Source organism: Daktulosphaira vitifoliae, unplaced genomic scaffold (genome assembly GCF_025091365.1).
Source record: "Daktulosphaira vitifoliae isolate Bord-2020 unplaced genomic scaffold, ASM2509136v1 Scaffold_1, whole genome shotgun sequence".
Lineage (NCBI taxonomy): Eukaryota > Metazoa > Arthropoda > Insecta > Hemiptera > Phylloxeridae > Daktulosphaira > Daktulosphaira vitifoliae.
Window position 1 is genome coordinate 75,845,295 of NW_026099572.1, and position 71,476 is coordinate 75,916,770.

At 25.5% G+C, this 71,476-nt stretch overlaps 6 protein-coding genes and 1 long non-coding RNA gene across 24 annotated transcripts in view; 4 read left to right on the plus strand and 3 right to left on the minus strand.

The window, feature by feature from the left end:
- The first annotated feature begins 1,172 nt into the window (after positions 1-1,172).
- On the plus strand, positions 1,173-2,706 carry LOC126896567 (uncharacterized). Of its 15 annotated transcripts, none has more exons than XR_007701872.1 (3): positions 1,173-1,270; positions 1,331-2,254; positions 2,438-2,706. It is a non-coding gene; the product is annotated as an uncharacterized LOC126896567 (long non-coding RNA). The 15 variants fall into 15 exon arrangements; XR_007701873.1 differs by having other exon boundaries at positions 1,191-2,069; positions 2,131-2,254; XR_007701874.1 differs by adding an exon at positions 2,266-2,330 and having other exon boundaries at positions 1,191-2,069; positions 2,396-2,706.
- Positions 2,707-3,964: 1,258 nt separating this feature from the next.
- LOC126896566 (myophilin) lies at positions 3,965-12,336 on the minus strand. The gene is made up of 4 exons (XM_050669470.1): positions 12,111-12,336; positions 5,762-5,898; positions 4,536-4,740; positions 3,965-4,426 (listed from the first exon to the last, which is right to left on the minus strand). The coding sequence occupies exons 1-4, from the start codon at positions 12,162-12,164 to the stop codon at positions 4,256-4,258; spliced, it is 567 nt and encodes a 188-aa protein (XP_050525427.1). The 5' UTR covers positions 12,165-12,336; the 3' UTR covers positions 3,965-4,255.
- Positions 11,547-18,335, plus strand: LOC126896562 (BTB/POZ domain-containing protein 7). Of its 2 annotated transcripts, none has more exons than XM_050669465.1 (11): positions 11,547-11,716; positions 15,023-15,183; positions 15,257-16,042; positions 16,119-16,254; positions 16,310-16,473; positions 16,555-16,781; positions 16,853-17,172; positions 17,251-17,413; positions 17,479-17,657; positions 17,722-17,943; positions 18,010-18,335. In XM_050669465.1, exons 2-11 carry the CDS (start codon positions 15,083-15,085, stop codon positions 18,202-18,204), a joined length of 2,493 nt encoding a protein of 830 aa, XP_050525422.1. In that variant the 5' UTR covers positions 11,547-11,716; positions 15,023-15,082; the 3' UTR covers positions 18,205-18,335. The 2 variants fall into 2 exon arrangements, with proteins under 2 accessions (XP_050525422.1, XP_050525421.1); XM_050669464.1 differs by lacking the exon at positions 11,547-11,716 and adding an exon at positions 14,370-14,548.
- Positions 18,336-20,849: 2,514 nt separating this feature from the next.
- LOC126896660 (kinesin-like protein KIF23) lies at positions 20,850-27,052 on the minus strand. 2 transcript variants are annotated; one of them, XM_050669612.1, is made up of 15 exons: positions 26,902-27,052; positions 26,118-26,689; positions 25,889-26,041; positions 25,635-25,827; positions 25,431-25,569; positions 25,159-25,367; positions 24,100-24,204; positions 23,680-23,780; positions 23,479-23,618; positions 23,318-23,421; positions 23,148-23,252; positions 22,157-22,303; positions 21,797-21,970; positions 21,461-21,712; positions 20,850-21,397 (listed from the first exon to the last, which is right to left on the minus strand). In XM_050669612.1, exons 2-15 carry the CDS (start codon positions 26,669-26,671, stop codon positions 21,194-21,196), a joined length of 2,580 nt encoding a protein of 859 aa, XP_050525569.1. In that variant the 5' UTR covers positions 26,672-26,689; positions 26,902-27,052; the 3' UTR covers positions 20,850-21,193. The 2 variants fall into 2 exon arrangements, with proteins under 2 accessions (XP_050525569.1, XP_050525570.1); XM_050669613.1 differs by having other exon boundaries at positions 26,906-27,049.
- A 157-nt stretch (positions 27,053-27,209) lies between these two features.
- LOC126896664 (protein max) lies at positions 27,210-28,961 on the plus strand. The gene is made up of 2 exons (XM_050669617.1): positions 27,210-27,376; positions 27,661-28,961. The coding sequence occupies exon 2, from the start codon at positions 27,704-27,706 to the stop codon at positions 28,127-28,129; it is 426 nt and encodes a 141-aa protein (XP_050525574.1). The 5' UTR covers positions 27,210-27,376; positions 27,661-27,703; the 3' UTR covers positions 28,130-28,961.
- Positions 28,962-33,028: 4,067 nt separating this feature from the next.
- Positions 33,029-63,559, minus strand: LOC126896661 (uncharacterized). Of its 2 annotated transcripts, XM_050669614.1 has the most exons (4): positions 62,590-63,559; positions 50,564-50,620; positions 37,837-37,997; positions 33,029-36,194 (listed from the first exon to the last, which is right to left on the minus strand). In XM_050669614.1, exons 1-4 carry the CDS (start codon positions 63,113-63,115, stop codon positions 36,135-36,137), a joined length of 804 nt encoding a protein of 267 aa, XP_050525571.1. In that variant the 5' UTR covers positions 63,116-63,559; the 3' UTR covers positions 33,029-36,134. The 2 variants fall into 2 exon arrangements, with proteins under 2 accessions (XP_050525571.1, XP_050525572.1); XM_050669615.1 differs by lacking the exon at positions 50,564-50,620 and having other exon boundaries at positions 62,590-63,554.
- Positions 63,560-70,610: 7,051 nt separating this feature from the next.
- Positions 70,611-71,476, plus strand: part of LOC126896663 (uncharacterized) — a 21,556-nt gene continuing 20,690 nt past the window's right edge. Inside the window, exon 1 of the mRNA XM_050669616.1 lies at positions 70,611-71,193. Within this exon, the coding sequence (XP_050525573.1) occupies positions 70,611-71,193 (583 nt within the window). The remainder of the gene's footprint in view (positions 71,194-71,476) is intronic.

Below are 71,476 nucleotides of genomic sequence, written 5' to 3' on the forward strand. Positions count from 1 at the left end.
GATTCGTCCGGTTGTTGATGGCGTTTTTGTAATATCATTCTTATCATGTCTGTTTGAGCTGTTGGCTCAAATTCTAACCTTATTTTATACTCTAGATCTTCCCACTTGATTTGGCCGACGGTGTTTTCTTCTAGATTTTCATAGAAGTGTAAAGCCGTACCTTCTAAGAAAGCTGGTAAAAACTGAACTTTTTCTTCGTCGTTCCTTTCATTTATAATGCTGGCCCTCTTGTATTGCTTAAGAAACAGGTCTACACTTTCGTGAACTTCTCCTCTAAACTGACCTGGCTTAAAGAATGGCTTTGTAGCGAGGTGTAATATATAGAAGTAATAAACACTTTTAAGATTTAATAACAACTATACTATATTACAACGAACTAACAAATAACAAATAACAGCGAGAGACGAACTGTATTACAACGAACTAATAAATAACAGCGAGAGACGAAGCGCGTGTAAGACAGAATGCGTAAGTGATTGACTGATCGACTCACTGACTGGAGCGACGATCTTGCCCTTAAATAGTCAGAGGAATATTCTAGAGGCGGCGGCGGAACTCTCTAGAACATTCGACCGCCACACGCTTATGTAGAGCGACGAATCTTCTAGAGGCGGCGGCGGCCGAACATTCTAGAACATTCGACCGCCACAGCTTTCTACGGTTCTTGTTGTCATTATTAGCCATGTTTTTGGTATGTGGTACTGTAAAAGATTCGTTAAGATCTACAACGAAATCTTCCGGAATCTGACCTTTGATGTACCTAACCAAGCGGTCTCTCTTTTGATCTAGAGTGCCGGCAGTGGTTAGTTTTCTCTTGATTAACTCAGATATGGCTTCGTTAGAATTTAGCTTGTGTGCCCAACCTGTTTTGTAAGATGGACGTTCGTTTTCTTCTGACGGTGTTGGATTAAGCTCTATGAGTGATTTTGTGTATTCTTCTTTGGCCATCAAGTGTTGGATAAGTTGGTTTAATAATACTTTTTTCTTATACTATAACAACAACCCTAACGTAATATATACGTTACCTTTGTTGGGCGCCACTCTGTCGTAACACAGGAAAGAAAAGTAAAATGATATTAGGTAAAATGTGTGTAAATGTGTAACTGTGTGTACGAAGATGAATATGAGGAGGTGGTGCCTGCTGTCTAGGTATTCACGTGCGTGTTGTCCTGCAGCAGTCACCGTGCTCGGCTGACACTCCGGGTTAGCTGTGGGTGTCGAAAGGCTGTTGTTATAGGAAGGGAGAATAAGAGTAACACCTAGGTATGAGGTGCAGACGAAGTGCAAGACACAAATACCAGGTGTACGCAAAAGGAGCCCAAAGTATGAGGTGCAGACGAAGTGCAAGACACAAATACTTGGGGTATAGGAGAGGACAATGAAGTACGAGGTGCAGACGAAGTGCAAGACACAAGTACTCCAAAGAGAGAACGGGGTAGCCGAGTATAAGGTGCAGACGAAGTGCAAGACACAAATACTGGGCGTACCAGATAAGGAGTATAACAAAGTACGAGGTGCAGACGAAGTGCAAGACACAAGTACTTTAGTTATTAGGAGAGGATAATGAAGTACGAGGTGCAGACGAAGTGCAAGACACAAGTACTTCAGAGAGAGAACGGGGTAGCCGAGTATAAGGTGCAGACGAAGTGCAAGACACAAATACTGGGCGTACCAGATAAGGAGTATAACAAAGTACGAGGTGCAGACGAAGTGCAAGACACAAGTACTTTAGTTATTAGGAGAGGATAATGAAGTACGAGGTGCAGACGAAGTGCAAGACACAAGTACTTCAGAGAGAGAACGGGGTAGCCGAGTATAAGGTGCAGACGAAGTGCAAGACACAAATACTGGGCGTACCAGATAAGGAGTATAACAAAGTACGAGGTGCAGACGAAGTGCAAGACACAAGTACTTTAGTTATTAGGAGAGGATAATGAAGTACGAGGTGCAGACGAAGTGCAAGACACAAGTACTTCAGAGAGAGAACGGGGTAGCCGAGTATAAGGTGCAGACGAAGTGCAAGACACAAATACTGGGCGTACCAGATAAGGAGTATAACAAAGTACGAGGTGCAGACGAAGTGCAAGACACAAGTACTTTAGTTATTAGGAGAGGATAATGAAGTACGAGGTGCAGACGAAGTGCAAGACACAAGTACTTCAGAGAGAGAACGGGGTAGCCGAGTATAAGGTGCAGACGAAGTGCAAGACACAAATACTGGGCGTACCAGATAAGGAGTATAACAAAGTACGAGGTGCAGACGAGGTGCAAGACACAAGTACTTTAGTTATTAGGATAGGATAATGAAGTACGGGGTAGCCGAGTATAAGGTGCAGACGAAGTGCAAGACACAAATACTGGGCGTACCAGGTGAGGAAAGATAACAGAGTACGAGGTGCAGACGAAGTGCAAGACACAAGTACTCTAAAATGTCGAGGAAAAGAGTATATAGGTTAGAAAAGGAATAAACAAAGACTTTACTTTAAACAGTAAGCCGGACAGCGACAACCGAGTACTGAGACTGATGAATGACACAAGGCACTGGAGTCGACTGACCACGATGGTCAGGTCTATTGGGTTTTTATAATAATTACACTTATTGCCGATTTGGCAATAAATATTATTTGTTAATTCATCAGTCTCAGGCAGCGGATGTGCTGTCTGTATTTTATTAAAATAATTCTCACGATTATGAAAACGTGACACCATCACACTTCTATGATCATTATTATAAAACATCATTAATTAATGATATTTTATAGTAATAGTCGTTAAAATCAAAGTAACTTCAATTAACTTCGATTATATCATAGATATAGATACAATATGTTCATTATATTATGATAACAGACAATAGTGATAAAGCTTTTTGAGTAGGTTAGAACATTTGACATTTTACCACTAGAGATGGAAAGTTTAGTTCATTTCTGTGAATAGTTCATTAGTTCATAGTTCATTCAAGTGAATAGTTCAAATGAACTATTCTTAAGTTCACTAATTTTATTGATCATGCTGATATTGTTTGGCAATGAACTATTCATTTTATCACTATTAGTATAGCAGTACACAGTTCAGTTGTAGTTCACACTACTTATGGGCAATTAAGTTACAAACTAACCCTTAACCTGAACATCATAAACTAAGAAAAAATTATTATTAATACCCTCATGGCTCATGTTATCATTATCACCTAATTCAAGGTAGATATACTGACCAGTAGTCTTAAGTTAAATCAGAAATCTGATCTAATATTTGTACATAGTATGAATTTATTTTATTGTTAAACAGTTAAAAACCGTGTAACATTTTAACAATATAATTTATTTGTTATCTAATTGTAAACAGCTATTAACCATTTACAGTATTTCGAACAACGAACCACAAAGAATTTTTAAAGAAGTTCGCGAACTATTTCATTTATACATTGCTACCAATTTTTTTCGAACTGTGAACTGTTAAGTTACAGGTACTGAAACAGTTCAGAATAGTTCATCTAAGTGAATAGTTCAAATGAACTATTCGTTCACGAACTTAACATCTCTATTTACCACTAGTTTACTTAAAGCCTTAACTTTACTCTGCACATAAAAAAATATTTTGGGTATTAATTGTAAATGGAAATTTTCTAAGTACGCTGATTTAATGTATTTTAATCTAACCTTAAAGAAATCTTATTAAATTCTTGCTGGAATTATTGTTCTCTACAGAAATAAATTAATTACTCATTCGTATTAAAATATTTGTAACGTAGCAAAAATTAATCCTATTTATACAACAAAATAATATGTAAAAAATCAAAAACACAAATTAAATTAAATTAATTGTAATTTAAATTCTTTGTTACTCTAACTAAATAATTTGAATAATAGTGTTACATAAATAAAAATTTTAATAAAATATATAATTTAATATAAAACACCTTATATTATGCATAAATAATTTAATTAAACAAAATAAATATTTCAACTATGTACCAAAAAATAAAGAAGAACATGTTAATTAAATGTTTTTTTTCTAAATAATAGACAACTGGTAATAATTAGAACATAAATGTTTTGTTATTATCACATATGTTTGAAATTAATCATATACTATATAGTTTTATATATTATACAAACATAACAAACTTATAATACTGCAAATAAAAGCGTAGGTATATACTTGTAAATAATTTAAAGTAAACGGAATGTAATAGTAATGGATAAATTTTCACATAACTTGTACAATTGTTGAAATGATTGTAAGGAATAATTTATTACATGTGTCTGGTGTTGCCAAAATTGATACCACTCTGTGTTGCTCCTTTATTAGATCCATATTGCAAACTAATTATTGTCTGTCCTGCTTTAAGTTTGTCTTCACTAAAGTTACGAACATTTTTCTCAGCCTCTTTTGGTCCGATGCTAGGAGCACCAAACTGAGCACCCTAAAAAAATGTATAAAAGTTGATTTATCAATTGTTAAATTAATATAAAGGACGAAGAAAAATGTTTATTATAGAATTACATGCGAATAAATTTAATAAGTATGTTTACCTTTCTGCCTAACGATTGCAGACAAATAACAACAGAATTTAAATTTTGGCGTTCCCATAAGTCTACAGTCTGGAATGTTTCTTGGGTAGGAACACCTATAGAAACTGCTACGGCCAAAAAATTGTTTAGGTTTTCCATACATTTAAAAGCCATTGTGCTGTTGTTGACTTTTTTTATTGAGTTTGGAACCAAAGTGTTAGCTAATCTGTTAACAATAATTAACAATACAATAAAAAAAACTTATATTTTGAAAAAACTGTGTAATTTGGCCAACTGTTAATTATGGCATGAAATATAGAACAATTTAAAATTTGTTTGCAAAAATACAACTTATTGTATAAATAAAAGTCACGATAAATTTACACGTTTAATATTGAATATGTATTTATTACATCTATCATATATTATATAGATTTTCTTCTGATTTACATCATTTTATGACTTAACTTCATCTTACCGTGTGTTCCCCATTTAATACTATTAGTACTTATCACTTTTACGATTTTTATTATATGTATTCTCAATAAATATATAAAGGTACTGTTAAATCAGCAGTATAAACGACATTTTTTCAATTAGTTACCGAGAAAATTTTGGTGTGTCCATCTTATAAGGTAATTAACTTCAGTAAGATAACTAGAGATACTGTATTAATAACACATACAATGTAATAAAAAAGTCATTTATATATAAATTAATACATAATATGAAAATGTTGGCTCACAAACCATTGAATAAATTAAGAGAGCAACTAATTATGAAATTTTGGAGGATCTTTTAATACTAATATAGTAATGTCAAAATGAAGTGATGAAAGAATTGGATATAAAATATGGTTAATCTTATGGTGAACTAAAATAAAACTCATATTAAATTTACGACGGGTAAAATTGACCTGCAAATTAATTCTCTCGTAGCTATTGTTTATCATTAATCTAATTTATATTGCCGTGTAAAAATATGTTTTAATTCCGAGTTACCCATAAATATTATATACTAAGAGATGAATTAATACTAATTAATTTATAATAATTTTGTTAATTTTGCCTTCCATAACAGGTAAAATAATAAAAAAAAAACATAGCATTGGCTTAAACAAAGTCCTCATCAGTGATGTCTTTAATTTGAAATAAGACGATTCGTTAAAAAATAAATGGTTATTATTATTTCAAGGACGCGTCATATTTGAAAGTAATTTTTCATTTATGAAGTGTTTGATGACTCACTGGCACAATACTTGTCCGTCCTTAAGTACTTCGTAAAAGTTGTCTGGGTCACCAGATGTGTTCAATGGTAATCCAGTGACGCTGCTTATCCATTCTAAACACTCTTGGGCAAGTTCTTCGCTGTACTTGCTGTTGATCTGTAAGGAAATAAAGTTTTTTATTTTTAGGCAAAAGTATTGAATAAAAACAATAACGAAAACTTCAAATATTTAATACATATTATCTTAAATGCTTCTAATTTCACAGTCGTGAGTTTCTCATTGTTCTCATAATTGCGTGTCAATTTTCATATATATACATATTTTTCCATGCTTAACAAGTGGAAGATTTTATCTTAATTTAATCAAATTACGCTTAAGAATTCAAACCCCGTAATTTTATACCTATTAAACCCATAAATTTGTTTCAATAAAATATATGATATTACGTTGATTGAAACAAGTTCACTTTAATTATTATCAACCAACTAAAAAAATTAATTGAATTCCTAAAAATAACTCAACAGGTAAAATTTACTTGTTATTATAAAGCAAATAGTGAATAATAGTAACTTGTAAATATTTATTAGATGGTGCTTATAAATATTTTAAAAATAATAAATTATTTCGAACAATTTCGAATAAGTAACATTCTAAAATAAAAAAGTCAAATTATTATAATGAAATTATTGATTAAAAATGAAACTCATTAATATTTTATTTTCAATTACGTTGTGCTTAAAATAATTTTATAAATTAGTTTAACCATCTCTTTATCTCGTAAAGGGTAATCTTGAATGTTTTTTAGAAGTAAATTTAATCAGTTATACATATTATCTTTATATTTTTATATATTTATATCGTCAAAAGCGATAGACTTAAAAAATGAAAACACATATTACTATACTAAGACTCAAAATAGTCTTGATATATTATTAATACAAACGTCTTTATTATTTATTCAAGAAATGTCATTGTCTTCATTCGCAAGTCGAACCCTATAATCTTAACCTTCCACGATAATAGCATAGTTTTTTTAAGAAATATTTACTAATGGAAACACTATTCAATTTTATATTATAGAAGATAAAACATTCATTCAAAAACTTTTTACCGCAAGCACGAATTTAGTACGCGTGTGTGTAATATCTTTCCTCGTTTTTATTACTAATAGTTATTTTAGTTATACGTGTAGTAGTTATTACTCGTCATTTTGCGAGTCAATGATAAACCATAAAATTATTTTTTAACAAAATAAGTGTGACTTCAATTTTTCAGACGCTTTAGCGATACCTAGTGACGAGTTACCGTAAAAAAAATTTTGGATGTCAAAACCCCATAACATTTGAAATTAGTTTGATAAACATTTGATAACAATATTGTTAACTAATACAACTAAAATTTAGTTGTAAACTTTTTAAAACGAATTTAACATATTATTGAACAGTTATGTCATTTATTATGAAATAGGTAAATTCAAACTAATAATACTGAATAATTTTTATTTTATTTTAGTACTCATTACTTACTCATGCTTTTCAAGCTATAAAGTGTTAAGAACAAATAATTTTCTCGATAATACATTTCCTCTAGGTATCGCATTATGCCTTGTTTACAACGTAATGAAAAAATAATCTCAAAATATTAATTATCGTTAGTAATGTTATTTGCGATTAGGAAGTCTTGCTTTACGTATTCTAAACCAATGAAAAATATTTCAATAGTCAAGTGGCCAATACTTTTTCAACAGAATGTGCTGAACGTGGAATAATTAGCCGCTGACATCATCACTAAACTACACAACGTAATAACTTGTGTGTATATGTATCTTTTGACATTTGTAATAATAAAATTGTTTTATAAAACTTTCGCGTGTAATTGAGAAGAAAGTTTGGGATTATATCGGTTCAGAAATTTTTATTTATACCGAAAAATGTTATTTATTAAAAATGAATGTACGATTTAAATTTGCATAAATAATTAATGGCAAATTTTTCTTGAAAATCCTCATGATTAATTTTATCGCTAAGCATTTCTCATCAAATGTATAAATATATATATATAATAATAATAATTTTTAATAATCATGTATTATGGAAAAAAAATATTCATAATTAAAATACAATTACAAAATATTGACCATGAAACATCGTTTGTATATAAATTGTACGCATCCCAGTTCTCATATTTTATTAAAGGAGCATGTAGTTTAACTGCTTTATTTGTAAAAAAAAATAATATTCAATAGATAGAATAATGCTGTAACAATAATTTTCAAAGGGAATTTTAACAATAAAATAAGTAAATACACCTACAAAAGTAACAGCAAATTTTAATAAATGAATAGATCTTATAAATAATTAAAATTCGTTGCCAAGATACATAAAAGAATTTTATTTTCAACAATAGTATAATATAATTAAGAAAGCAATTGGTACTACTTAACATGACAAACAACTACAATGAAACGTGCCGTTACTGAATTTGTTATTAAACATGGTATTGCAAATTAGTTTATTCATAAAAAAGTTTTACAATGTTATATAAATTTAAATTTAAAGAAGCCACTACTATACAATTTAAAAAAAAATGAACGTTTCTTTTTTCTTTTGTAAATTGATGGTTTTTAAATGAAATGGCATCTCCTTATTACTAGATAATAATGTATGTTTTAGTGTATGAATTTGTGTAGTCAATAGGAGTAGGAAAAATATATTATAATTATTTTATTAAAATTGCTACTACTCTAACTAATATCTGAATAATCACATTAATAAAAACCACAAAATCACTATAAATGTTATACAATAACAATGTTTTTTATATTTTCGTATAATAATACATATAAATAAACAGACAGGATAATTAGTACTCTTAATAAGTGTATCACATTTGAGCTGACAGTGTGTTATTACTGGTTTAATGATTAATGTCTATGCGGACAGTTATTAAACATAACTTAAATCAATAAAGTGTTCCTTTTTTGGTCCTAACTAGAATCCACCAACCGTTAAACGATTTATATCAAGCACTTTTATTTTCACACAAAAAAGATAAAACTTTACCCATTGACCCATTTACTGAACAGTATGCAGTAACTAGATAGCCTGCGCAAACGGACAAAATCTGATCGACCCACATTGGCCTTATACGGTATCTCATTTGATAAAACGACACGGCCTTATATAGAATAAACATAATGATGAATCATTGATTGTATCAGAGGCCATCTGTTTGTACTGTATCAAAATCAAGGATTTAGACAAAAAAAAAAAACAATCGCTAAGTAATAATTCATTATCGATTATTAATTTTACAATAAGTCTTAAAAAGGATTTACGAGACAATGAACAAATCAATTAGGTCGATCACTGTCAAATTGGATGATTTGTAACTCATTATAGTGTTACAACAAAAACAGCTGCTCAAACTATAACCATTTTCAGACATTTACCATTTTCATATATTTTTCGAGCGTTAACTATAATGAGTAACTTGTTAGCGAAAAATTTATAAAAATTCATTATTGCAAGAGAAGCTTTACGGATTTTATAAAACATAAAGGCTTACATATATATAATATATGCTTTCGCAGAAAGCATTTTATTGTGAATTAATAATATATATATATGTTAGATGAGGTACTGGTAAAATGTCTTTGTACGCAAAGCATCACATTTTTTTTTTTGTACGCCACACTAAAAAAGTTATGTTCTAGGTCCCGCAAATTGTAATGACGGCCCAGTAGGTAAAATTAGGCATTCATAGTCTGGTATAGAAACTTTCCGGTGAAGACCAAATAAAATATGAGCAAACAGTACATTTTTTTTAATTATCAAAATTTTTCTTTATAGTTTAGCATATTTTTTAGAATCATGTGCTATTTATTTTCAATGAAATTAAATTATAACACTGTAATAAAAAAAAAACAATTAATAAATCATGATTTTATGAGCATAATTCCAATTTTAACAAAATATTCGAGGACTTAATTTAACTTAATCTCTCCTTTCTTTAAAAATAATTCTACATAAACTAATATGTAATGTTCATAATTTTGGGAGTTGTGACAGATTAGGGAGACTAGGTCTCCTTTTTAATCCACTAGATTGACCATATGCTTTAGATTATTGCAAATTTTTCGTTACTTCAAAATACTAATACACAATTAAGTACTACAAGTATCTAAATTGATATTTTCCCTATTCTAAATTTTTATCATATAAATATAAACTTTTTTATAATATAAAAAAATACTATAATTTTCTATAATGACTGAATCCTCTCCATTAATGCTTATGAGTATGAAAATAACAATTTAATATTTATAATATGTATCAAAACAAATAAAATATAATGAAATAATTTCGGTAAAATAGAAATACGTTTTAAACCAGTAAATAACTTATCAGTCAACAGGTACAACACCTTCAGAACTTCTAAAATCGCATGAAAAAGATTCACAACGCAAAATTATTCAAGTAATATTTGTCATCGTTCACGAATGTATACAAATATTTAACTACATCCAGGTTTTTCTAAAAACAACATAAGACGTTCACATTTTATACTTTTCATGGCTTATCTCTAGCCAGTTGACTAATTACAAAATGAATAACACCTAAAAAATGATATTGTTACGAGTTTAAAGACTAGTTTTGATATGAGCGACTCTATAAAAATGTAAATTACGCCTACGTCGATGACTTTTCAACTTTGGTATGTGTCGAGAAAAGGACGTTATCATAGAGAAGAAAAAGAAACCGGTTCTCCAGTGGCTGACCAACGAACGGTCGTATAACGTCTGGTGTATACAGCACAGACGTTGGGCGCGGTAGTAGTAAATTATTAGGAAAAACTAAAAATAATAATGAATAACAAAAACATTTTTTTAAGCATTGAAAAAAATTAATAAAAATTTGGAAACAAATGTTGACCAAATATCTATTATTATTGTTATGTGCCAGACATCCACTTGCGCATATAACAACACATAATATTTGTATGTAATACATTATCTATTTCAAAAAGGATTGTATAATTTTTCATCAGGTTTTATAAAAACGATAAATGTGTTGTCATGAATTACAATTAGGCAAATAGGTACTATTGATATCATGTATGACGACCGTAGATAATGAGTAATATTTTCAAAACAACGGTAACCTAAAGTACTATTGCGATATACAATTGAAAGTTGATAACCGAATTTAAATAATAATAATCATTGTAATAATGTTTTCAATAGATAATTAAAAAGTTTTGAATAGCGGTTCGTACAGAGAACCGTTTATTAAGTCGTTGATTGAATTATATTAATGCATACATTATAATAGGCTGAATAGCTCAAGAGTTAGCTGTACTCACTTGCTAGGTTTAAACGGCTCTTTTAATAAATCAGTTCTTTATTTTATATTCATCAGTAGTGTATACAATTATGAAAACAATCACGTCAGGTTTCTTGAAAATGTATTTTTTTTTACATGTTCTTTACTTATTATTAAATCGTTGCGATCATCAGGTTACAACGAAGTAAAAGGATATACTTTTCGACACATACGATATTTCATAACAAATGATGATTGTTGTTGAGTAAAAACAAACGTTATAAACTAATAAACAAAAATTTGTTTATAAGTGCTAAGCAAATGGTATTACACCACTGCAGAGATTATTATACAATCGTTATCGGTTACCAGTTACAATCACACGACACTCGTGTTTTTCATTATTGTTAAAAAATAGGTCAAACATAATCGAAATCGTCTATTGCAAAAGCTATTAAAAATGCGTCTGTCTCTCCACTATCATCGTTTGACCTACACAATTCGTTTTATCTAATTTTTACTCGACGAAACCCCAACGGGCTACACGTTTCGCCTAATATTTTAATAGCCGCCGTTGCAATAGGAGTAAAGACGATCACGGAGCCTTGGAACAGTTCGGAAACACGAATTCGTCATACCCGGACCAACTGGTGAGTTTTATTGTTGTACACGATGTATAAAATTCGACTTCCCCGAAATAAGAATACCTTAGCGACCTTGATACGGTAATAAAATAATGGGCCGGACTGTAGGGTTTGGCGTGATGAAATTATTCGCAAATATGGCACAACAAGTGTACGCAGTCAAACAAATAGTAATTACTAAGCAAACGTTCAACAAAAACCCAACACGTTTCCAAATGTATCAAGTATTTTCGGGCGGACTATTTTAATGAGTTATCCGTTACTGCGAATTCGATGTTTACTCGGAGACAACCTGTTGCAACATGTAGTTTACTTTGACTGCCATATGCGCGGGGTTGAATACAACAAAAAAACACGTCTCGTACACACGACATAATAAATATTTTAAGTGCACACTCACCTTGCGTTGGGCTTCGGCAGCGAAACCGGACTTGGCTGCTCTATTGTTTGCCATTATTGTTACTTTATTTTAAATAATATGACCGTTTAAGAGAGACAAAAAGTTCTGTGGTATAATGGAACTTCACAGGTGATAATGTTATTATGATACCGGTGTAAATCACACAGAGATCAGGTGTGCATAACGTTCACTCCCAATTAAGCTAAGATAGCAACTGAGAATATTACGCTGAGAGGCATTAGAGGTGGGTTAAGTACGAACCGGACTCGGGTGTTTTCGTGCGTTGCTGTCGGCTTTACTGTACCGAACCTTACCGACAGTGGCCGCCGCCCAACACGAACACGAAACACTCCGAAACAAAACACAAGGAACGCCGCTCGATGGTAACAAAATTTATCCTCAGATACTCTACGATTTAGCAAGGTCATTTCACTAGCAATGGACCGAATGCAGATCTAATATTTGAGCATTGTCTCTAAGTAATACACTAAATTATTTTTACAAATTCATGGATTAAAACACGAACAAAACATTATTGTATTTCTATAACATGGTTTAGAAACATAAAAATTATTGAAATTACACAGTCATACAGCTGTTCAATCAGGGGTTTGGAACCCCTAAATAAACTCTTTTAAAAGTGATACTCTCAGAAAGATTTTTAATAAAAAAAAAAAGATCATCAAAATTAATAATTTTTTTTAATAAAATAATGAAAAAATGTCCAAGAATATACCTAGTTAGATGCATAATTTTTCTTATTCATAGTGTCCTTAGCCACCTTGAACACCCTCGCAGTCGTTTTGTATTCATTGTTTAAGTTATTTATAAGCTGAAGGTATTCGATTGTTTAATCTTTTTGATATAATTCAATTAACAAATAGTATATATGTATGGTTGACTAATAAAAGGATTCATTAGCTTATGACAGGTTTCGGTAAAACTGAATTATTAACACAAATGACACAATTTACGTCAATCCTTTGAAAATGTGTCAAGTAATCTGTCCACATATTTCACTAAGGAAAATAAAATAAAGAGTGTTTAATAAGTAAGGATCGGGTAAATTTTTATAGTTGATATGTCAATGGAAATTCTTTTCTATCTTATTGAATATCCCGTGTATCTATTAAGTATTAATAAAGGAGGGGAGCTATTACCCTTACAAAATATTAAAGAAAAGTATACAAAACTCTTCCTAACAAAAAATTTTAATGATTAAAAATTAATATTATGTTGCAAAGCTCCTACCAATTTTTATTGGTATCTTGATGAAATAAAATTTCATTTATGAATGGAAAGAATAATATCGCTTAATTATCCTTAAATTGTTTTCTATAATTTATTTTAATGAAGAACTTATGGAGGTTTCTCCCGGGCATAGTATTCACTTACATTAAATGTAAGTGGATATTCAAGCAATTATTTAAAATTTTTTTAATCAAAACTAAAAAAAACAGTCAAATGTAATATCGTTAGTAATTAAAATTTTGTAATCTAGAGAAAATTTCCTATCTTTCCCATAACAAAATATTGAGATTATATCATCCCGTAATATGAAAATGCGGTAATTAATACAATAACAGTTAAAACTATTGCTTTTTTATGGGTGCACTTATTAAAATTCGATCAATTTAATTAAATAATATTGATTAAAATAGATTGCTGTGAATATTTTTTAAAGTTAGGGACATTCTTTGACTACCACTCCAAATCATAATTTATATTATATTTTCATTATTATTAAAACTGATAGTTTTACGGTAAAATTAACAAAAGCATATTACATGTTACACATTATATATTAACTTACATACATAAGAACATCGTATGGTAAATTTTTAGGAATCTATTAGTGTGTAGATTAATGAATGCTAATAAAATGAGTTAATAAATATTTGAAGCCAATTAGACTAATGACACAAGCTAAGTGGGTAATTCACATTACATACAAGTTCTATCCTGATAGTTATTTAGGTATTTGGCGCTGTTATCATTTAAGAATATATAACACTTCCAAAGACTATTTAAATAAATAACAATAGAAAATAGAATTAAAATGAAATTTTGAAAAGACGAAGAAATATTTAAAATATCATAATTAATAATAATAATTAAACGAAATGTGTATTGGATAGGAAAGAAATTTTTGTTGAAAACATGTATTCACCAAAATTCATATATTTATTTTTAAACTAATCAAATTCCATGGACGTTGTATTAGTTTTTGTAGGCGTGTTGATGAATTTTTTTATCAATATTGTATATGTATGAATATTCTCTGTCAAGTCAAATTTGCAATTCTTTAGTTCCCAATTAATATTATTGTACTAACATCGTTAAACATTATATAATATATAATTTAGTTACAAATCTCTACGAAAATTCTGGTAGTTATTGGGAATGTAGGAGATAAAAATCTCTTCACCATGTGAATAGTAAGTAATATTATGTGATAAAATTTATATATTTTTATTTATTTAATTATTAATTTATAGAATTATTGATTCTGAGTAATATAAATATTGCTTAAACTTTCATTAGTAAATATTCAATGATTTTTATGATTTAATATTTAAATATTTTTATTTTACTTTGAAACAATTCAAAAGTTAAGTTGACCCAGTTTTAATCAATATTAACATTTTATATTTCAGTAGTTAACAAGAGTGATTATGTTAAATAAATTTAATTTAAAAGTTATTTTTAGGTATTTGTTAATTATACAAAGTTTTTAATCATAAGAATTTTAAAATAAGAATGTATAAAATAAAAACTATGATGTTAATAATATGACATTAGTTTTGTATAAATGTTTGCAAGTTTTTTTGGTTATTGTCAAATAAATCAATAACAAATAATTATTTTTGTAATATTTAACTGATCAGTTTTCTTAATTTTTTATTTGATAGTACTGCTATGTGACAAACATATGTTTACCAATATAATCATGCTTCTGATCATATGATGGGATGACGAAAAGGATTTTCCAAGAAGCCAGTATGGGTGCTGGAGTTTCTTCAAATGAATATCCTAATTTGGAAGTTCAAAATTATCCAGGAGTGATGATAAAGTAATTTTTCAAAACTTCTTTGTTAGTTACTTAATTATCTTTAAACTAAACTAAATAATTAACTTTGTTTTAGGGAGAGACGGAAAATGCGCATGTCGGGTTTTGCTACTTTGCGTAAAAAACTGATTAAACGCCGCCGCTATTCTAAAGTTTGTAATCATGATAGAGTTATTAGAGAACTAATATCAGACTGGTCTCCAGCTGAAGTAACGGCTCTTCTAGAAGAATATGAAGCTTTGGCTGCTTTAAAAGATTTATCAGTGCAAGCTGAATTGGCTCGTCCTCCAGCTGCCACATTTAAACAAGATTTATCTACATTATATGATCATAAATATTGTACTGATGTTGATCTAATTTTTCGAGGTGTTTGTTTTCCTGTACACAGGGCAATATTATCTGCTAGATGCCCATACTTCCGTGATTTACTTATGGGATGCCCAGGCTATGGAACCAAAATATGTTTAGATTTAAGAACTCCTGGAGTTAATGTAGAAATGTTTTCAGCTTTACTACGATTTTTATATACTGGGGATATAGTTCCAAGAGATGGAGATATAGATTTAGCTTTGTTAAGAAGACTTGGAGATGAACTGGGAACACCTAATGTTTTAGAAAGTGATTTGAGGTATTTATTAGAAACTGGAGATTATGCTGATGCTGCTCTTGTGTTTATACCAGAAGGTTATTCAGATCGTAGACCAGAGTCTACTGGATCTGAATATGGCTTTCAGCCAAAATTAGAGTTGCCATGCCATAAGTCTATATTAAGTGCAAGATCTCCATTCTTCAGAAATCTCATACAACGAAGAACTAAATCTGGCGAAGAACATACTGAAAGAGCGTTGCACATTCCTACAAGGTATTTTTATAATATAAAAAATTAAGTTTTTTCTTATTTATTACAATAATGATAAAAAAAAAATTGTTTGTAATAGAATTGTATTGGATGAATCAGTGATTCCCAAAAGATATGCTAGAGTATTATTACATGCAATTTATTTGGATACTGTTGATTTGTCACTAATATTAAGAGGTTCTGGCAGTGGATCTTCTGCTGGCAGTTTGAGTGAAGTAATGTAATAATTATTTTAAAAATAATATTGTTTATTAATTTTTTAACTATTAGGTTGAAGCTTTAACCAATACTGGCCGTGTTAGGCCAAGTCCATTAGATGAAGCAATGGAATTATACCAAATAGGCAGATTTTTAGAATTAGAAATTGTATCACAAGGTTGTGAAGACCTTATTTTAGAATGGTTGACCTTAGAATCCCTTCCAGGAGTACTTAGGTAATGATTGTTTCATATTATTTATATGTTGTATTTCATTTGTAATATTGAATTAAATTATTTTTGAAAAATAATATTTAGGTGGGGAAATTTGCCTCATGGTTCTTCCTGGGTTCATCGCCAAGCTAAACATTTTCTAAGGGAAGAGTTTTCTCAAGTGGCTAATAGTACTGTTCTTTATCAGCTTGATAAATCACATTTAATTGATTGTTTGAAGAGTAATTTTTTACAATCAAGTGAGCTTGAAGTTTTACAAGCTGTTTTGAAATGGGGTGAACATGAACTTATACGACGAATGGAAGATAGAGGTTTTTTAAATATTTAATCAAAAGGTTTAAATTAATTTTTTTATTATTAAAATTTGTTTTTATGATTTTAGAACCAAATTTAGTTAGTCAAACAACTCATTCAGTGAGTCGTAAAGGTGTTAAAAAACGAGATTTGAGTGATGTTGAACTTCGTGAAATTTTATCTGATTTATTACCTTTGGTACGTATGGATCATGTGATACCGAGAGAACATGATACACTAGTTCAAGCTATAAGGCGTGGTTTAGTAAGCACACCACCAAGTCATATGATTGGCAATGATTCACTAGTGACATCCCACCAAATGTCACGAATTAATGCTTGGATAAGACATCCTTCAGGACTTTATGTTAGACCTAGATTTTTTGTACCATATTATGATGAAATTAAAGTATGTTTTTAATAACCTATTAAATAAAAATATACAAAAAATAATATTTATAATTATTATTATATCTATGATGTGTAGGCATTATTTGAAGATCAAATGTTAAGAGAAGACGAAGAACTTGTACGTAGAACAAGATATATGCCAGATGGAATACCTGACACTTTATATATGATTGAAGATAAGTCAGCACCATCAACTTATGGTCTCTCATCACTAGATGTTTTAACAGCTTCAATTCCTAGTATGACTAATTAAAATAAAAAATGTAAATTTTATTGATTTTCTTATTAATATAATTTATTTTAGCACCGGATACATCAACAATGAATGCTATGATCAAAAGGGATCAAAAATTAAGATCTGCTCCAGGTTGCCAACGTGCCTTATCACTACCATTATCTAGTCGCCAAGAAATCAATCATCAAATAAGATTAAGAGTTGTGCGTGAATTCAATTTACCTGATCCTGTTGCATATCTTTTGGAAGTAATTATGACATAGTTTTCATTTAATAACAATAGTGTGAAATATATGTATATTTTTATTTTAGAAAGCAGCAAGTTCCGTTTGTTATTGTGGTGGTGGTGGTGGTTCTGATGAAAAACCTAAAGATGGCACAAAATCTCGTAGTACGCGAGCAAGAAAAGAAAAACGAAAAGGGATAGCAACTAGTACACTTCCCTCAGTATATAATCAACAAAAATCAAGGAAACCACAGAGATCATTTGTTGTAAATGATACAATTTCTTCTTTACGCTATACTAATTCTAGAGTAAGTAATTTTACTAATAATAAATTATGAAAGTCTTGGAATACTTATTACTATTATTATTTTTAGTTCAATGGTGGTGATTTTGAAGTTAAAGATGAGCAGATAATAATGCCAGATGTTGCAGCTGTTTCTCTTTCTTTAGATCAATTAAATATATGTCCAACTGTTAGGCCTGATACTGAGTTACGTTTAGATTTAGGTGATAGTTCACCCAATCAATCACCTTATAAAACACCACCTCCTCCTAAACATTTTATTTGAATTTTATCAAAATTACATTAAATGGTGCTTGTAATAGATCATCTATTGAAAATTAAGCAACACTCTATGATATGATAGTTTTCAATAAACACTTATATTCTTATTTTTGATATACAGTCCTTTTGTTTATTTTATTTTATTTAATCAACATTCAGTTTAAAATAGTTATTATAAATTTTTATTTCATTGTATTTAGGGGATATTTTTAAAACTAAAATGAATGTTGCATAAAAACAGCAACATTGTTTTCTCAAATATAAAAAATATAACTAAATTTTGTTTATTATTTTATTTTATGAGTTAATAATTGTTTGACTATAAAAATGAATCCTTTGCAATTTTATAGATTTTTTTTAGCTCATTTTGATAAACTTTTGGATATTATTTTTATGTGGTACAATTATAAAAATGTCATATAATTTATTTTAATCTTTTTAAAACTATTATTCTAAGTATTATAAATTTAATTAAAATATCTCTAAAATTTCTTGTTACTATGTGTTGCTAAATGTAATTATCAAGAATTCCTTTTAAATGGTTCTTAATGTGTTTTATATTGTACAACTGTATAATAAAATTTCAATTAATAGATAATTTAATTTTTAATAACTACTCATATTGAATATATCTATATGAAACTGTAAAAATGTAGAGTATAATGTTATATTTCAATTGTTGAATTGTTTTTTTTTTTACCTATAATTGGGTTAACAATTGCTAACAAATTTCTATTTTACACATGCTTTACACTTGACAGTACTGTGTATTTAATTATTATTGTTTTTATGGGTTTGTTGCAATATTATGCACTATTATATCTTTATATTTAAGTATTCTATATATATTTATAAACATAGTAAATTGTACATTATTAATAATAAGAGAGAGTAGATAATTTTGTTTTCCTTTGTTTCATTGTACCTGATATTTAAATATAATAAATGATGTATATATATACATTAAAAATTAATAATTTTTTTTTTTTTAGTAAATTATATTGACTTTGGGTGATAAGTCTTTTAAGAGTATTATAAAATAAAAATTATTTATCATCATTTGCATATATTTTTTTTAAGTAACTTGATTATACATGTATTTGAGCTCAACAATTTTTTGCCAATGTTTTTTTTTTATTGTAATAGGGACCAATAATAATCTGATTAAAACTAAAATTTAGTTTATTATTAAATTAAAATTAATTCAAACAATAAAATTCATTTATTGGTTGCTATTATAATGTCATAATTATTTTGTCATTTTTTTTTTATTGACTAAATTAAAGATTTCATTAAAAAAATTGTATTTTAGATAAACTAAAAGTCTAGTAGTCAAGTTTCATTTTACTGAAAAATAACTCACTGTATTTTGAATTATTGTAATAGCTCATTAAAAATTTAGGGATAATATAATCAAAAGGAAGTTGATGTTGTATTATACAAATATGCACTATTTGTAACATTTAATTTTTAATTAATATTATTGTAATTATTTCTGTAATAATGTGTGAATATTATGTATAACTATCATTATATTACTAGTTATTATAATAAAATAACAATATATGAGCTTGAGATAGGTTTATTCGTTTTAATTTTTCCTTCAATAAAAGTGTACCAGAAATTTAAATTAATATAAAAATTTCAAAAGATTCATTCTTGTATCTCACACAGACATTTCTAGGAAAAATGTTTTGAAATATTTATGTACATGATTTTCACAAAATCCTAAAAACTGTTGAAGTTTAAATTAATTTATAATTTTTTTCATACATTTCAGAATTTTAATGCATTAATCTTAGAGGCCTTTTAAATATTTATTTTATAACTAAATTTTAAGCAAAAAATATTTAAAAGTTAATGAAAAACGCGGAATTTTTAGTTAACTGTGATTCAAGAAAAATTAGTCATAAGTTTTCATTATGATAACAAAAGAAAATACCTATTATAATTATTTTTACATTGAAGTTATGAACATAAATTAATATTAAGTCAAAGTGTACAAATCTAAGTTATTGTAGCAACAATTATAATTCAATATAATTTCATTAAATCAATGGATAAAATAATTAATTCAACCAAGACTATACAGAATGAAACAGATTTAACTGACAATTCTTATAATTTCTGATCAAATTTTAATTTCCCTGTAATTTTTTTTTTAACACCTTGCATTTTTAAATCTACGTTAAAAGCATATTTTTGATTATTTATATTTAACAATATATAAAATTGCCATTTTTTAGTTTTTCTTAGAGAAAAATTTGATGGGTCCACACTTTTGGATAGATAAGAACTTAGTGACTGAGTATTCAGCGTGAGTGGGTACAGCTTGTACTGGTATAAATTTATAATGCATTTTCCACCTATGCCTCATACCTACACTATACATTAAAATGCTTGTAACTCAATATTTAATTATCTCAAACTTTTTATTAGGACCAATAGAAATTTTTCGCAAGAAAAACATTTTTTTTTTTAAATTTTATTGGCCATTAATAATAAATATAAAAAAACATGCATATATTGTAGTCTAAGAATGTAAAACATTTATAACTATATACAAAGTTTAAAAGTTGTCAGTTTAATATGTTCCACTCTGTATAAGGTAAATCAACCTAAATAAAATGAATAAATAAACCATATTAGTTAATTGTAATAAAAATATGTAATTTGTTAGCAATTAAAAGAAATAATGATAAGAATTTATTTAATTATTAATGTATTGAAAAATCTATATAATTATAAAAAAAACATGGTAAGGTATAAATGTACAGTAAAATGTATATCACAAAACAATAAAATTGATAAACTGAATTAATTGTAAGATTTGGTATTATTATTTCTTAATTGCTAGTTTTATAAAATCTTGATATTAGTAAAACTTACAGTTACACAAATATAATTTTAGGGTTAAAAATTAATGTTGGTCTATGAATGATTAAAAAATCAACAAGTCAAATAACATAAATCTTAATCATTAATTTTATAATTTATTTCCTTGACACTGGTGTATAACCATGTATACCATAACATCTTGACTGAAGATCATCAGAAGCATGAGCTTTAATTTCTTCATTATATGCTTGTATGCGATTTTTGACAGGTGATCCACCTAACGGAGAATCTTGTTTTAATGTTTCAACATCGTTAAAAACTACTTGAGCTCCTCCTCCTGTAGTTTGTATTATATCACCCTTTAAAAATATATCATTTAGTTCATTTGATATTATCTGATTGTAAAAAATTATTTAACTAACCTTGTATAATTTCGCTTCTGGAATTCCATTTTCATCTTGTTCTTGAGTTAATAAGCAATATTTGGATGCATCAGTTTTAGATACTGTTTTAGCATCTGTCAACTTTGTAACTGATTTCCTTTTTTTCATTGTGGGCTGCATAACAGTTTGTAATGGAATAGGTACAGGAGGTTTATGTTCAATCCAACGTTCTTGAGGATCACAAGACTTTGATCTTCTAGATCGAAGATATCGCAAAGTTGCTTGAGATGGCTATAATTGAATGAAAAATTGTCAATAAATGTCACAAAAAATGTCATAAAAAATGAATTCAGAAGCACAAATTTTTAATATTACTTTACTGGGTGTATTTTCAGTGGGTTTGTTGACAGCTGTATCTGGTTTACTTAAACTTTCATCAGATAATGTGCGTTTGATTGTATGTCTACTGGAGAGTCTTGGAATACTCTCTACACTGTCAGCAATATTTTTAATATGTCTCAATTTTCTTTTTTTTTCTTGTAATTTAGCCTGAAGAAAATACAGTATTAGTTTTTAATTACTATTATAACTCTTAAAATGATAAACTAATTTTTTTTTTATAAATAATTGTAAATAATAATTCAAAATTTTTCATGTTTCTTAATAAAAAAAATTTACCTAAGAGTGTACCAAATTAATAATTTTTTTAGTTAAAAATTTTAAATGTACACTAACTTCAAACTCATTTTCTTGAACTCTCCATTTATCTTTAAAGTCTTTTGATAGTTGTTCTTGTTTTTTGATAATTTTGGTATTGTATTTTTGTTTAAGCAAATCTTTGTCAACTGATACTTGGTTAAGCATATTATCTTTAGCATTTAACTAAAATTAAAATTATTCATTCACATAAACTTTTACGATAAATTAATTTCATTATTTATTTGTAAATTAAAATATCTAACAGTGATTAAAATTACTATCATAAGAAACGATTTGATGCAAATATGTAGATAGTGTTTAATTTTAATAAATTGGTGGATTATTCCAAAAGCAAAATTAACTCCTATATTTTATTCAACTTAGACTGCCATTTGCACATAGAAGATAAGTTGTCGGGAAAATGTTTTATTTTTTTTACATATAGTATGTAACATAAGCTTTAATTTAACATATCTTTAAAGGATGCAGTATTTCCTGAACATTTTTAAAAGTTATGTAGAAAAAATTTACTTTTGTAAAAAAGTTGCTATTTTGTATCCCCCCTGTAAGCAGATAAAGGGATAGATTTTCAAAAAAATTATATCAAATGAAAGGAAAATACCTAAGACTTCTATATAAATAAAAATTATTTTGATACATTCATTTTTCAAAAATTTAAATCAATTTTAGTGAAAAAAATGTCAAAATTTACTAATTTTAATAATTTATAATTTACTAATTTATTCTCATTCTCTTTCCTTGCCTTAATCCCAACTATTTGGGTCAATTAACTAAAATATTATTTTAAGAATTTTATTTTTATGTTATAAGTTTTTTCAGCACACTTAAGCTATGCTCATACAGGTTAACTGAAATTAAAGTAAAATATGTTTGAAAAATAAAATCAAAATTTGTAATCTAGGTCATTAGGTTCATATTTTAATAAATCACATTCATTTTATATTTATCAAATTAAAAGTTATATTTTTATTTTCTAATGGTGACGACTATATTTTGTAACACTTACATCAGCTTTCAATCTTTTGTTTTCGCTTTCCATTAATTCAAATTTTCTTTTAAATGAAGCCATCTCATTTTCTAGTAAAAATGCCTTATTTTGATATTGTTTTATCTAAATTTTAGAAATTAATAGTAAAATATACTAAATTTAATGCATAGAATTTAAAAGCAGCATACTTTATTTTTATCTTGATCACGAAGTATTTGAAGAGAACTTATTTCTTGAGCAGCATTTTTATAATTACTTTCTAAAAGCACTATATTAGACCTTATATCATTGCCTAAAATAATATTAATTTATAAGTTAAAATAAATAATTCAAAATACTAAAATTATACTTTGATTAATTAAAATTTCTCTTAATTCATCTTTTTTCTTGATTCTTTGCTCTAGAGCAATTAACATTTGCTCTCGCTTATCTTTAACTAATAAATCTTCAAATTTTAATTCAGGTAATGGAGGCCCAAGATCTAAAAAACTGAAAAAAAAAAAGTAATAAATTCAATGAAAATGTAAAATAGTGTTTAAAATAGTTGTACTTGGGAAAATATTTATCTCTTATTTCATTGCAATTTTTATTATCATTTGGATCTTTGAAATCCTCTTCTAAAACACATGGAATACGATTTATTGTTTGCACCTAAAAGATATCAAAATTATTTATTTACTAATACTGCAATGACTTAAATTTTAATTAAAAATAAGTACTTTTGTAGGATCTCAATGTTTTATAATTCTTCAAAAATTTAATACATTTAAATAATTTAAATTATAGAATGTAAAACAAATTTCCAAATGAAGTGTTATAAAACAAGAAAATCCCACAGTAGGATAGGCAGGTGATATTTTATTACATTTTCTAAATTCTTCAAAACTATTATTTTAAATTAGAACTTTAAGGTACTTGATAACAACAGAAGTTCTTTTTTTAAAACATAAAATATTTAATATATGCTTACATCAATCATTTTTCTTCTACCTGGTGTCAAACCCAAATCCATTCTTAAAGGTGTCATTCTTTTAACTTGAACACTACCAGACATTTCTCCAAATTGTAAAACAGGCTGTTAATAAAATTATAGTTATATAAAATGTGTGAAATTAAAAAATAATAATAATAATAATGAATATATGCAAAAGAATAGAAACTTCTTTCAGAGTCATTCAACTGATAAAATATTAGGTTTACATTGGAATAAAATAAAAACATACATCTAAAAATTTTATTTTCAATTGAAATTAATTTAATTTATTATTAATTATTCTAACTCTATTGTCATGAAAGATATAATGGCCATATGATAACTGAAATAACTAATATAAGTTTTTGATCAGACATTATGAAGATATTGTGTGAAAATTGCTTCTAATGTATTTTTTTAAACTTTTTTATGCACAATCAAAATTATTTGAAATGAAATTATTTAATGCATTTAAATAATATTATTTTAATTTTCGAAAAAAAACAGTACTAAATTATAGTGAAATAAAATTTATTACTTACTATTAATAATTATTACTAAAAGTATATACACATATTTATTTTTCTTTAAATCTTAGATATAAAAACAAAGATTAAAAAATTAGTTTATGCTCAATAAATTACTTAATAATATCCAATTTTTTTATAATGAAAGAGCTAGGTGTAATTATTTTAGGAAAATTATTTAGGAACAGGGAAAATTTTTTTATCAAAAATGCTCATTGTCACTAGGGTTTTTTGATTTAAAACCTTAAATTTTTACCAGGTCTGCCCAGCGACATTCCAAAGCCTAAAATCTGTTGATTTTTGACAATATTATTAATTTTTTTTAAGTCCATGTGACGTGCATAGTTTTATTTAATTAAACTTATATGTTCATCAAATAATAAAACTTTAACTGTATACCTAATAGAACAATAAAATCTGTCCATGATGGCAAAATGTTACAGCTGAACATGATGCGCAATAATATATATATTTTTTGGACTCATTGTAAAGATGTTTCACTTCAAAAATAAAATAAAATAAAATTTACCAAAAGTTCAGCATATTCAGTCATTGGATTAACACAAATTAACATTCTTATAGAACCAGACCCTTCAAAAAAACTTTTAAATAAGTGTGTAAGTCGAGATGTTCTATATGGAATTTTTTCTGCTATACTACGTAAGTTACTTGAGGATTGATTTTCATATAATATTTTAAGACATTGTTTAAGATTTGACAATGATTTGTTTATTTCACCTGAATAAAATATTATTAAAACAACATAATTGAATAATTAGAAAATAAATTTAAATTGCAAACCTGCTTCTTGTAATCTTTGTCCTGTAGTTTTAGCTTTTCCAGCTCTCTCACTCCCAGCTAAATCAACTAATGATAATTGACTTACTACAGTGAATTTTTTATCTTGAATTACATTTACTCCATCTGCATCAAGAGGTGCCTAAAATAATATATCTGATGTTATTAAACAATAATTCATTTTCTAAAATTATTTCGATATCTTACTTGAACTAAACGTAGTGTAAATACAGTATGACTTCTACTAGAATCTATATTCAAAAAAGTAGGTGCTGTTCGTTTACGTAATTGACCTTTTCTTAACCAATCAAAGGCTTCATCAGCACTATTTACTTCTTGTTCATTGACACCGTGAACATACATATTTCCATTTGAATCTTCTCGAATAATTTTACTATTTCTAAAAATATGAAATCAATATGTTCAGGTAAATTTCTACAACTAAAATAGATTAATTTTACCGTCTAATTTCCCCATCAGATACATTTTCTAAGAGATCATATACATAATTATGATATATTTCTACATAACTTATAAATACAGAATATGCAACATCTTGTTCAATATCAACAATTTTGTAGTCAAAAGATACTCTATCAGATTCTCCATCTTTTCTACATCAAAAAATTAAAATAATTACAATACATTTAATTTAATCTATTTAGTAAAACAGTTATTTCAATAACATACTTTTTTGGAGTTTTGGGAAACTTAACATTATTTTTAAAATCTTCAGCTTTGAATAGCATAGCATCTTCTATACTTAAAACATCATAACTATTCAACTTATCAGGTTTAAAAGTGAATCTCCTTGCTTGATAATCTTGAATAGAATTAAAAATAACATCAAAACAACGACCCACAATACCACCATCTTCTTGATTTCCAGTCATTGTGTATGATTTACCGCTGCCAGATATACCATAGGCAAATAGTAAACTGCTTTTTCCCATTAATAGTTGCTCAATAAGGGGTAGTGCTAACTCTTGGAAAACTACATCTTGGGTTTCATATTCAGTAAATATTTTTTTATAACTAAATTGGCCCTCTCTAGATATTCCTCTGTCATCAGGTAAACAATGAATTTGTAGATCAGTGTCGGACACAACTTTAATACATGGACTTTCAATTGTTGTTGGAGCAGGACGCACACGACAAAATACTTGTATTGGATCTCTAATGTCATCTTCAGATCTGGGTTTTTTTGGTTTCTTAGCTGATTGTCCATTAATTCCCCTTTTCATTATGATTTTTCATGCAAACTGATACATTAAATTCAAATTATAATGAAATTTAATAATTCAATTAAATTATATTTTAATTTAATGACTATAATAAGAACTACGTTATTAAATAATAGTTTGTAAATAAAATAATAAGAAATAGTAATTAATTGAAATATTTAAAAAATATTGGAAAACTATACTTAGAGTTATGTTCTGTAGTAAGAAAATATCAGTAATATTACACTTACTTACACAAGGTATTATAAAATATCTAGTCTTCAACACTGATTTAAGTTAATAACATTTTAAACATCTACATATATGTCACAACAATAAAATTACTATTGGTAATTCAAACTAAACAAAACGACCGTTATATTAAAAATGGGTATTGTCACATTCAGTGTTAATCTTGTATTTTCGAGAGGTACTCAGTGTTAACCACGACCGAAAAAAAATTCAGCGTAGCCAACAATATAAACAAAATCACGTTGTATACGAAAAACATATGATATTTAATAATGATAATATCCTTTTTGTTGTTCATAAATTTATAGCATTTTTGATGATTACAAATAAATTATTATAGTATTTTTATGATAATTGAGTTTATATTATCGTTGAACTTAAAAACAACTACTAATTAAAATATTTCTATTTGTGGTTAATTTTAAAAGTGTCATATTCCCTATTCTGACAAAGTGGATTATTATTATATAATAAGTGAGTAAATTTATTTTATATTTTATCTATGAAAATGAAACTATTGAATTTTTATTTTGACTCAATTAAATATTATTTACCAAAAATTAATTATTCTAATGAAATCTTAAAATGTTTCAAAATGAAATATGTTAATTTGATGAATTTATTAATATTCATTAATTTGCTTATGTCTACTATCTATGAGTCTATTAACTCTATAAAAATTGAATAAATTAAATAATTCTCAATTTCAAAGTAGTATATACTTGTTAGTAACACGTAACTTTTTTTTGTTTTGTTAGATATTTTTCAATTAAATCTACTAATTAAGACAATTTTAACAATATGAGTGATGATGATAGAGATATTGAGCTGGAAACTGCTGAAAAAAGAGCACACCATAATGCATTGGAAAGGAAACGCCGTGATCATATCAAAGACAGTTTCACCAGTCTCAGAGATTCAGTCCCTTCTTTACAAGGTGAAAAAGTAGCTAGTAGGGCTCAAATATTGAAAAAAGCTGCAGATTACATACAGTTTATGAGGCGTAAAAATGTATCTCATCAACAAGATATTGATGATCTTAAAAGACAAAACAATATTTTAGAGTCACAAATAAGAACATTGGAAAGAGCTAAAGCTACAGGAAATTATGCCATGGAATCAAGTGAGATAGCACTTGATGTTTCTGGATCAGAAAATTCAGATGTTTCAGATGGTGAATTACAAAAATCTAAAAGAAGGCTAAAGAAACAAAAGTTTGGTTATTAAATTATCAGTTATTTTAACATTTTATTTTTCAACAAACTGTATAATAAATTTAATTTGTTCAACTTGTAATGATAATAATTTTGAAAGTCTTTTAAGTGCATCTTGTACAAATAAATAACACTTAGAGACGTTGGTGTTAAAAAATAAAGAATAATTATAAAATTCTTGTAGCTTATAGTTTATCCTATAGTAATTATTTAACTATTTGTTGATTAAAATCTGTTTTTGTATACAATTCTTATATATTTGACATTTAGCTTTATAGAAAAATATTTATACTTCATAATTTTTGTATTAATACACATTATTTTACCACTACATATTCTTGCAAAAGTTATAGTTATTGAATACATCGAGGTGGTATAAATTAGATTAAGACTAATTACTAAAAAATTAAATGATACAATTTTTAACTATTCAAGTATTTTTTTAACTTTATAGTTATTAATATATTTTGAAAAATAGTATTATAGTTGTTGTTATTCTTCTTATCTAAACTCTTTATATGCGTATTATACCTAAGTTACTTTATATAATATTAATTGTTTGCAGTTCATTTTCTTAAAACTATAGCTTGTTCACTGTTATGATTTAAAACTATCAACCATTTGTATATATCTCTTTAAGTAATTAATTATTAAGCTTAAAATTTAAAATAGTTTTTTTATTTTTAGGATTGATTGAGTGTTGTTAAAATATAAGATATCTTAATGTATCATAGATGAGTTAAGTTCTTAATTAAAATAAAGTAACTTATGAAATGTCTATAAATAATTTTGGCTATTATTACTATTAAAATGGTAATGTTATTTACATAAATGTATTTTGAATATTATTTTTGGAGGTGCTAAATTTAAATTTTCCTGTCCTATAAATATTTTTGTATAGCAATACATAATTTTCTACAATTTAGCTGTAATACGAAACTGAGAAGGTATAATTTGACTAGGATGTGTTTTTTCTTTTTGTGTCTGTTATTACTTTTTTTCGGTTTTCACCGAACCGATTTCTTTTAACGATACGTCAAAAGATCACAAATCGTATCTAATCGAAGACATTACCTTCAAAAATTGAAAAAATTTCCTTCGTTCTCCGTAAATGGGGAAATCTTCAAAAAAATTACAAAATTAGAAATCGCTAATTTTCGACATTTTTTCAATTTTTTTTACTTAAAATTGCCATAACTTTTTTAAAAATGACAAAAACGATATACATTTTTTTTTATAGATACATGAGGTATTTACCTATCATTTTGTACATATTTTTTATAAATTGGTCCTTTCATCTGTTCACAGGGGGGATTCAAAATGACAACTTTTCAAAAAAAATTAACTTTTGAAAGTGTTCCGGAAACTGAAAATTTTACATATATCTTAAATTAAAGTTTATGTAATATTCTTTATTATGGAAAAAAAAAAATTCGGACTTTTTTTTGTCTTCATGGTGAAAACAGACGTCAAAATTAATAAAAATAATACGATTTTGTAAAAAAACTCTTTTTTTATATTTTTAACTTTATAACGCTATAACTTTTTGAAAAATGTATGGACCATTATAAATTTTTAAAATGAGTACTATTTATATTATTTCATTCGACATATTTACATTTATATATTACACTTATGAATTATAAAAACTTGTAATCAGAATATAAATAAGGAAATAGGAGATCATGTAGCTTTTGGAATCATCCATTAATTTTTTTAAAATTAAACATTATCTACAGATTTGCATCAAATCGTTTTTTATGACAGTGATTTTAATCACTGTCAGATATCATTATACTTGATCCAACTATGTCACGTCCCCACTGTGCCGCGACCACCCTGTGCTGGGTCTTTTTAGGTATTTTATTCTTAAATTTGAAAGAAAATCACGTTTGATAATCAAATTTAGTAAAATGACCCTCTTAAAAAAAATTTCTAGATCCACACTTGTATATTTACTGTTGTTAATATAGTAAATATAAAAAAACTATGATTTTCTAATACAACTGATGTGAAAAGTTATGAATGTGATTAAAATTCTGGAAGTGTAATTAATTTAGTAATTTTTTTTAACAAAAAAAAGTGTTATTATAAACTAAACTCTGGATGTACTGAAAGTTTTAGTAGAATAAAAATATTATAAATATAAAATGAAAAAAAACTTCCCTAGTTCCAAGGGAATTTAATATATATATATATATATTTTGTGTTGTTATTAATTTGTATAATGTAAAGAGTGATCAGTAAGTAAGGAAACAGGTCAATTGTTTGTAACGATTGACCTGTTTCCTTACTTTTTGAACAATATATCAATAACTCAATTGCTTTTGGCTTTAGATTTTGGACTAATAATAATAAAGTATGGAAAATTATAGTCAATATATCGGATATTAACCCTAATGACTCTTTTTGCATGTATTAAAAAAAGTATGACAAAAAAAATTTTAAACTCTTACCAAAATAATATAATATACATGAAAAACATAAATTACAATCGAATAGTTCATTTTACTTTTTAATAATCTAACAATTTATTCAATATTTTCATCCGTTACGTTAAACCCAAGTAAACGCAACTTAACCATGATGTTTATTTAAAAGAAAACGAAAATATCAAATGACGATATAAACAAAACATTACTAGATATCTTGACATCGCTCAATCACAAAATGTTATAATAAAACACTTAATAATAGCTAATCAAGATAAAGGTTTATAAAATTCATATAAAATGGGAAATTATTCCAGGAAAGCGAATCTTTCTTGAACGAATCGAAAAATCAACATGTTTTAGTTCAAGAAATATCTGAATAAAATCCATTTTAGTATATGTTGAAACTATACCCTAAAACAAAAAATTCACAAAAAAATGATGATTTCAGCTAAAAATGATTATTGTTCATACTAATTTAAGTAATTAATTATTCAACTCAATAAAAGTGTTACACTAAATTAATTGAATTATCATTATTAATTCATGTCAAGTTTTCTCTGTATAGGTGATTAAAATTATATTTATTAGTAATGAAAATTATGGTGTCAACTAATATAGCTTTATTTAATGTCTTTTAATTGAAACCTGAGAAAATTAAAAAATAAAAAATTTTAGTAGTTTAAATATTTATTAATATATAATTTTTTTTTAATACATACAATAAAACATAATATACTAATTTATATTTAAAACATAATGGATTATAACTCCATTTAAATTTATTAATTATTTTTGAAGAAAATACAGCTCAAATTTCAAATCTGATATGTTTATGTGTAAATTGATATGTTTTAAGATATTCGAAATCATCGACGGATATACTGTATCTTTTTTTATATTTTAAGTTACCCAATGGTTTTTGTAAACAAATACAAAAAATATTCTTTAAAAAATTATGTTTTTAAAGAACTAAGCGAATAATGTTTACATTAATATTTTTATAGTTTGGTAACTTGTAAGTAAACACTTATTCGATATAGTTGTTCATTTTGTTTTTTTCCAACATTTTTATGTAAATCCGCCTTTGATTGCGATGATAAAATTTTTACAATTATTACGTTTAATCATTATTTGGCATAAATATCACAATATTAAAAGTAATCAAACAAAAAGTAAATCAATAAAAATAGTATTAATATGACTTAAAATACTAATGGTATTTTATAAAACATTGATATACACTTAAAATCTTATAATCTGATAACAATAAGATTAAAATTAGTTAAAACTCTATTCAGGACGTAAAAATCACATTTTGATCATGGATTAGGACCGTTTTACATTGTATTTAAAAATATATATTTAAGTTAATATATTATTATTTAATTGTGTAATTATTATTACTTATTAGATTCAAAATATAAGTAATAAGTAATAATTGACGAAAATATGGGAGAACTAGTTTATACAGTATTAATAGTTGTAAACTTTTAATTGACGGTATTCTATATTACATATTATCTAATTCAAACACTAGGAAAAACAAGTGCTATGAGGACAGTTGATGTCGTTTGATGTGCATGCAGGATGTTAAACAAACAGTAAGTTATTTGATAAGGTATATTTTTTATTAATATCATTTAGTAGGATTATTCGAATTGTTTTTAACGGACCTCAGTCAATAGAATGCAATTTTCGGAAATGAAATTCGCTAATAATATTAAAATAAGTTTTTTGTATATTCATTTTCAATATGTTTTAATGATCCAATCTTAATAATTTTCACGACAACTAATGTGTTTATGCACGCTAATAATTAATCTAATGTTATTTAATTTTTTATAAAATTGGTAACGTATTTCTTTAACATAAAACTATTCATTTCTAATCAATGTTGATATCATATTTTTCTAAGGTCAGTGAAAGAGTTAAGGGATAGTCAAATAACGTTAATGTCCAACGTGATAATTTTCAATAAGTTAATTATTTGGCTTAAATAAATTCAGTGGAAAAATAACCATACAAAAACATTAATTAAGTTAAACAATATCAAAAAAATATATAGAGTATTAAAAAATGTAGTTTTTTATACTTCCCCTAACTGTAAATAGTGCTGTCGTATAATGCTTTTTTAAAAGTATATCAAATCTTCAATTATATCATTAGAATTAACGACGATTCCGATAACGATTTCAATTACGTCACGTCCCATTATATGAATCATAAAATTAAAAATAGTTATTTTCTTTGTTAAATCCCGTGAGACGTTCTTGTATAAACTTTTGAGACGTTAAAATAAATATATAGGGTGTTCAGTATGTAAGGAAACAGGTCAATTGTTCTTATTATTTGTACCAATAGATTTGCTTCTTTATTTACTGAACAATCTGTATATTTATATACCTAAGGAATATTAAGGTATTTATTTATAACACTAGGCGTTTTAAACTTGCACAAATGTGATTTATGATCGCGCCAATAATCACATAAAATAAAAATGTCTTGTTTAAATTGGTGTATTCATCTTATGAAAACCGTGTCCAGTCGCCAAACATTTCTATATTTATTTGTATGCTAATAATTGTGTATGTTTTAAATGTTTATTATGCGTAAATATTGTTTTTTTTGTTATTTATATTATAATCTTTCTCAAATATCTAGTAGTTGTGATTATTTTCTTTCATAAGAATTTTTTTTAATATTTCTGCAGAAATATTAAATAAATGTTTGCAATGATTCTATACATTTTAAATTATGTTTCTATTTTAACATTAAAGATAATAATTATTGTGTGATTTAAAAAAATAGTCGTACATCATGTTTGGATAAACGTGCTAAAAAATTGTTAACATCTACTAAATTGTGTAGAGAATAAAAAAAGTGTCATGTTTTTAGTTAACTACTATTATCCATTGTGGGTGACACATGCAGTATAAATCCTTAGCTACTATATCTTGTAATGGTTAATTAATTTGTAAAATTTAAATAATTTAAATTATAACAGTATAAGTTACCTATTATAAATATATACTATGTATTCATTTGCAATTACATTATAGTTTTGTATATTTTATAGATCTTAAGGGATACACTGCTGACATGATAGATTCATATAAAGACGCTTCCAATGAATATTTGTTTTCTAAATTAGTTGTTTATTAAAGTCCTTAGCATTTTTTTGGTAAATATAATTTTTTTTTAGTGAAAAATGAGATTAAGTTATATGAAAAATCATTTTTGATGATCATGTTAGATAAAAGAAGGGATTTCTCGTTAATATATCAATTCTTGGTAAATATTGAATAATAAATCAGTTATTTAAGTAAATGCAATAAAATTCTAGACCTAATTAAAAATTAAGTGTTGAAATATTAAAAATTTGTGGGGTAGTTAAATAATATAGTCAGATGTTAAATCAACTAATTTGCAGGACTATTGTCTAGATTCTTAAAAGTTTTAATTATGTTTAAAAAGTAAAAGTTTTAATTAATAGCTTTTTGTTTCGATGGTTTCTAATAAAATATTGTAAGTCAATATTGCACCACCCTTTCTTATTAGAAATGGCTTAAACTCAGTTTTCATATAATTACACAACATAATGCGTTAACATGGATATTTTTATCGTACCTATAAAATACATGAGTAATTATTACTTAATTTTGTTTCATTAATATATGACTTAATAATATTTGAATTTAACTAATTATAACAGACTATCCATGTTCTTAAATATATTTTTAAAATTGTATTTTTTATTGAAATTTTGAAATGGTTTCTATTGATAAAGTGAAAAACTTTTATTATCAAAGTAGCTATGTTTAAAAAATAGTTTACTTAGGGATATTGACTGAATTTATTATTTACATAAATGAGTGTCTACTATTAGAAAATAATTTTTTTATTAAATGATAATGATAATTTATTTATTTAAAATAGCTTTTACGTTGTATTATAATTATATTAAATGTCCGACTCGTGTATCATCTTAAGACCTCTTCATCAAATAAATTAATAAATATTTAATAGTTTCATAGGCTTGTAAAAATTAACTATTAAATGCATAAAACTGTATAGTATTGACTAAATAAATACTATATTAAATATAGTTTTGATTTTTCTGACAAATATTTGATAGCTATTATTAATTTGTATAAGCGAGGAAGGTATTAATTGTTTTTGGACTATAAAAATAGATCCAACTTTATCTACCTCAATTCAAATCGGGATTTAAATAAGTATCCATGCATCTAAGTAAAAATTATGTTATTATTTATTTGAGGTTTTTTTCTAAATCGAAAGCTAAAACTGGTTCTAAATATTAGCTACAAAAAGCATTGACCGTGTTTTAAATTAGTACCATCGTGAAATAAGACTTTGTCATTGATTTGTATAATACGTCACAGTTTCTACACTTTCAGACTATAGATAAACTATTGGTTGTTTTATGTTTATTTAATGTGATATATGTACATATAATAATTAGAGTATACTTATAAGGTAATGAACACTACTTAGGATAAGTTTTGTTTAGTAATAGGGTTGATAAAATTAAATATGCAGGCACATGCAATAATTGATAAAACAGAAGAATATAATTATTTTTAAAATATTTTAACAGTTGGTAAATAAAAAATGGGGTTTTAGCGTTTTGTGTCTAAAATTCAGTATGAACAATTAAAAACATGCAGTAACTGGTTAAACAATATAAATTATTTATAAATAAATAAATATATATATCATATATGAGTACATAAATAGTCAACTTAATGTAGCTTAAGAATAGTAATAAATAATAACAATGCATAATTAATAATACTAATAATAAAAGTATATACAAGTTCCAATTAATATATTATGACTAAAACAAAAACACACAAATTAGTTTATTGCGTCTTTCTATTGATCTGTTTGATCACAGAGAGTTTTAAAAAATTATATATTCATTTAAAATAATAAATAATTAATAAATAAAATATGGTAATGTACAACCTGTATAAATGTATCAACACAATACATACTTGGTAACAACAACACTATTGTAGGAACTTGATAGTTATCATGAAGTATTATGTTATTGAACATATTAAATATGTATTTGTATATATGAACTTACGAGATATATTATCATAAGAAGAAAAACAATAACGAGTTTCTTGAATTATACTATAGCGGTATTTATCAATCTTAAAAAATGTAATTATTTAATTTATTAGATCGTAGAGAAGTAGCGTATTGAAGGACGTGTCAAAAGTATCTTTTAGTGTCTTACAAAAACTTAGTGATGTAACAAAAATTTCTATTGACAAATTTATGACTATTTCAGATTTTTTTTTTAAATTGAATCTGTTTTTTTAATTTAAAATTAAAAAATGACACTCCTGTAAAACAATTCAAAATACGCTACTGAAGATTGTTGAATTATAAAATCCATTCATAAGAGAATATATTAGTTGGCTTAACGAAATTAAAGATATTTTAAATCGAACGTATATAGAAGACAAAGTGTTCAAGTATACTTTTCAGATTTAAAACATTAAGATAAATTTTTTAATGTCGAAAACAGAGTTATTTACATTTTGCATATCAACGTCCTCTTGCCCATCGTAAAAGGGCATCTGCTAGAATATCCAAGTGCGCCTTAGTCTGAAAAAAAAATTTTTTTTTTTTAAGAAATTCGAATTCATAGTTTAATTAAATCAAGTATTATTTTTTGATTAGTTTTCGGAAAATTAATCATTATACATTAAAAATTTTCAATTATAATTAAAGTAAGTTTATATCAAAATACTTTGGGTAGAAATTTGATGTGTATAGTGATGACTGGTAGAGCTTAATAAGTATATCGTAATTTGTTAAGAGAATATAGATGAAAATGGAATATTATAACTATTAAATGCGATTAAACTTTGTTGAATTGTTTATAAATTTGAAATACTGAATGTATTAATTTGCTCATGAAATGTTCAATGTATATGTGATTAAAATTACCATATAGATTTTAAACTGTCTTATACAGATCAACAGAATTTCTACTTGAAACAAAATTACGATTAAATTGGATGCGCATTATGTTTCAATATAGAAATCTGAAAGCTGTGTGATGTTGTGTAGGTTATTTGATTTTAGTTTGAACTTGTGCATTGACTTTGCTCGTTAAGTGTCAACAAAAATTATTTTTATTTTGAGCTATACATATTGGGTAAATATTTATCTGAAAGACAAAAGGATTTAGTCAAAGCANCTCGTTAAGTGTCAACAAAAATTATTTTTATTTTGAGCTATACATATTGGGTAAATATTTATCTGAAAGACAAAAGGATTTAATCAGANTTTTTATTTTGAGCTATACATATTGGGTAAATATTTATCTGAAAGACAAAAGGATTTAGTCAAAGCAAAGTTTTATTTCAGTGAAGTTGTATTGTAGATTATAAAAGTCTAAGACGATTTTTATATATAATCTATATCAATAGAAGTATAATTTTTTTTTAGTAGCGCTAATTATCTTTCAGTTGATACAGTTTACAAAAAAAGTTATTGTCAATTTTACTTTTAAAAATCATTTAGGATAATTTTTCAGTTTATGATGGTAATGTCTTCGACTAAGTGGAATTTGGATTCTTTAAACGTATTATTCATTAATATTGGTCCAGTAGAAGCTAAAAGCACGACGTGCAACAGATACAAAAAAAAAAAAATGGTAAAATTTGTACCTTTCAATTTTGAAGCAAAAATTATTAAATTATCATATATAGTGGTGTGTCATAGTTATTATTAATTGTTTATTAAATTATGGATCTGCAATGTGGGAAAGAAAATGAGGAGGATTACAGTCATACGCGTTAGATATCAGTGGACAAAGTAGAGTTATAAATACTCGAAAGTCAAAAGAAGCAATACAAAATATAAATAATAAATCTTCGACCTTTCTGACATCGACTACACAAAGAGACTGTGCTAATCGAGTTAGATTAACCATCCTGTACCTGGCTTTTCTCAATTCTGGCTTATATTCTTTACATCGCCTCCACTCTGTAAATAAACTGTGAACTAAAGGGTAGCTCAGTTTGGTGCCAATAAGGCTTGACGTGACGTTGATAATAATCAGAGTTGTTCATACAATTGGAAAAGGGATTCTTAATCGAGTTACGCATCTTTTGAGATGGCAAAAGTATCGATCATCAATTAAAAAGCGAAGGAATCAAACATCGGAATATATTTTTTGTTTAAAATAATATATTTGAAAGAAAAATTTAAGTTCCATTGCAATAATTTGTTTACTTACTGTTTTGAAGAAAAAACAATTTTTTCTGTCCTCGTCGTCGCCATTCGGACAATCGATGTAACCATCACAGAGCACATGATCATCTATGCACCTGAACCTTCCCTCTTTGTCTGGCGTTGGACAAGCGAATCGCTCAAATCCATCTTCGGTGGGCGGACACTCTAAAATAAATAAATAATTAGGTAAATTATTTATGCATAATTAAGTAACAAAATATTTTTTTCCGTTTAAGTATTCTTAAAATGTCGAAAACTAATGATTATTTTAAGTTTGAGGGTCATATCCCTACACTCTTCTATTAAATCGTTACTGATTTCATTATTCATTTAAAACCAATATGTGTTGTGAACGATAATCAACAAGTCATAGGTTTAAAGTAAACTGTACAGCCGTATAAAGATAACGTTAAATTTACATTATTTATGGATTCGTTTGAGAATTGTCGTCTGTCATTATATGTGTGTTTTACATGTATATAGTTAAAAATCTACGATTGTAGCGCTTGGGAAGACTTGCTATCTGGAAACATTCTATTATGTACCTCCCACGCAATACACTTCATCATTATAATTTCTCTGTTCGGTGTTTATACTGATGCGTCATACAAGTTTATTAGAACATTAAAAATTATTATATAATTTATTTTATAGGTAAAATAGGATTTTTAACTAATATACCACTAGTAATAATAAAAAAATTGTAAAACTATTTGAATAATTATAGGTTTTAAGTATACATATTTTATATAATTTTAAATTGAATTAGTTAAGACCAGAGTAGTCATTATAAATTTTACTGTGACGAGACAAATTTTTGACCGGCCTATCATTTAACAAATCCGTTTGCTTCGTTTATTGTTCATTTCCCATCAACTCTACTCTATATAACACTTAATATAAAAGTTATCATGACAGAATGTTTTCTAAAATCATTTTAATGATAATAAATAAATCACTTGTATGTGTAATTTTTATACACATATTTATTTTTTTGGTATATATATTTATATATTCCCAGAAGACATTTCAGTAAAAACTATGAATTGTGGCTGATAGGACCTGAACATTAGACACGATTAAGAATTAAACACGAATTATTGTTAAAATGTACGTTCGAAATTACATATAACATTTTTTTAGGATATAATGTTAATAACTAAGGTTTAAACATTAAAATTGAAATAATCAGAGAACTGTTTTTTTTATTTTGAGGTTTGTTTTATATACAATATTTTTGTGTTACAAATGTTTTAAATGGGTTTTTAAATGTTTAATTTTTATATTTAGTATAAAATTTGAATAAAAAGATCATGGAATACACTATGGAGGGTATTTTAAAAAAAAATTGGCCTCATTTCCATCTATGCTCCTAAGATATGCCCCTAGAAATTTAGAATGAATATGACTTTTAAATTATCATATTAGTTTTGACAATGTGATATATTACTTTTATTTACATTTCCGAATAACAAATGTTTTAGTTTGTTTATTTTTATACTGTGGAGCTCAAATAAAAATATTTCATAAATAATACTTAGAGGATTCAACTGTTAACTTTGGTTTCAAACTTTATGTTTGTGTTATTTTATAGTCGAAGTAAAACGATTTTTCACTTTTTAATTCAGTAGATAAAGTATTATTTTTTAACTTATCATGTTTTAAAGTCGACCATTTCGAAGGTTTAATGGACAGACGATGGGCGTAAGAGATCCAGTGGGCTGCAACGATCGTTAAAGAAGGAAGCGTTTTCAGTCCAGAGCGCGTGTTTAAGCTCTTATAAATATACATTGTGTTGTTTTTACTATAAAGTTAGGTTGTGGGAGACGACTTTATCTGCATTTTATCCTGGCTTAAATGACCAAAAGAACGGAATAAATAATATATGTTTGGTTCGTATTTCCGTTTACTACAGTACACTAGTACAGCTTAAGTTAGTCTTTCTTTTATACCAATGTAACGTGGTATTTTTATTCAATACATAGCTATGAATATGATTCATAAGTGAAATTGAGCTTATTTGGGGTTATCGCATTACAAGGTTTTTACATTCATCCTAAATCAACAGTGTGTCATTTCACATAGTAAACTGAATTCCACAAACTTTATTATATTGAGTATTGAGAAATATGTAATATTATTATTTTTTATTTGGAAGATATAAATAATATGAAACTGTCAAATTTTTTTGTATATAATAATGAGCTCTTTATAGGATCCATAGAAACTATAGTTACCAAGGAATAATTGAAGAAACATTAGCTATACTACCAAAATATGTTTAGAAAAATGTATTACTCTGGTTGTTTTTTATGGTTTTATCATGAAAAATAATTACTGACCTATACCAAGATTGAAGTGTTATACTTATGTTAGACATACGCTTAATTGTAGGTGAAATTATGTAATGTAATTAAATGGTATTTTATTAATGATTTATACCAGGACAAGTGCAAATATATGCGGAGTAAACAAGCTATCGATATAATATTAATATTGACCTTAAGCGTAGTAATTTTTAAATTGTTTACAATAGTTGCACCCCAATCAAGTTAAAACGTGAAGAATGGGTTGTATCTTAAAAGTCAAAGTGCAAATTCAGTTAAAAGAATAAATAAATATAATGATAATAATAGAAATATAACTATATATTTTATATAAACCTATAAAAAAAATAGCTTTATTATTTATTTTAAAGAGTAATGTGGATCAGGAGTGATCCTAGAGATAATTTTCAGGGGGTGTGGAGTGAATTTTGCCAACTGTTGTTGATAAATTTGCTGACTAAATTACCACAATGAGTAAAAAAAATCCATAATGTGTTCTAAAAATATCGATTGGGAATGACTAATAAAAGTTTGAGTCCTCCCACACTGCCTTAGAATCGCTCTGATGTGGATATAGATACAGTTAAAATAAACTTATTTGTTATGAACAAAAACGCTATATAAATAGTATTTTTATTAAACCCTTAACAATAATTATCGTGTTGCTAAGACTTGTAATTGCTATGTTAATAATTGAGTTTATTTAGTTATACTTTTTGAAAAACTCGGTCGTTAAAAAATTCTTATATCAATATCTTAAAGATAATTTGTGTTTGTTGATGGTTTTTCACTGTAAAATAATATTATTCTTATGATAATGTAAATTGTAAATATGACAAAAAAAACGTTCGTTTATTTACTATCTTATAAGTTATTTTGTTATGTATAACCTACAAAGTTCAATATATAATATAAGTGTATGTATAGCTTGTTTTATTTAATTATTTCATCCAAAGTTTAGTTTAATTTGCTATTCAAAAAATGCTTTTCGGAGACTTAATTTATTTAAAATAACATTATAAAAACAAGTGGCAATTAAATATTATAATATCAAGAATGAATAATTTTATTGTTTATGATTGAAGTAAATATTTATTGTTGTTTTCAGTTGTTAAATATTTATCATACCTATTCTCATATTAAGGGATTGTATTTATTGTTTAAAACTATTTTATTAGTTTAAACTTGTTACATAAGTAAAATTAAAATTATAAAAACTATAAATGCTGTTGAATGGGGTTATTAAAAAAAACTGTTGTATTTTTGAAAATCGATTGCTATCATTAGCTTCAATAGATTTTTTATAAAAATATATTGAATTTATTTCTGGATGACATATTAATTATTTATTGTTCAAGCCTCTAAAAATAGATTTGTTTCTAAGAAAAAACTGGGACATTTTAATTAATTAAAAAAAGTATTTAATAATAATTAAAAATAAAGACTTCACTATTTTGTTTAGTAACACCTACTTAATGTTATATTTTTGTGTTTATGCTATTGTTGATTTTATCAGAATGAAAAACAATATGTTCTATTGAATGTTATACATCGTGGGTGTAACAGTGGATACAGTTAAAAAATAATTACAAAAGCACGTACTTTCTATAGATACAGTTGGAATTTGAAATTAATCAGCAGAAAATCCCTACAGGGAATACTTGTAAAATGTTCTTTTCATTAAAACACTTTCTCCAAAATCCAAATTATCTGGGCATATTATGCTATATTATTAAAGTATAAATTGTAATAAATTATTTGTGTGCGCCAGTATTCTTCTTGGAAGATTATACTAGTGAGTTTAATGTAAAATGTGTTAAGAGACATTTTCAGTTATTCAATAAATAACGTCGTGACTGTAGAATCTACTAACTTATATTGTATATAAAATAATCTTTTGGCAATGATTTTGTTTTATCGTCTAGACATATTCATTTTAAATCCCTCATTTATTTTTATGTAATGTTTTTCATATATTTATTTGATCTTATTTTTTCTTAAAACATTTTTTTATATACAAGAGTTTAAATTATTTACTCAATAAATAACTATGTAAAATTGTGTTTACGATTTATTACACGCTCAATTACATAGCATGGCAAAATTTAAGCCATAAAATGTTTTTAATTTTTTTTTTTTACTCCAAGGGTCTTGAATTAAAAGCAAAATGTTTTCCTTCACCTCTTCTTGCTTATGTTTATATAATGTTTAATGATAATTTGTGCAAAATTTGAGGTAATTCCATCAAATTTTACCTTTGACATAACCTTTTGATGTTTTACAGAAGTTTAGAAAAATTATAGCTAAGCTTAACTATATAACTTTTTTTTTATCTTTATTTATATTATTATTAATTGTGTCGATAGAAAATTTTAGGAGGATTCAAACAATACTAAAGTATTGTACGTTATAGCATCTATATTGTTTGCTCCTGTATTTTCTATTGCTTTTTTTTACAAATTTATCATCTATTTCGTTGCCTTTTATACCGATGTGATCAGGTGGTACTCACTCTATACTATATCATTTTCTTTTTTTTTAACGTTTTCTATTTGATTAATTATTTTTGTCTCGATGTTGCCAAGGTTAAAAATGTTTTGTATATTTGGTGATAACGCTCAGTGAGTTGCTTAGTATGATAGACTTGTTATTTTCTGTGCTATTTATAATGCCAGTTGCCATTGAAATAACTGTAGCTTCAGCGGAATATATTGAACATTTATTTAGTAGTTTTTACATGTATTTTGATTTGTTTTTTTCTATAGCAAATCTTACTCTTCTTTCATCTTTCGCATCGTCTGTGTATATTTCAATATAGGCGCTATGGCGTAAAATGACTCAACACTATACATAACCGTCAAAATAGTTGGAAAAATTCAAATAAAAAAGTTAATGAAATAGAGTACTACAATTAGATTAAAATAAACTTTCCCACTAATATTAGAAATGAAAAAAAATTAATAGAATCTACATAGGACATGCACGACTAAATCATGTTTTTTTTAACAGAGAGAGGAAACCCCAGTATGTTCAATGTGTGACATGAGAAAAAGGCCAGGAAACTGTTCAGAATAAGCCACCACCTAGCTGACTACCCAAAAAATGAAATTGATTCTTGTATTTATTTTGTAACGCTTATGTAAAAAAAACTTAAATATTGTTTTTTATCAATATAATTGAGAAAAAATCATGACTGAATTTATTTTATTCAAATATTTCTAACTTTGTTAATTTGATAAAAAAACTACCTTACAGTAGGTCGTTGTATGGTTGGGACTAGAATGACTTACAGGTTAGCTCGTACTGGTGTAAATTTATAACGCATACTCCACTCACGCAACAGGCATACTCATTCTATGTATTAAAATGTTTATAGCTTAATAAGTATTTGTTATACAATTTTTATCGGCTCAATAATTTTTTTTGTAAGAAAACTAATAAAAACTGGCTATTTAATATTTTTCATTATTAAAACCAAATTACAAGAAATATCATTTAAACATAGTGTTTAAGAATACATAAATTATTTATAAAAATGTTAATTGTTTCAATAGTTACAGTAGTTGTCAGTTAAATCTGTATCACATTTTTTCATAAAATATTAAAAATGAATATTTAATCTTATTCGACTACTTTATGATTCATTTAAAGATGTTACGGCTCAATATTAATACATCTGAAAAACTTAAAACGGGGCAAATAGGCTTACAAGATTTTACGTTTATATTTGTGTTTACTAGATAAAATCAAAGTAAAAGAGAATGTAATAATATTTCAAGAACTAGCGTAAGTTAAACAATAAAGAATAATTTTAATGTAAAAAATAAATAGTTGTTAGAGTAATTTTTAGTTTTTCTAAGTGTAGTAGTTTTTTAAAAATGTTTTGAATTTAGAAAATATTTTACATTAATAATAATAAATTTATTATAATGTAACCATTATTTAAAAGTAATCGCTGAGTAAATAAGTATGAATATTTAAAATGATCTTTATTTACTAGAACTTTAATTAATAATTAATAGATTTTTAATTGTACATGAGTTGAATTTATTAATACTTAAAATAGAATAAATTATTAGTTCTAATAGGAATAATTATAATTTTCCAATTTTTGGTTTTTGAAGTCAACATTGATCTTTAATTGATCGCTAAATAAAAACCTATTTAGGAATATTTTTTTAAATTTTTTACTAGTGTAAAATTTTTGATCTAACTATTACTAAGTAATTTTATGTCAACTCCTTATACAGAGACACATTGAAGATTTTGATGTATTGAGTATAGTATATTTAAAATATTTTTGAATACCAACATTTTCAGTTCATCACATTTTTGTTAATAGAAATAGTTTTTTGTGTCAATCACTTATGAGATATACCCCTTAAAATTTGTGCCCAGGGTCATTGCCCTTTAAATGCACTTCTGTCCTTATACCTTATAAGTGTATTAACATTACATTTTTAAATGACAGGAAAGGCTCTTCGTCCTTTTTTACTATACTACATTTTTTTTTAAGTAGTCTTAACAAAGTATAAAAATATTTTACTCCTTCAGCAATTTTTATCCGGCATACGACCTTGAAATATTTTTTATATTGTTTATAGGAGTCTTAAATCTATATCAATAAATAATTCAAAACTATTTTTGAAATATTAGCTGAATAAATCAGTTTAAGATTTATTTGTTTTAGTATTAAGTATTAAAAAAAATAGTTCACTTATAATCTCTCCTTTCTAAGCTTGTGATTAATAAATTCTCGTCTGACTTTCGTTTTGAATTAACTTAGTTTTGACTGAATATTTTTAAGTGATCATACTTACATATTAACATTGATTTAATAATTATTACTGAATCATTAATAATGTTATTATTGATTAAATTATTCAATTAATAAATTATGATAGAGTAATTTTTTCATAAATAATTTACGACATTTAACGTAAATAGTCTTTCTCGAAGAGGCGTATTCAGGAAGAGCGCTGAAAGGTCTGCAACCTATTACACTGTATAATAAAGTAAACAAATTATTTTTATTATCTATAAAAGGGTAATAGTTTTTATTTTTATCACATAAAAACGCGTTACTGTTTCGACATTTTAATGTCTTCACAATTTTTCCAGGGAGGTGTTTAAAATAAACAGTACACAGTGATGAATGAAGTATAACTAGGAATATATGAAATGGAAGGGTTTGTGGGGCCAACCCTCTATCACGATAATATTTATTTTTAATCAAAAAATTATATTAAAATATTGGAGTGGATATTATGTATACAAATACACCCATAAATCCTACCTCCCTAGGCATAACCTATATTGAAATTGATTTTATTTGCTGATGATTGATCAGTCCGATAAGCCAGAAATGAATTATGTTCGTAAAATATATTTTACTGATTACTAATAGAAAATCAGTTAAATTGGTTGACCTTTCGGATGTGTAAGTACAATAAATAATATGTATTGCAGTAACGATATGCATATAAAATGAACAATTTTTTCTGTATTATATCATGCGACATTGGTATATGACACAATATTTTGTACGACTCGTTCATCTAAAATTTAATTCTATACTGAATTTTAATATTTTAAAAGTGAATACCACAAAAAATTTATACGAATAGAAATAGCAAATCTTAGATGATTTGGTCATTTTATGGGGAGAGAGAAATCCAAAGTTATATGAACAGTTATTGAAATTAATGCTGAGAGAAGAATGGTAGAGAAAAACCGAAAAAGAGATGGAATGATGCTATTGAATGCGATATGAGGACAGCTGATGTGTGCATAGATGATGTGGGAGATTGTGTCAAGTAGAAGTTTAGGATAAGGGTTACCGACCTCAAGTAGTTGGGATAAAGGTAAAGAGCAAAAAGAAGAAGACATAAAAAAAAAAATTAAAACAAAAAGATATTTGCTTTTAAGTTATTATTGGTTTTGATTTTTAATATATTAAAAATTATTCGTGCTAAATATCGATTCAAATTATCATGTTTAACTTATTTTTTTATTCCTTTAGAGTTGATATTTATGAAAGTTTATAATTTAAATGTTTTGAATTTTTAAATTCTTTTTAGCTAAATTTGAAGAAATCTCTTTGTAGACCAGTGTGTTTATTCATAATTAACAAAAAAATTATCTTCTGAACAGTTTTGCACCAAGAATTTCAATTTCTATAAATGTTTGTCATAGAAATATACAACTACTTTATAATTTTTTATAATTTCTTTGTAAAAATTACAATATTAAATTTGTTAAATATCAATTTTATGCTAAGATTTATTACTATAATTAAAACTATGAATTACTAAGTTTTTATTCATATATTAAACTTCTAAACCAAAGAACTACTTATCAAGATATAATTAAGGATATAGGAGTTTTTGTTGCTTTTAGAATAATCCACCAATTTCTTAAAATAATACACTAAGTATAAATTTGCATGAATATATTATATAAATATATTCATATATTAAATATCATTTATACTTGTTCCAACTATGCTACGTGCATACTGTCCCACGACTTCACTGTGCTACCGTTTTTTTACACTGAATATTTTATTTGACATGGTCACTTATAGTAATTTTCTCTTTATTTAATAATTTTTTACTAATACTAATAATACTATCCCGCGACCCCGTTGTGTCACCGTTTTTAATTTCATTAGTGTAACAAAAAAGTAGTTTTACATTCTAAAATTTTGATAATACTAATGAAATGAAAATAATTTTTTAAAGCTTACTGCAATTTTGTAAAATTATTTTTGTTTGTATTCTTGTGATGATTAATTTGTTAACTGTCCGGGATTGAAAAAGAAAAAAATATTATTTTTATTACTTTGCTACTTAAGATAAAAAAAAATCTAGTTATAGGAAAAAATTAAAATATCTTTCATATTACCTCAAATTAAAATTTGTTTAAAAAAAAAACAAGAATAAGGTAAATAATCAACAATCAGATGGAAAAAAATTATGATTGTCCTTGTCTAAAATAATATTGAATTAAAAACTTTGTTTTGATATAAATATTCCTTTTTCACAAAGAATTTTTAGATTAAATGAAATTAAATGAATTATTCCTTACGAAGAACTTTAGTTAACTAGCTCAATAAGTTATGCAAGTATTGTTGTTATATTGATTATTTTGTACATTCAAAATAAAAATTTATTATTTTAATGCAAAAATAATTTCAAAAAACTTATATTTTTTAATTTATAACTTTATTTTATGTTCAACAGATTTTAAATTATTTTTGTGTACATTTTAAGTCATTAAAAAACAATTTTTTGGCAATTCTATCTCTTAATTTTTTTTAATAAGAAAGAATATTACTAGGTAGAAATTTATAGTAAAGGCTTAAATGAAGTAAATTAAACATTAAAAACTTTGGCTTTTGAATTAAGGAATATAAATATGAGTGAAATAAGTACTAATATTAAGGAATTTTTTTTTAAACATTTTTTTTAAAGGGACGTGGTAAATTCTATTATCTCTTGCTATCAAATTTTAAAATACGCCACCGAATGTAACATACTTTTGAATTGATGTTATACACGCAAAATTTATTATTGTTATCGGACTTTAATAATTTTATTTACAGACCACAGTATTTTATGGTAATGACTCTTGTTTTACATTGTAACTTAGTGTTTAAAACATAATGAGTTATGTTTTTAATTAAATTAGAAAAAATTAACCTTCTTAGTGAGAATTTGCTTCCTTGTTATTTATTATTTTCGAATTTTACTCCTTATATTTTTTATTTATATAAGTTGAAAAATGACTTAAAAATAGCATTTAACTAAAATTGTTTTGATATTTTGGGCTCTTTGTAATATGTTAAGACACAATTCCATATTTTTCTGTAGTGTTCTTTTATTATTTGCCTGTGTTACTGACATATCGAATCAAGTATTTGTAAAATATTCAAGTTTATCTTCACATTATATGTTGTAATTTTAAAACAACAGAGTTACTTTTTTTCGAAGACGGTAGTTTTTATTTACGAACACATATTTCTTCAAATTTATTACCTAGTATAATAAAATTGTACTTTAATTCGCAACTTTTGCGCGTATAAATGAATAATAAAATCTTTACGGTTTTTTTTACACATTTATAACTGTGAGTTATGAGTTTTATCACCAATTTTCTTTTGATCATTTATTAACAGTACAAATTCGTAGCCTCCGTAGCTACGGCCTGCGCTCGAGTTGATGTGTCAAATGATTCATACAAAATATCTTTTTATCCCGCGGTAAACAAAGTGACACGGTAAATTTAATTTAACGTAAGCATAAAAAACGACGGCCATGTATTATATTGCTAAGAGACGGAATAATATAATTTACAACGTCAAGGTGAATAACTCGATCACGTAACGTATCTTAGAATTGAGCAACCGTATCCCTAGTTTTTGCTCGTGGGTGAATATTGTTCTCCCGGGAATATTATTTTAAGACAAGCTCATGAGAAATTCAAGTCGCAAACAAGACATACTGAAAACAATGTAATGGACTGGATACATATGGCTTTTCGTTGAGTTCTTATTGAAATAAATGAGTATTTATTATTTAATTAATTATTCGGTTTTATCTGAGTGCGTTGATATGACTTAGAAGTTATAAATATTTGAATGTTTCTTTTAGAAATAGAGGCTTTATATTGTTCACATATTACAAAGCATTTACACCTATTTGGCATTTTGAATTCGTCATATTAGAATGCATTTGAAAATAATATTTCGATTATATTCTCTTTAATTGTTTAATTAAAAAATTAATTAACTGCTAAACCTTCTCATATTTTATTATTTTTTGTTGTTTTCATATAAAAGACACAGTATTCAACAACATCACATAATTTGTATTCTATAATTAAAATTGAATAAGTTTAACCTACATAATTCAAAGTAGTGTTTAATGTGAAAAAAGGACAGGAGAGTGATGATAAACGTTATAAAAAATACACTTTTAATGAATACGTGTATTCCATGACATTTAATTTTATTTAAAATATGTATTTGATATCAAAATAAAAAAAAGCTATAGCTTTTCGGGATTATTTTATAAATGTAAATATCTACTCATACATTTAGAGAGTGCTTAACACAAGTTCGTCGGAATTGGGTTCATATAACATTTATGATGAAATTGGAGCGTCATGCGATGCTTTTACTATATATGACGATTACAATTATATTTAATTAAAAATAAATCTATACTGGATATCATTAATTTAGTAATAACTGTAATAATTATTATGTACCTGTACATTTCGATAAAATGTNTATAACATTTATGATGAAATTGGAGCGTCATGCGATGCTTTTACTATATATGACGATTACAATTATATTTAATTAAAAATAATTGATGACCGTGTTGAACTTAAAAAAAAATCTATACTGGATATCATTAATTTAGTAATAACTGTAATAATTATTATGTACCTGTACATTTCGATAAAATGTATATATTAATGATACTTAAAAGTGTTAATAATGTTTGTTTGTTATTAAAGTAAAAGAAATATTTTTAGTCTTGAATTTATTTATTTACACGTTTTGACAATTGAGCCCGTACTGTAATAGTATACACGTTTTGCATTTTAACGATATTCAAATAAATGCAAAAGGGTTACAGATAAAATTGTTTTGTATAAGAAATCCATGTTTTAAAATCTTTTGAAGAGTAACATATAGTGTAAGTAAAAATATATATCAATCATGATACACGATATTTAAGATAAACGAGTAGACACAAATCTCAGTTGTAAATTACGATGAACGTCAACATTTTTTGATATTCGAAATCAGTTATAAATCAAAAGAATGACAACGTTTTTATTCGAAAGCCAATTTACATTATGATAAAAATGCCTGTATCAATAATAAGATTCAACCAAAAAAAGAAAAATGCATTCATTATTCTCAAGTTCTGATGTATATTGTTTGTATTACTCTCATTAAAGTGCAACACTGAAAAATAATTAAGTATAAGTGTAAATGGCTGTTGTTCTGACTGATAAAAGTAGTAATTTGAAAAACTTATAAGTTTGCTTAATATTTAAGATGAAAAATGTTTACTTTTATGTTAATTTTGTAAACTAGTTGTTAGCAAAATCAAGAACTAACATAATTGAATAGAATTCAAAATGTATTTAGAAATCGTACCGCAGTAAGTTATTTTAACCCATTATAATTAAATATTAACGATTTAAAAATAAAACGCATGCTATTTTTCTAAAAGAAATATTTTCTAATTTTTCTACGTACATTCATAAAAATTTATATTTTAGTCTAATCTACTCTAAATTTCTTAATCCACTTTAAAATTATATTCACAAAATAATATTGTAATTAAACCACTAGTTGGCCTACGCATTTCAACCGATTACCTGCAAGAGCACCTTTATCGACTTCAATTGGTTTGTTCACTGCGTTTTGATAATTACCTATAATAAACATACATATATTCTGTTCATGAATATATTTATATCAAATTTTATTTTATCTACTGATTCAATTTAGTGATATTTATTTATGAAATTGTTATGTACAAAGCATGTTATTTAGTTTGATAAAATTAACGCGCCTTAATCCAACGAGTTATTTTATAATTAAATTTTTAAATCTATATATAAAATGATGAAAATATTTTTTCAGTGAGATATTTTATCGAAATGTTAAAATTATAAAATATTACGCTTAATGTAAATACGGTAGCGTGCAATATTAAAGTTTTTCATTTCTTTATGTAAAAGTTGGATTTATGTTTAAGTTTTAAAGGTAGTAAAAGGAATTGGAATATTGATCGATGAAAATAATACAAAACATTTCTTCCCAATATTAAAAAAGTACACGTTTTATACAAATAAAACAAGTAAAATAAGATGCAGAGTTCGCATAACGTAGAGTTATTATAATATATAACCGAATTTACTACTTGACCCATGTTCTAAAAATATTGTATTGTGTCTGTAATTCGGAATCCTTTAATCATTCTAAATTTGTATACTATTTTACATAATATTCCCTGTTTGGTTACCATATTTAGTTAACATCTGAGCTATACACAGTCTTTACTTTACACCGACATTGTTTTGAAAAAAACAGTTGTAGGTAGCTTTGTTCTTTTGCAAGAGATTGCTTTTTATGAGGAATTTCAATGTACGAAAAATATTTCCTATACATCAATATGATAAAATTATCATAATTAAATAAATACACAAATAGTGTAATTTAAACATAACGTATCGAAGATTCGTACTAAAAACTAAAATTTTTATCATCAAATTTTACCTTACTTAGTATGCGTTAAAAACTTCCAATACATAAATGTGAAAATTCGATTAAAAAATAATAAAACGGCGTTTTGTATATGCAATGTTAGTACATTCCGGTATTGGTGTTTCAAAACCTTAAGGTGAAATTAAATATGTCATTGAAATATTATGTATATTATATACAGTATAATTTATTGCGAATAATACTTCCCCATTTTTCATTAAATAATTTTTTCACAAAAATGTACAAATTAAAATTTAATTTATTATAATAAACCATAATATATAGATATAAAGTTTAATGTAAGAAAAAATTATACATAATGTACCATTTTTGGAGTAACTTTCGAAAATTAAATAGGAACCAATTATTATTTTTTACCATTGAATGGAGAATGATTTAAATAAAAATTCAAATGCTTTATAATACGTTTAGTATAATTACTTTTTGAATTCATACAAAATAACATTTGCCTATGACTAAAATTTATATTTATTATAATTATTAAATTATAATTTTTTATATTTATAGTAAAATATAATCAGAATATGTTTTCATATAAAATTATTTTGACCAGCAAACATAATAAAAAAATAAATCGTATTAATTTGAGCAGTTGTAGTTGAGTATTTGTAATAAAACCAAAAATACACTGAAAACTCTAGATTCGTTTAGTGCGTTTTGTATTTTATCCCTAGCTTAATGTATCATAGACTTTTTCTTCGGATGGTACTATAATATTTTATGTTAACTTCATAATCTATTTTGTGTGATTTTTTTTATTTCGCCAAAAACAGATTTCTTCAAGATAAATAGCTTTAGTTAAGCTGATATATAGAGTGTTCAATAAGTAAAGTAACGGGTTTCTATTGTTCTCATTGTTTGTAACAAATGATCAGTTTCCTTGCTTACTGAACACTTTGTATTGTTTTTACTGGATAGATTTTACAGTATAAGTTTTTCCATCTTATTTAAAAGTCACAAATTCTTTTATAATAAGTCAATTAGTGATGAAATCGATGAATTTTGCTGTAAGGAAGAAAGTACAATTCTGGAGTTCTAGGATTTTGTGTTTTAATTATTTTTATGCAGTAAAATCGATGTAAGGGAAATCATAATCATTAAATTAATACCACTGAATTTATAAATGTTCATTGATTATATTATACACAAAAACAATATTATTACTAAAACAATTAAAGAATAAATATTATTTTAGGATGAATTAAAAAAGTGTAGTGTGTTAACTTGATTATAATTTACAAAGATAGTCCAAATGAATTATTCATTTTTTTTAAGAAACTAAATATGATTGCACAAAAATTATTCTAGAGTACAACGCTCTTCTCTATACTCTTACAAGCATTAAATCATTATATATATAAAAAAAAAATGTAATGGTCTATAAGAATAAAAGTTATATATATATATTTGTGTTGGGAAATAAATGTTGTTTATACATTGTTTAATTAATTAGTTTATGTAAATAAAATTGTTATTTTTTATTTATGCTAGGAAATGTGTGGTAGTGAATTTTCATTGGAAGGGAAATGAGAGGACTGTTGTGAAAGTGATGTTTTTTTATTAGTATAAAATAATTTATTTTGACGGTTTACTTTAGTGGAAAAGACTTGTGTGTACAATTTTTTGTTGACAATATTACTGTTAAAAAAATATGAAGACAAAAATTCAGAGTCCTAGTGTTAGATGATATGATTATGTTGATAAAATACTGAAATTTATTATTTTTAAATTAATTTTTTTATGACTGAATTTTGCGATAAAAAAACATAAAATCTTAACTACTGCTCTCAGTAAAAATAGTAGTAACTGTATCTTTATTGATTTTACCGTTCAATTTTGCAAAAAATTATTTTATTTATTAGTGATTACACCTTAAAATTGTTTTTAATCAATTTTTTTCTCTGCAGAAAATCATTTTCTATTCCACAGTATGAATGGAACAGTATAAAAGTCAACTAAAATTAACTAAAAAAAAAAAATCATTTATCTACATTTGAGTGTACTAAAATATAACAAATTTAAAATCCCTGTCGTTGTTGTGACAGTTACGTTGGTCAATTCCTGTCACCTAGCAAACATAGTAGCCAAACGCAATGCAACAATTGCTTCTGTCGTTACAGTGACTAACGTTGCATGAGAGTACTTTGTATATCTAAGCTGTTTCATGGTTGTTGTTGGCTAACGAAAATTACTTTTTTCTATTCGCTTCTCTCATTTTACGTCGTTCACTTTTCTCTCACTTCACGATTTTTATCGATTTGCCGTGCCGAAAGTACACAGTCTTTATATATTACAAAACCACCACACGTATAAACATATAAAAACAACAGAGTACGTTTATTCGATATGGGCGGTGGTGATACCGAACACAGTTCACTTTATTATGTGTGGGCGTTTCGGCCATAAGGGATTGTGCTCAAAGGGAGCAATAATAATATGGCATTCTATAAAGAAACTGTTCTTATAGCTATTTTACTGTTATCTATTTTTCTAATTACAGTTGTTGTAGACTAAAATATACAACATATATTAAATGTATAGTCTGTCAAATGGTTTCATACAATAAAAACTTTTAACGAAATTTTGTACTTGGAAATATTTGTTGGTTTCAATTTCCTCAAACAGAGAAACTCAATTGAATTGTATAGAATTGAAATATGGAACATAATGAAAGCGCATGCGTTTTCAGCCGACCCAGCAACAAGTGTAATAAAACCGTTATACTGTAAACTTTTCGAGAGAGTTTTGAAAAATCAACGATTCGTTCGTGAGGGAAATATTTTAGCCTAATATAATGTTTCTAACTTAAACAATATCNTATTTTAGCCTAATATAATGTTTTTAACTTAAACAATATCGCAAAAAGTCAGATGATTATGATGATCAGTCTATTAATGCATTATATAAATATGACGCCCCTGTAACAAAAGAGTTTTGAAATAGTTTTTGTTTTGTAGTTAAGTGTATTTTAATTTTCTGATTCTTGATTTTTGTGCCTATTTTGCTTGATTATATTAGTTAGAGAGTAGAGGTGTGTGACTAAGTTTGAAAGTGGACTTAATATCCACAAACAAAAAATGTTTTTTTTTTATATTGATATTATTATATTATATATTATAATAATACATTAGATTATGACAATTAGTTATTATTAAGAGAATCATCATATTGTATACAATTGAATTCAATGTTTACAACATAAAACTATTTTAATTTAGCTAGATTTTCATTTGTTAATATATTTTCTACTACTATTTTATTACCATTTTACCATCTATTACCATTTATAATTTAAAATTATAACTATCTTAGAAAAATAAATAATTGGCGTCGCAGTAACTAGGAATTTACGTTTAAAAAAAAAATAGATTTAAAATAATATTTTTCTTTTATTTACAAACGATAAAAACCATTAGTAAAAGCTAAGCAAGAAATAAAAGATAAGACAAATCATTAATGTTAAATGTGGTAGAATTTCACACCATTTGTCGTGTATCTAGATAAGTAACATTGTTTAGGATCATTAAAATCGGTTTGTAAGATATTTTAATAAGCTTTTTTTTGTACAATAATCACTCTTTTACAACATTCATCACATTCAAAACTTTTAAAGTGAATTTCTGTTTAACACTTTTTTGATGATAAGTTAAATATCAAATCTAGAAATCAGATTTTTAGTTTCAATAGGTTGTATATCCAAAAATATTCTATGTGATTTTGAATTTTTCTTTCTAGTTATGAGCTAATTTGTTAAAAAAATTACAAACAAAAAATTTGCAGCTGGATGAATAAGATCTCGTATAGAATTTGTATACCAATTTCAGAATACCAACATCATTTATACAATTATCACAATCATTACAAAATTTTCAAATATTCTATTTTCATTATTATAAGTTATAATGATTTTTTTTAATAATTGTATTCTATGTTTGTATTTATGAGTAAGCATCCATTAAAAATAATTTATTACCTATTGTTTTACAATGATTTTAAATTATTCACTAACTTCAGTTTACAAATTTATACTTTTTTCTACTAAAACGCTTAAGAAATATCATGTAGTGATTTATATGAAATACATTACAATTTTTACGCGTATTATCATGAACGTATAGAAAACGAATTTCATCCGCTTAAAGTTCCCTTTGTTGTATGAAAAAATATATAACGTGCTAGTATTCACAAAAGCAAATTAATAATTACTCTTATTCTGCGTGTCTGCTTTATATAATAATTTTTTTACCTGTTTATTTCTATATGACGTCAATTTAACGTTTCCATTTTTGAATGTAATTAAGTTAACGTATAAATAAAGTAAAATGTTCTTATAATAACACACTTACAGTTATTACATTAACTGCGTTGTTATTATTATTTTGTTCAACACTCATTTAGTTCTGGCAACTAATCAAACATTAAATTGTTTGAATTTATAATTTTAAAATTATTTAAGAGCTAAAGGCTACGATCCAGGAAAAAAAAACTTGTTCTACGCAATATTTGATTAATTTAAGAATTTGATATTCAAAATTTGATAATGCTTTTGTTTGTGGTGAAAAAGCGCAATAGTGACACAATCAAAAGTGTTCTATAACTTTATGTTGTATTAATAATATTATGTTTGCTTAAGTAATTTAGCTTCCTTAAATGATTATAGTTTAAAAACTTTTGGATAATATCGGATTAAAATACATCAAAATTTAAATCAAAACTTGCCCGAAAATTTTAGTTTGCATATACTAAGTAATCTTTTGTAATGTTAATACAGGCATTAAGTTGGCCAAAATGAATGAAAATGGTAATCTTTCAAAAGCGCGACTTTTATATTTATTCCAGCTTACGAAATCCTATTTGCACTAAACATAATGACTTTTTAACAAAAACTTGTTAAATGCAACGACTATGTTAATGAAGTCTAAAATGGATAGATGTTCATATTTAAATTGCCCCATGGACTAAAATTGCTCTTGTTTGAGATTTTACATTTAAAACGATTAAGAATTAAATTTTTCTAGATATCGACAAATGGCGTAATAAAATGAAAATTTCATATTATTTAGAAATAGCTTAACCATTTTTATATTTTTAAGTTTCCCGAAATTTTAGATCTTTATGTCATGAAAATATAGTATCCTAAAAATAATTTAACAATTTTATTCAAGTAATTATTATTGAAATTTCGACAATATTTATATTAAATCAAATACTGATGTATAATTTTTTGGATTATTTAAAATGAATATGATGTGTCTTGAATTTTGATTTAATTTTAAAAGTATTTCAACAATAAATTAGTTTAAATTTCGTCTACTTTTATATAATATATACAAGAAAGTCAAATACTTCAATGTTAGCGAAATAATGCTGTTTTATTAAATTAATGTTAAAGAGAGCTGATGTAGTGATAAATATGACAGTTTTTGAAGACGAGTAATTGGAAAATTATATTATAAACGAGTTTCTAAAATATAAAAAAGCAATTTAAACAGTGGACACGCTGTTCAAATTTATTTTCTGTTAAACTTTCGATTTGATTATAAAATAAAATGCTAACTAAAGAAAAAATCTAACGAAATAAAATTGTTTATTAGTTAAAACGATTTTTTTTTACCTTTTCATTAGTAAAATTTCATTAACTCAAATTTAAAGTATTATTTTTTAAATGGATTAAAAAATTAAAATAATACACAAAAACTTTACTTTTAAATAGAATTACTGAGTAATTTAATATTCAATTTTTATTCTAATATTAATTAATTAGATTTCATAAATAGTAAATTTATTAAGATGTAAAAACATCTTTGGTATATTTTTGTATTTATTCTAAATATCCGATTATTTACCTCTTTGCAGAGGTGTTGGGTTTCTCTGTATACATTACAAAAACTGTCTCTTTTCTTATATTCTGTTTAAAGTCTTTTAAACAGTTTGGCATATTTCATAGGAAATCAAATTGGGTATCAATGAAGTTCGCATGTCTGGTCTAATTGAAGGGAGGATGTAAATATAAATCTTAGTCAAAAAACTTATAAAACATTTTAAGTTTCTCAAAAATTTTAATTAATTTTATATTTGTTTTAAGTGTCTTTTTTGAAGAACACTTAAGTTTATAGTTCTTACTTGTATTAATATATGGGATATTTTGTATATTTATTTAATTATAAAAATATATTAACAAATTTTCTATATTTTAAGTCATTGATTAAAGATTTGATTATATCTTTAACTATAGATTGGATTAAATAAATAGCAGTACAGTTTGAAAATTCTGATAAATGTTCTAACTATACTTAGATACAATTGTGTGAAAATAGATGAAATCAAGAACTTACACAAAAGACATAGAATATTACAAATTATGATGTCTTTGCATATTGAGCGTGAGCGTCATAAACTTTAAAGACATTAAGTTTTTTAGAAACTTATTAAAAACTTTCTTTTGAATTGCTAAAAATACTTACTTCAATATCATGATTAATGAGTTAGTTGTTTATATTTAAAATTTGAATGATAAAATAAACACCGTGGGCTATACATTTTGTTGTTTTTGTGTATTATTATTTTTATTAAAATTAATTTAGCAATGAAATTTCCTTACGAATTTATAATTGTGAATTTTTATGATAAATAATACTCAATTATAATTTATTCTGTCAACGCAATACTCTTGATTTTATAATATTATTCAATTGTCTGTAATGAATTATATTTTATTTAAAAATTGCTCTTTGTGTAATATGTTATTTGTACTCACAATGATTATTTTTAAATATTTTTTACATAGAATTGTTAGAAAGTTTTTATATTTTATTTTTGTTTTAAATCGGTGTTTTTAAGTAATCTCAATAGAAATTTGAAAATTTTTGGTTTTTATTTAACAATTTCTTTCATTGTATTTGTGATTGATTATTATATTTAATTTACAATATCGTAACTAGAGTCCGGATTTATATGTATGCATATATTTTGTTAAATCATTCCAGTCATATTATCAGCCAGTAAAGATATGTTTCAATAGGTTTGAAAAATATCAATGTGATTTATAGTGATCGAGTTATAGTGTAAGGTATATTAGGGAGATTTATTTCACCCTAAAATGAAAAATATTTCAACACTTTACTGTATATTTAAAAAACAACGTCCTTTTTAAATGGCCCAAAAACAAAATATATAAATGCATATTTTATTTATAAAATATAAGTTGTATTTATTAATGAACAGTCTAGTATAGTTTTGACTGCAAATATTGAAAAAACTTAATATTTAATTAAATAAAAATTATATCATTCTTACAGGTTAAATAGCAAAAAAAAAAAAGATAACGTAATAACAATGTATAATCAATTAATGATTTAAGGTACGTTTAATATCTCATTCTACTTCATGTACCCATTTTTCACAATCATTAATTTTTAAATAAATAAAAAATCCTTGATAAATTATTAATATTATCTATTCAAATTCGATATATTATTACAATATAATATACATGATTGATACATTGATAAATTTATAATTTAAAGGATTTTTTAACCATGCATCAAAAGTTTTTTTTAAGTTATTTAAAATATAATATATATATATATTTTTTTAATATAAAGAAAATAGTTATTTTAGCTATTTATACCAATTAGTTTAAATTAAATTAAATGCCATGTATTTTGTTATTTAAGTGGTTTTAAAAAATATTATTGGTTTAATTTTTTCAATTTTAATAAATAGTTATAAATTTTTTTTTTTTTAACTAAGTAGATATTTTAATTTAAAAAACAGTTTGATTTGTGTAGAAATTGATTATAATAAGAAAATATGAAATATTAAAATGGCCAATTATGTAAATAAAATAATATACAGTGTAATGTTTTGAAATTTTACATTAATATTTTTAATGAAAAAATATAAAGTTAAACATGCATTGAAAAATAATAATTTATGTGCTTTAAAGTTAATTACAACTCAAAGTTGTATAAAGTACATAATGATACTATATCATTATTTGAACATTGTGCACGCAATGTTTCATTTATAGATAAACATACACTTTAAGTACATGATATCTGTATACGTATAATTACATACACAGATATCATACGTAATTCAATAGGGAAGACAAAAAATGCCTGTTTTATTAGTTAAGTTCCTAGAAAGCTTTGAGCCCATAGGAATTAGTTAATACCTTTAAAACTAAAATTAATTTCATTATATCAATTTAATTTTAAGCAATAAGCTTATATCAAGAAATTACTAGTTAAATTTTCTATCAAGTTGTTACGATTAAAGGATTGATGATAACTTTACAAGGACTTGTATTTAAGTTGATGTTGTAATTTGATTTCCTTAAGAATATCTTATGATGATTCGATTTAGCCATTGTTTTCTAGAACTTGTTTAATAGCTTAATAAAAAAATAAGGTATGTTCAAAATGATCAATAAACCTATTTTATATTATCGTATCACAAGGTTTTTAGGATAAAAATATTTATTTATTTTTTTAAAGTAATTATACAAGTTTGTTTGTATTATATTAAAACATTGTTGTTATATTCGAGAAGTATCCTTTATAATGGACACCCTTTTAATGTAATTATATTTTTTTTGGTGAACGTATTTCATCATTCTAGCATTTATAGTGGTGGATTTACGGGTGTCCAGCAAGTCCAGACTCACAGATATCGATATTTATATACTAAACACAGGGAAAGATCCTAATATATATTTAACAGTTATATTAAGTATATTTATATATAAACATTATTACAATTAGTCAATTATACAGAGTGATTAATTTATCATGAACCACTTAATTAGAATAACTTTTGAGGATATATATTTTTTTATTTCATTAAAGTACATGTTTTCTCAATTTATAAAATCTAAAGTCTTTTATTTTTATCCCTCAAAAAGGGTGTCAAAATTGTTTTTTCAAAAGGCAAAGTACATAATCAACTTGATTATTTAATAGATAATGATCTAATTAAGAGAAGATTGATCCATAACAACTTTTTGAAAAATATTTACTTCGACAGTAGGAACAGAAATGCCTAGTAATAAAAATTAACCATAATTAAGTTTCACCTCCATCACTACAAAATTGTAATAACTTCCATGTGATAACTAAAATACTTGATCTTAACCTTTTAAGTATAAAATTGATAATATATTTACATTTTATGAAAAGGCTAATTTTTAATTTATAAATTTGTTTAAACCGGATTCCTAATAGTTATGCCGATTATTGTGAATAAGAAATAAAATTATCAAATAATAAAATTAAAGTAAAATTTTGATTTAAAATTTTTTTATTAATGTTATAATTTACAAAAGTTATAACTTTCAAATAGGATATTTTTCTATATATATTTTTATATACTATATTGCATATAGTAGAAATAAAAATATTTTTTTAATGAACTATAATAACATAAAATACGGGTAAATGTATATGCTATTGTTATGCGTAATATCAATTTATAGTTATGCATTGACTATTTTAAATTTTTCATTCTATTTATAAAAGTATAGTGGTTTAACTATTAATCAGTTGAAACAAATATTGTTTTTTTATTTATTTAAACAAATAATGGGCTCAAACTAGGTGATTTTTTATCATATCTCACTCAATTAGTATTAGGAAAAACAATTTTTTAAAATTTTTTATTTGGTTAATTTTAGTTACATATTGTTTTCAAATTATTAATGGGGTAATACTTTTTAAGTTAATTCCTAATGTCTTGTTAAGATGCCAATTTTGTTTTATTAAATAGAAACACACATTTTGAATTTAATAAAATGTTTGAGTCTTTAATTTTACAGTAAATGGCATTTGAATTTTTAATATCATTTTATTCGTTTATTTGATATAAAATATTAAAGTTTCACATTTTTAAGTTAATATACATGTATAATACAGGAGGAATTTCAGATACAAGTAGCTAATTGTTCTTTTATAACGTCGATATTCACTGATATGTAGCATTTAAATATTTAATATAGCTTTATCCGTTTATTAAATATAACACTTTATAGTTTCGAGTTTTTTAAATTTTCTTTGAGCTTTTGAATTAAAACACCTGTATTATATAAAAGCGTTTATAAATAAAGATATCTAATTGTTTTTTACGACGTTGCTATTCACAGATACGTGACGTTTGTTATTAATTATGAGTTCATCAACAGATATACTTTATGTTTTGCCATTTGGTGTATTCATAAATGTTAAATCACAAAATTATGCCTCAAATTACTGTATTTAAAACATTTTGATCATTATTCGAAATTTTAAAGTGTTATATCTGATAAGCGTATTAAATATAATATTATCAGACGCTATTTACTATTAAAAAAAAATACATCAGTTTATTAAACTCAAGATATTTGTTCCCATTTGAAAAAACAAATTTGATACCCATACAATGCTTAAGGAAAGAACTTAAAGAGTATTACATATTAAATAATTCGAACACAATATGTAACTTAAAATAATCAAAAAATATTTTTTAATTATTTTTATTTTGAGAGTTATTGAGTGGTTTGAAAAAATAATTCTGTACATAAGTCATAAGTTATTATAATTTTAAAGTTAAATTCAAATTTGAACCACGCGTTAAATAACGGTTATTATAATTTGTCAGATTATTATATCTAAAATATAATTTAAAAATTCAATGAAAAAAAAAACGTAGTGCTACTATAATATTTATAAGACTTGCTCTTCCAGTGACTTAAATGTTTTGCTGATTGATTTTCGATAATTTGTACTTTGGTTACAAAAAAATGAAATTGAAATTCATTGATTATACAATATGTGTTGTACAATATTTAAATAGTTTCAATTTTGCTCATCTGGCAATCTTATAAATTAAAAATATCTATTTAAAAATTGTAGTCAATGTCCTGATAAGTACATTTTCAATAAAAATAGAAAAATAAATCGTATGCATTTTTCGAAAAATGTCTTTATTTTGTATAATTAATTGTCATTTACAGTTTATGAAATATTTACCTAAGAACATGGATACATATTTATATGTATCTCTTAGAGTTTGATATAAATAGTTAGAAATCGTTAAATGTCTTAATTACTGTAGATATAATGTTATAATCACTCACCAATTATAGGTATCTCGAATGGGTTAGCGATTCTGTTGGTCTCGTCTTGGTACCTATTGTATGGTGTTTCTGAAAGCGGTACCTGCTGTTGTTGTGTTTGTTGCGGTAATTGTCCCGGTGCCGCATACAAAGGCCGCGGATTGTAAATAACTGGCAACATCCGGTCTCTAGGATCCGTGATTAAGTCAGGATCATAATAATCGTCCAAAATACCATCGGCTATATCTCCAACACTACTACCTCCTCCCCCTCCTCCTTCGCCGACACCGCCGCCACCATCGTCATAATATTCGTAATTGTGGTTACTATTAGCTGCTTGTTGACGTTTATTCGTATGTCGTTTCACGGTACGTTTAAGATCTGCCAATGGTAGTAGACATTTTCTAGAGTCTTTATATTGATGATTTTCCAAATTATGAATAGTGTTTTTTAAGTTTGCGCTAGCACCGGCATGCAGAGCATCAGTTAACGGTGGTCCAAGGAAAACAATACTAAGTGTAGATAGTCTTATGATAAAGGCTATCATTCTATAGTTGCGGCGTACAGCTGATAATGATTGAATATTTGGCTTCCAGGGCAAATAACAGAGATGTCTATAGTGTATGAGTCTTTTAGTACGAATCGGTGTTGCTTAAAGACAATGCGGAAGATAAACACGTTAGGATTCCGAATGGTTGATTTTGAATATAAGAGCATGCGAATTTCCACGAGTAGAATACTGGAATGAGACAAGTGATAAGGCTTACCAATAAGAGTGCGGCACCAAGAAAAAATTTAATTAAATGCGGTAATATTAAAAAAAAAAAAAGAATAGGAGACGAAAAAAAAAACGTTTCAACAGATGTCCTTCGAAGTTTTAACGGTCGTTGGCATGGCGTGACTACCGGCGTGTTATGAATGTGTTGGACTGAAGAGACTCTTCTGTGTGCGTTGCCGGCAAGTCGCTAGCCCACACACCCACACACCCTACTAGTATGCGACATCCCTTAAAATTGCCCGGCTCTGTTATGCGCGCGCAACACGATGGGTGAGGAAATGGGTCATCCGTGTGGTAAATATGTACATGTATATAAATGTATACAGATAAAAATTATTTTTCGTATTTGTGAATATACTAAAGCACACCGCGAAACTACTCACAGGGTAGAGCGAAAACTGCGCTTTCTACTAAAGATTCAGTTCCGTGGGTGTGACATGACAATACTATGTTAATTACTAGGATTTTTGAAAAATTTAGGAAGTTTATGTCTTTAGCAAGTGAGAATCAAAAAATGGAAAGTCCAACTGTAGTTGGCTATACGATTAATTAGACCATTGAAAGTATTAAACGATAGCAATAACAATAATGAGTTACAAACATTTGTAATTGAAAATTATGTCCCTGCGTAGACTTAATATTTGATTTTGTCAAAAGTAAATAAAATAGTTAAATTACCACTCTGTTGGGGTTAATTTAACATTTTTGAAAAACTATTTGTATATTAAATAAAAACTATGGACTTAATTAATTCATTTTGTATAGGTAAAATATAACAGAATTGTTGTAGGGAAATAATAATTATGTAAAATTAAATATCTAGTAAATATCAAGTAAAAATATTTATATTGATTTAAATGGGATATGTTGATATACATATCAAACAGATTTTAAACTAAATATTACTGTAAATTGTACAATTTTATATATTTTATACTAATAACAATAATATTATTTTAAAATTTAGATACATTTTTTAATGGGGTTGGTTACATCCCCCTATCTCATTGTGTATACCACTAATTACAAGATGCATCTGCTATAACTATTAATAGAAAAATATGTATAAAAAAAAAGTTTCATTACGTACAAATATTGAAATACTATTTTCATAAAACTTTTTTATAAGACGTCTCTGATTTAGTGGGTAAGGTTATATAATGTAATACATTATGCTTACATTTAAAAGTAATACAAACAGCATCTCATTAACGAATTTATAATGATTCTACTTGAATTGAATCTCGAAAATACACACTAGAACTATTCTATTATGTATTAGTTTGGTTATTGATGGTTTGACGTAAAACATTCATAATGTCTAATTTATTAGAATACTTAAATACGTTTTTAAGACAGCCAAAAGTTATTGTTTGTATTTTTATTCTTATGAAGTTGCAAATTGATAGAAATACTTACGATATAAAAGAGATATGTGAGTATTAAACTTAGAACTGTTTACTTTTACTATTTTCTGAAATATTGTACTACTTAAAAGTAATAAGTTAGTATATATTTGTTGCATAAGTTTTAATGAATTCTACACATAAATTCCAACAAATACACATTTTAAATTTTAAAGTAAAAACAATGACTTTTTAAATAGTATAACAATAGTTAATAGTAATTAATTAAATAATAGTTGATGAATAAATCTCGACAATTAATTTTACATTTGTTTTGAATGCTTTCGCCTTTCGGGAAATCTTGTAGTGAGATCAATGGTGTATATGGATCCTGTTGTGAGAGAAAGGAACACAAAACCCAACCTTTGTGTTTTAATGACATTTTCCGGGGGTGCTTTTAGTGTCTGCATGAAAAATGTGTCATTTAATGTTGCCAAAAACCAATTCCATTGTACTTTTCTCTATAGAACTAAACTAAGTTTTTTTCTTTCAAATTAACGAAAATTATTTGTGAAAAAAAATGTTGAATTCTGTATGGTTTACTTGTGTAGTTGTGTATAGTTAATAAAAATCACTGGGAGTATAAATTAGGCATTTTGAATAATTTACGTGACGAACCATATGCAGATTAAATTCAGTAAATTCAATAGTGGTTTAATAAGCTTATAAACGACTTATTCACATACATTTGAAATACAGACAATCGTTGTTTCGACGAGGAAAAATGACTGTTAAACTACCTGTTGATGCCGTTTGTGGCATTTACAGGTATAACAAAAAATAATCCTTGCGTGGCTATAACGTGAAACCATCTATATTATTCGCTTTTATACCCCCCATCCTTATTACTTTGTGAAAGCCTTGAGTGACTACCGCCATACTTGCAAACTTATAAATATATGTTTACATGTGTGTGTGTGACTGCATTGTGAAAGAAATTTCATTCATTGTATGTTTTCACGTACACAAACAAACTTTTTTAAACTTAGAAATGGAAAGTGTCTAAAAACAATTTTTTACTTTGAGTATTTGTATAACAAAAAGAAAAATGCATTGGGTTTTATAACTAAGCGTTTAGTTATATTAAAACTCATTTTTAATCTTAAGTGTGTGTCTGAATTTTGCATTGTAAAATGTTATGATGATTTGTATAAATTTTTATTATATCATATAATTTTTCTAAAAATCTTCCAACATTATTTTTTAAAATTTATCTCCATAAAACAGCATTATTAAACTCAAAACTATAAAAACTAAACCAAATTTCTGTAAAAAGCAGTTGTACAGATCTTTTAAGTTGAAATCAAATAGAATTGTTTTATTTGTTATAAAACGCTCTGACGGGTTATTATGATATGTAGTCATTACTTAAGCAACAACTTACATCATTTATGTAGTGTGATAAAATTGCTTAACATAGAAAATATATTTTTTTAACAAAATAATTTCTGTATATTATAAGTTTTTGTTTTAATTTAACAATAAAAAAATTAAATTAACAAATAATATGTTACTATGGTATATTCAATAGAAAAAATGTTGAACCCTATATTATCTTATTATTTGCATTTTATTATTACTAAGATAATTATGTGAAGTGGATATGAGATAAAATGGACAACTTTAGGTTCAAATAATTTTAAACTATCATTTGATTAAATAAAAAATATTAATTAAATACTATTTATTTACTATTTATAACAAATTTTATGTAAATTCTCGTATTATAATTTAAGCTTTAATTGTAAAAATATAAAACAGTATTCATTTTGCTCTATAGTTTGCGTAAAATGATGTCAGTGTATAAAAAATATATTTTTTAAAAAAGAGCTTTTTTATATAAAAGCAAGCATTATTAAAACCCAGCACAGTAGGGTTGTGGCACAATGGGGGGGGGCATAGTATGGTCAAGTATAATGATATCTGACAGTGATTAAAATCACTATCATAAGAATCTCTTCGATGTAAATCTGTAGATAGTGTTTAATTTAAAAAAATTGATGGATTATTCCAAAAGCTACATGATTTGCTAGTTCCTTATTTATATTCTGATTATAAGTTTTATGATTTATAAGTGTAATATATGATTAAATATATGTATATTTATTTATAATATATAAATATATAAAGGGAAATGGATTTATTTTTATAAATTAGATCGAATGAAAGAGGGATATAAATATTATTTCTCATAAAAAAATTTCGTTGATCAATACACTTTTCAATAAGTTATAGCATAATAAAGTTAAAAATATGAAAAAGAATTTTTTTACAAAAAAATTACTTTTTTTTATAAACTTTGATGCTAGTTTTCACCATGAAAACAAACTAAAGTCTGAAAATTTTCTTTATCATATTAAACTATATTACATAAGCTTTAATTTAATAATTTATAAATAATTAATTTAATAAATACATATATATATATACATATATAAAGTATCAGTATTTCCGGAACACTTTCAATAGTTAAGTTCAATAAGTTCTACTTTCTATATGCATTTTTAAGATTTGAACCTCCCCTCCCCCCTATACAGGGAAATAGTCCAATTTAAAAAAAACGTATGTCGAATGAAAGGTGTATATAAATACTACTTCTCGTGAAAAAATTGTATTGATATATACATTTTTCAAAAAGTTATAGCAATTTTTGTTAAAAATGTAAAATATAAAATCGAGAATTTTAACACAAAAATAGCGTAAGTTAGCCATTTTCACCGTGATGACGTAATAAAGTCCGAAATGTTTTTTTTCATATACATTTTCATATTACATTAGCTTTAATTTAAGATATATATAAACTTAACTTAAATTTAAACAGACTTTTCGGAACACACTAAAAAGTTAAGTTGAAAAAGTTTTGGTAAAAAAGTTGTCATTTTAAATCCCCTCCTGTGGACAGGTAAAGGGTTAAATTTATAAAAGGATAATGTCTTCGACTAGATACAATTCGTGATATTTTGACGTATCGTTAAAAGAAATGAGTTCGATGAGAGCTGAGAAAAAATGGTAACAGACAAAAAAAAATATATATATCCTAGTAAAATTAATACCTTCTCAACTTGGCATCGAAGCTAAAAATTCATGTGCAAATATGACATTTTTATTACTATTTATCATCATTTTTAAATTATTGTAAAAAATGAAAGAAATTATAATTAATTCTAAAAACTATATTTTAGTAAGTATCAGTTATTATTATTAATAATACAATAAAAAATAATATATATTATCAGTAGAGAAAAAAAGATTCATATTATCTCAGTCCAATTGTATTACAAAAATATTTAACATTCGTATGTTTTATTTATGGTATAACTTGATACACAAATGTAAGTTTAACTATTTATTAATTAATTTTTCAATATATTTAATTAATTTTGATGTATTCCAAATATTTTTTTAAGACATTCAAAATATTTAGTAAATTAAATTTTGATAATAAATCAAAATTATTTGAAAAAAAAATAGTTATCATATCCTATTTACTGCTCTAAATACTTACAATTATTTATAAATCTAGGGAATCAATATTTATTTTTGTATAGCTATTCTAGTATTAGGTATAAAATTGTGCAATTATTATTATAGTTTTTAGTTGTTTGATCAGTAGTTAAGTATAAAATACTTGTAGTTTAGAAATAAATATGTCTTTAAAACTTTATTTTTTTTTTACGTTTCTCTATAGTTATTTTCCCTTATTAGAAGCAAATTTTAATGCCAATAATTTAAGTAACCTGATCCAAAATACCGGTTGGGAAATGATTTCTGAATTGTTGTCAAAACAAAATCCTAAAAAGATTGGTTTTAAAAGAAACATAATTTTTGTAGAAAATACTTTAAAGGACTGGACTCCAAATAAAATAATTATTAATGAAAATAATTTTGAAAAAATATTGAAAGAGGTTACACAGATTTTATCCAGTTATTATGCATTGGAGTTATATACTATTTTGAAGTTATTAAATAATTACTGGATAATCTACAGGACATATGCAAATCCATTGGTTATTGACTGGTTCAACGACTTGGGTGAAAAATTTTACAATGAATTAGATCGAATGGCTAATGTATTATTATTCTTATTAAAATACCACTATACTAATAGTACCATTATAGCTACTCTTCATTTTCGAAAATTGTCATATAATATTTTAAAAAATAATGTTAAAGGAGTAAGCGAATATTTTGATATTTTAGAGAGATGTTTTGAGGAAAATTTCCGAAAACCTGAATATAATGAGTTTTATATTATTTCTAATATTGATAAAGTACTAAATATTATGTTGCAACATACAGTTTTTGGCACAGAAAATAAAATAACATATATTAAAGATCAAGTTATGTTAAGATATTATCATTTAATAGAAGTTAATAAAAAGTTGGGCTTTAATTTTGATGAAGAAAATGAAATAGTTTGACTAAATTCATATAGACGATTAGCCGCCAACAAGATCATTGTAATTTTATAAAATTTGTTAGTAAAATTTATAGTATTATAAAAGCTTTTAAAAATGGAAAACGTTTGCAAATAGACTAACAGTTCAACTTTTCTTGTTTATTTATGTTTACAGTCCTTATAAATAAAATGCTTATAAAATATTTTATTTATTTTCAATTCTAAAACTTAATGAACTTATATTAATGTAATTTAGTTTTATTTATGTATCACATTCAAATTAATTCAATAAAAATGATCATAATGTTTTATTTTTTTAGTTTTTAAATTATCAAAACTCTTGAAATATAAAAAGTTAATTTGGCATATAATATTAAACGATTTTCTGAAGGTTAAAAATTAAAATTATTTGAAATAAATAAATACATATTATTGTCTAACATACAACGTTTAATGTATAAGTATCAGCAATGGTTTATGTTCAAAACAGCACATGTTATCTTCTCATCAGTCGGTATTGATAACGTGTACCGGTTGACCACGGAGGTAGTGGTGGTAATATTTGACCGTGAAAGTATATACTGCGGCCTTTGACAATGCCGAGCCAGACATTTTTCACGGTCAAGCAGTCTGTCGGCTGACTAGCTATGGTTGACATATGCTAATGTTTTCGTTGCGCTATATTGTATCTTGATACCGTTACGTAATCGACGTACGCGTGTTTTTTTGTGTTACAATATTGTTGTTCTCCGGCCTATTGCGTAGAGCCGTGAAACACTAAGCTAAAAGTCGTGGTCTTATTGAAGTTCAAATTATTAACGAAAACTTGAACACCGGTTGTAGTCCGTGATTGTTAGACCGTTATATTAAAAGGTTGGAAGCTATCACAGTGAAGTCAGTCAAATCTGTAGATTGAACGAGTTAAATCCTATTATACTATTGTATGTAATTTTATTTATAGTTTAGTCTATTAATTGTATCTACATTTATATTAGGGGACGCTCAGTATATTTATTAATTATAAACTGAACAAGATAACCATATTATTTTATAATATATACAAATAATAACTGTAAGAATATCAATCTCTTTTATTTTATATTTGAGTATACATTTGTTTAGTAATTTGTTTCTTCTGTGTTGAGTATTACCAGTCATACGGGCCAACCGTTATCGTAGGAGCCCGTTGGCTAACAGTTTAACTTCTTATATCACCGACCAATGAAAAATGATTTTAAGAGATTTTAAACAAAATGTTAATTTTAAAATGAAATAAAAAAATAGTTATCATGTCCTATTTACTGTTCTAAATGCTTATAATTATTTATAAATCTAGGGAATCAATATTTATGTTTGTATAGCTATCTAGTATTAGGTATAAAAATGTGCAATTATTATTATAGTTTTTAGTTGTTTGATCAGTAGTAAAATATATAATAATTGTAGTTTAGAAATAAATATGTCTTTAAAACTTTATTTTTTTTTTACGTTTCTCTGTAGTTATTTTCCCTTATTAGAAGCAAATTTTGGTGTCGATGAATTAAGTAACCTGATCCAAAATACCGGTTGGAAAATGATTTCTGAATTGTTGTCAAAACAAAATCCTAAAAAGATTGGTTTTAAAAGAAACATAATTTTTGTAGATAAGACTTTAAAGAACTGGACTCCAAATAAAATAATTATTAATGAAAATAATTTTGAAAAAATATTGAAAGAGGTTACACAGATTTTATCCAGTTATTATGCATTGGAGTTATATACTATTATGAAGCTATTAAATAATTACTGGACAAACTACAGGACACATGCAAATCCATTGGCTATTCAATGGACCTATGACTTGGCTAAGGAATTATACGAAGAATTGGATCGAATGGCTAATGTATTATTATTCTTATTAAAACAAAACTATAGTAGTAGTACCATTAGAGCTACTCTTAATTTTCGAATATTGTGTCCTAAAATTTTAGCCCTTGTTGATGAACCAGTAATCAGTTATTTGAAAGTTTTAGAGAGCTTTTTTAAGGATAATTTCGGAGAATCTGAATATAATGAGTTTTATATTATTTCTGATATTGATGAAGTACTAAATATTATGTTGCAACATTCATATTTTGGCTCAGAAAATAAAATAACATATATTAAAGATCAAGTTATGTTTAGATATTATCATTTAATAGAAGTTAATAAAAATTTGGGCTTTAATTTTAATGAAAAAAATAAAATAGTTGGACTATATAGATAATTAGCCAGCAACAAGATCATTGTAATTTTATAAAATTTGTTAGTAAAATTTATAGTATTATAAAAGCTTTTAAAAATGGA

Coding starts and splice junctions, on each gene's coding strand:
- LOC126896566 (XM_050669470.1), bottom strand. CDS start 12,164: ATGGCAAACAATAGAGCAGCCAAGTCCGGTTTCGCTGCCGAAGCCCAA. Junction 5,899..12,110: donor CTGCCGAAGCCCAACGCAAG/GTGAGTGTGCAC, acceptor ATTTCCTTACAG/ATCAACAGCAAGTACAGCGA. Junction 4,741..5,761: donor GACGGACAAGTATTGTGCCA/GTGAGTCATCAA, acceptor TATTGTTAACAG/ATTAGCTAACACTTTGGTTC.
- LOC126896562 (XM_050669465.1), top strand. CDS start 15,083: ATGACGAAAAGGATTTTCCAAGAAGCCAGTATGGGTGCTGGAGTTTCT. Junction 16,255..16,309: donor CTGCTGGCAGTTTGAGTGAA/GTAATGTAATAA, acceptor TTTAACTATTAG/GTTGAAGCTTTAACCAATAC. Junction 17,944..18,009: donor TACGCTATACTAATTCTAGA/GTAAGTAATTTT, acceptor TATTATTTTTAG/TTCAATGGTGGTGATTTTGA.
- LOC126896660 (XM_050669612.1), bottom strand. CDS start 26,671: ATGAAAAGGGGAATTAATGGACAATCAGCTAAGAAACCAAAAAAACCC. Junction 25,570..25,634: donor TTACACTACGTTTAGTTCAA/GTAAGATATCGA, acceptor ATATTATTTTAG/GCACCTCTTGATGCAGATGG. Junction 25,368..25,430: donor ACAAAGATTACAAGAAGCAG/GTTTGCAATTTA, acceptor TATTTTATTCAG/GTGAAATAAACAAATCATTG.
- LOC126896661 (XM_050669614.1), bottom strand. CDS start 63,115: ATGATAGCCTTTATCATAAGACTATCTACACTTAGTATTGTTTTCCTT. Junction 50,621..62,589: donor ATTCGAGATACCTATAATTG/GTGAGTGATTAT, acceptor TGTTTATTATAG/GTAATTATCAAAACGCAGTG. Junction 36,195..37,836: donor ATTGTTTTTTCTTCAAAACA/GTAAGTAAACAA, acceptor TTTTTTTTTCAG/ACTAAGGCGCACTTGGATAT.
- LOC126896664 (XM_050669617.1), top strand. CDS start 27,704: ATGAGTGATGATGATAGAGATATTGAGCTGGAAACTGCTGAAAAAAGA.